Source organism: Pinus tabuliformis, chromosome 9 (genome assembly GCF_031772625.1).
Source record: "Pinus tabuliformis cultivar Carrire ecotype Pingquan chromosome 9, CPIR1, whole genome shotgun sequence".
NCBI classification, from domain to species: Eukaryota; Viridiplantae; Streptophyta; class Pinopsida; order Pinales; family Pinaceae; genus Pinus; species Pinus tabuliformis.
Window position 1 is genome coordinate 599,556,380 of NC_142307.1, and position 72,089 is coordinate 599,628,468.

Below are 72,089 nucleotides of genomic sequence, written 5' to 3' on the forward strand. Positions count from 1 at the left end.
TAATTCCGAATGAACAAACAGGAACGGACCAGACTGTCGAAATAGCCCCTGGGTGGGCTCCTTCTAGCGGTTGTGAGCTAGTCGGGACATATGGTATGCCGAGGAACATTGTCAGAGTGACAGCAGGGAGTTTTTTCGTCGCTGTGTCAGAAGACACAGTCCTAGATGTTGACGGTTGTTCAAACATTTGTAGTCTATCCAAAAGATTACCTAGCGATTCTACAGGAACTTCCGCTGGTGGTAGACTAACTTTTGATGTCGAAGGATATAGCGTGATCCCGACTCCAAAGTGTGTTGGAGTACTTGTTTGAGCATCTTCTACGATTTCTTCTATCGCAATCAGACCAGGTGGAAGGGGAAGACCGTCAGGTCCGTAAAATATTTCTGGTGCCGAAGAGGCAGCAACAGATGTTTGAAGAGTAAGACTCTCTGAACCGGTTATAGATGGAACTGGTTCAGTAACACAAGTGTTTATTCTCAAACTAGGATCAGTACCACTGTCCTTCTATGGCTGTTGAACTTCTTCTGTTGAGGCAGGGATTCCATAAATGTTTGGAGTAACCGGAGTCTCTGATGTCGTTGGAACACTTGTTCTAACTTTGATAGGAGACATGGAACCGGTTAAACGAGTTTGCTTTGTCCATACTGGTTTCGCTTCCGGAGACAAAGACGGTTGACTCGTAAGCCTCCGCGAACGACGGGGTTTCAATTGACTTTCTTCCACGATCGCAGATTACTCGATCAACTAAAATAAAGGGAAGGTATGTTTCCATATTAAATGAATTTTAGACGCTTTTGACACAACTTGTTTTTTCAGTTTTTAAGAGTCGAGAAAAAACAAAAGATGACTCTAATCTCCTTCGATTTTTAATGAGCCTAAAGTGACAAGTGCTCAGATGGACCTTTTCTGTTAAGGAGTCTGAAAAGGAACGAAAGGGACTGCTCTGGAGGTCTAGGTAGAGGGAGTACCAAACCAATCGCAAAACTGCAGAATACATTTTACGGTATGGCAGTCGATCTTCCCGAATGCTGTGTTCGGTGCATTGCGATCAGTAGGGTGGCTGACACGACTTCCTATGGATAAAGGTTTTATGCTTATAGGGGTCTCCCAATATATACTCGATGGTACATGGGAGCACAAGTCCGTACTGGCACTTATCGTCTCAAAGTGGAGGAATCACCCAACCATCAGTGAGGACAAAAGTTACCAGGTTTTACGATGCCGGAATATGTCTCTAGCGTAGACCTCTAAATGTTGTGCCTTAAGTTACAAAGTGTTGTTAAGTTCATTGAATTTATTTTAGGTTGATCTTTCTTATTTAGTTTGCCTTTTGGGATCACCACGAGATGTATATGTAATTCCTAAAATGCAATCTAAAGATGATAAACAAGCTTTTATCTCTTTTCAGCAATGAAAATCCTAGCTACTAAGGGAAAAGAAAGACACAATCTTTTCGCAAAGAGCAAAGAGCACACTGTAAATGCACTTTTCCTAAATCAAGCCAAACAGACTTCCAATATGCAAATGCACATGCATATGTTTTGTTTTTCACTTTCTTAATATTGATGCCTAAAAAGAAAGTTGTTGTACAAATCTGAATTTGCTTTCAAGTGACAAACACAAACAAGCTTCTTTTTCGAAATCAAAAGGTAGAGATGATTAGGACACTTTATGATTTTGAAGTAAATACTCGTTTCGACACTAGAAAGTAACAAATTCAAGCCAAAGGTACAATTAAAAGCATAATCGACTGTCAACAGCAAATAAACTTTCTCCTATGATCAAAATCGACACTTGCGACATATCTAAATCAAAGGATGATAGTACGACTATTCTAATTTTTCAATGGAAAAATGTAAATGATGTAACAAACACACAAAAAACATCTACAGTTTCTTTTGTACAACTGAGGCAGAATTACAACAAAGAAAAGGGGTTTTTTAAACAGACACATACACTGATCACAGGCTGCAAAAATCAGAGACAAAACTGGAAGAAATGAAGCAAAGAACCTCAGCTTCACAAGGCTAGGCTGATCAGCGCACCTGTTACACAGAGAAACTGGATTGCAACACAGGTTTCCCTCTCGGGAACTGCGCTAAAATGTAGGAACTCTTCACAGTACCTGCGCTGGGGCAGAAACGAGAATTCTATCCGGGTTCTAGGTCATGGTTTGCAGTTTAATCTATGGTTTTTGGCCGAGTAAAAGCAACTAGTAATGCACAATCAGAGGGTAGATTTAAAGAAGGTCTAAGAGCTATCACAAAGGGAAATCAGATCATTTGTGAATCAGCTGTTCAAATCATAAACATATCCAATGAATGGATTGAAGCAGCAGATGTCTACTTTGCATTTGTTAATGGGAAATGCAGTTCGATTCGCTACTTCTAAGTTTATGAAACAAATAACAAGAGAAACACAAACTAACTAACTAGACAATCGTCCCCAGCGGAGTCGCCATTTTGTTATCAGGATAAGTGTCTATTCAGAACGACTCTATCCCACTAAGGTGTGACAGTGACCTTAAAAAACAAACAGAGAAAACTACTTTTGTATTCTTCTTTATGAACTATAAATAAAGAGGAATAGGATGAACCAACCTGTGTCTTGCGCTAGTCCTTTGATCCAATCTCTCTCTTCTTTGACAGCTTCTAGCTACCTGCATCCTTACTTGCCCAGCTTCACCAAGTTCCTGTAAGATCACAGAAGAAGAAAACTACACAAAGACATGGATTTATATTCATAAATAGCTTAGGATCATATTTAAGCTAAACATACAAATGTAACAAGCATCAATGATACACAAGCATGTAGGAGAAACTCAAATAGTTTTATTGATATAACGAGAAGATCCAGGAGGAGTTACAACCGATGATTCCTGATCCAGCATCAACCTCCTAGCAGAGAAGCCCCTCTTCACCTCCAACAAAGCATAAATCACCCAATACTCTGATATCTATCTCAAAACCAACAAAAATTCTTTGCAATGTACAATATTCCATCCTCTGGATCTCTTGGATGAGGGATCCATATATAGATGTATGCAAGGAGGATGAGTCAGCTCATGAATTGATTAGTGGCTTCTCTCTATCAGTTCTTGCTTCCACTTGGAGACTGAGAGCCTCTTACTCATCCCTGGTCGAATTCAGTGAGGCAAGTGTCATTGGAGAAGATTCTGGAAGCTTCCATTGTCTATCCACCTCGTGGAATGACTCTGCCACTTGTCATTTCCCGCTCAACACACCCTGGTAGTGCATTTAGGTGCGTTGCAACGCACCTAGCTAGTGGACTTCGGTGCTTTGCAACGCACTTGGCTAGTGGAGCAGCTGAAATGATCCTGATTTGACTAGTTCTGAGCAGTTTCTGGTGGAGAACTTCTGGTAGAAGCTGTAATTTGTTGACCTTGTTCCTTTAGGAGTTAGAAAAACACTTTTAAGGACTTAGGAGCCCTTGGTATATGGACATTTCATGCTTAGAGCTGTAAGGCACAAAAATGTCTATAACAAATACGGAAGAGTCAAATTGCATGGGTTAAGGGTGGTGACCGGAATACAAAGTATTTTCATCAGGCTGGATCTAAAAGGAACCAAACAAACTCCATATGGGCTATTAAAATGATGATGGCAACACTCTTAGCTCGGCTCTGGAGATTAGAAGGAATGATTTCATTTTTTTTAGTAAACTATATAAGGAAGACGAGGGTGATTATGTTTCTAAAAAATGAGCATCACCAACATGTTTCCTGTAACGGTAAATGAGGAGGGAATTTCAATGATGAATAACCCAATCACTAAGGAGGAACTATTGTAGTCGATGAAGGAGATGGCTAAGGATAAAAGCCCTAGGTCTGACAACTGGCCTATTGAACTTTTCTCTTTCTTCTTTGAGATGATGGAGGCAAATATCGTAAGTATGGTGGAAGATATTAGAGTTTCGTGGCACATTCAAGGTGCTATTAATTCTACTTTTCTTACTTTAATTTCTAAGAAAAAAGACCCAGTATTTTTATCTGATTTCGAGCCTATTTCCTTATGTAATTCCATATATAAAATTATTTTTGAACTCCTAGCCAAAAGAATCAAAAATATTTTTTCATCTCGAATTTCCCTTGAGTAGTTTTAGTTTTTGTCAAACAGGAGAATACAAGACGCTATTGCAATTTCACAAGAGTGCATCCACTTGGTCAAATCGAAGAAGCTTAAAGTATACCTAATGAAGATCGAACTCTACAGGGCATTTGACTATGTGGACTGGGAGTTCCTTTCGATAATTCTATACAAAATAGGCTTTCTGCACAAACATGTAAAATGGATAATGTCTTGTTTATTCATGGCTTCTATAGTTGTTCTCATCAAAAGTGAGCCTACGCAATTCTTCAAAATGTTTAGGGGCCTTAGACAAGGTTGTGCTATGTCCCCAATCCTCTTTATTATGATTATGGAAAATTTCCATAGAGGGATAAAGTCCAAATTAGCATAAGGCTTCATTGAGGGATGTCGGCTCTCCATTGAGTGGAACCTTGCTTTAAGGCGGATATAGACAATGGATTCAAATTTTCCAATGACTCATCCTTGTATTGATCGAGATATGTATCAGCGATTGAGATGGAGCTATGGTAGTTGAACCCATGCTCATATGAAATCATGTTTTTTGTATTGTGTAATGATTCCAAGAGATTGGTTCATTCTTGTGCACATTATATCGCACGTCTAGATCGTAGAAGGTATAATAAAGAGCAAAGATGTGGACACCTTAATGGATATTCCACATAGCTATGTAAAGTTACTTTCAGATCATTCCTTAATCCAATTGGGAACAGATGGTCGATACGATTATTGGGGCCTGTCGTAGCAGCTACAACCACCCTCCAAATTTTTTCTTTCACTTCATTTTGGAGCCTCCCTACTAAAATCTCAACAGCTTGTCTTACACTACCCAATCACTTGTGCTTTCATCAAGTTTTATCTTTTGTTTTATAGCTTGTGTTTTCTTACTTTCTTTGTTTTCTAACCACAAGCTGACCCTGTGACTTGATCGCATCCGGTGCTAGCACTACCATGATGATTTGAGCAATCCTAGAGGTAAACCAACCTGTCTCTCAGGAAATGCGCAGTTCAACCCAGTAATGAGATTCAATTCCATAATTGCGTAGACCCAGCTGGTAGCTTGTCTTCAGCTAGGAAACTACGCAGAGCATGAGAGGCAGCTATAGCCACTCAGCCTAGGAATTGCGCAGAATCATTCCATCAACTGTTTTCTGATGCATGTGCTGGTGAGCTACCTGGTTCTCCCCAAAACTATGCAATTTCTCCATGCATGCATCGTAGCCTTTCCCGAAAAATAAAAAAATAAAAAAGTGAAAAAAACATCCTAAAAAATAGGGATTTATTTTTAGTAGTTGGAGTTACACTTGAGTTAATTTTATAAATTGTCGCCACTTGTCACTTTTTACTAGATTTTCGGCCTTTGCGTCATAAACCATAAATAGATCAAATATATTTAATGGACACCACCAGAGATCATTTTCAATCTTGGAGTTCTGGCATTCCCAATACATCTAGGAACCTTTGACACAATCAACACAACTTTTCTAGGTAAGTCTTTCTTTTGTTGTCCTTTGCAACTTTTTTTGTCGCTTTTGTTTCCTTGGCTTGTGAGATTCCTATTTTACTTGTGTATTGAACGACTGTTGGCATTTTGATTTGTTTTAGCTTGTAGAAGTGATGCTTTAAGTTTTGCATTACCTTTCCTAAGTGTCGCATGCATAACTCAGTTTCTACGCTAATGGTCACTGTTACGGCGACTCTCCCCATAAGCTTCATTGTTCTTCTGTTTGACTTATTCTCACATATTTTTTTATTACATGCATCACGATTCACTTAGATATGCACCCACCATCGCTCACTCATTTAGATCCTGTTGTTTTCATGTTTCCCTTGGGAAGATATGAGCTGCCTTGGCCCACATCTAGCTCTTCCTGGCATGCGCTGCACATTTCTGGATCTCATGGCTCCGCCTTGGCTCCATAAATTACACAAAGGCTGCTACTGACTAGATCTGATTGTGCACTACATAGTTTCAGGAGCCAGTCCTAGTATCTTTCCCACTAGGATTGAGGAATGCGCAATCCAGGCCAACATCAAAGTCAAACTGAATTGCGCATTGTGTAGTTCTAGTCATCAGTAAGTCGCATTGGATTGTGCATTACGTAGTTCCATTCATCATCACCTCTCACTGGCGACTCGGACTATGTAATTTGCAGATCCAGTTGACCATCCCTCACCTCTGATACCCATATATGTGCAATCTTGCCCAACAGTTGCCTAGTTTGTTGCATGATCGGTCCTTGAAGTTCTTTTTTATTTCAAGCTAACATTTTCATTCCATGAGTGTATGCTTTGTCTCCAAGTACAAAATTTTTTGAGAAGCCTCTCAGAAGTATAGGTAACATGCCTTCCAAGAGAGGTCAATCAAAGGATACTATAGAGAGTAGCACTGGTGATGTAGTTGAACAGGTGTCAATGAACTTTCCAATTTATCTATATACACAGATGTTCATAGAGAAGTACATGAATATTACATGGCAGGAAATTAAGGACATATTTATAGGCAACTTCAAGGAACATCTGGAAGATCGTCAGGTCTATTTTAACATCCACAAGTCAGGCTTGCACAAGGTTGCATTCAAGTACCCCGCCTTCCCATGTGTGGACATCATTCACTGGTTTGTCTCACATACCGATCCAAAAACAATGACATTGAGTAGTGCTAGTGGAACACAACTTGCTACCTTTGGGATAGAAAAATATCATCAGATGTATCATTTACCATAGTCGATGAACCGCATGGATGCACTCTTATATACTCCCAACAGCAATGTGAACACTAGAGACATCGTGAAGCCTTGGGTAAAAGAGACACCAAAGTTCAAGTCAACACCCAATTAGGTCTACAAGACTAAGTCACTTAGAAAGGCATGTCTACAAGACTAAGTCACTTAGAAAGGCATACCAACTCTCGATCATCTTTTCATGTTGCTTGAACGGTCAAGAGAGCACAGAGACCTTTCCAAATAATTAGGCGATTGTTCCGGATCAGTTGGAAAATTAAGGAAGGCCATTCCACTGGTCAGATATGTTGGCTCTTCAACTGAAAGTGCATGTAACTAATGCCCAGAATTTGCCTAAGGATGAGCAAGTGATATTCTATATGTTCCCATACCTACCTGATGCAATATGTGCCCAACATCAGTTTCCTGGCATGGGTTGGACATGGACACCATCAGAGGATGTTGTGAACATTTATTATAAGTTTCTTTCTGAGTGCAATTACAGAGGAGTCATGGCAAGGCTATCTAACCACTTCATCATCCTAGTTTACAAGATGGTATTTTAACAAGATCCACCTTCCATGTCCCAAGAAGCGATGCAGACATTGCTTAACATTGTAGATTGGTATGCCTCACCCAGCGACAACTTCAACGAGATGTTTGGCAAAGAGAAGCCTCTGCATGTGCTACCAAGGTTTGCTACAGATAAGTTGGTCATGCAAGAGGTTGTATATCACATCTCCACAGGGTTATCAGCAGGACTACACAGGAGGAAGAAGCCACCATGGCCTGCTCCTCCTTTGCAGATTGGATTGTACGAGATCTAGAGCTTGAAGGATGTGGATGCCAAGGCCGAGGACTTAAAGAAGTTTGAGTTTGGCACCAAGTATTTGATTGACCAAAGGAGGACCCTTGGAGGTATTTCTACAACTCCTCTAAGCTCAATGAACTAGTTAGTATGGCTATAGAATGGAAAGTATCTATGCAAGCAATAGCACCATAGGAAGCAGCAACAACAATAGAAGTGGGAAACAAACTGACACAGGAAAAATGCAAGAGGAATGTTTTCGAGAACCCAGAGGCTAAGAAAATCTACAAGTTGAGAGAATATCCTCTTCCTGAGAAAGTAGCTTTGGAAATAAAGGCAAAGAGGTGATAGCATGAAAGGAGAGTAGAACGGAGAAAGAGAGAGAGAAGCAAAGGTTGGAGGATGTAGAGAGAAAGTTGCAGGAAACAAAGAAGAAATTGAAAGAAGAACGGGTGCTAAGAAAGAGAGGGAGCGAAGAGAAGCAAAACCAACAACAACAAGAAAGGAAAGGCACAATGACAGAGAAAACTACACCTATACAGCATGAGAAATAAGAGCAGCCAACCGATGAATAAGAGGGTGAGCAAGTGCAGGTTCGGGAACTTGCTCAACAGATTGAGAAAATGGTTGAAGCAACAGACATGGAGTTGGAGCAGGAGCCATAGGACCAAGATACCAGCCTAATGTCGAGAACATCCAAGGTCGCACCTCAGTCTCCGCCACCTCTAGAATCAAAACTAGTCCTAAGAGAGCAAGGAGATGGTGTTCTCCTTGATGATGATCTGGTGATGGGTGTGTGCAATCTATCATTTGATGAGTCGCAGCAAAGGATTGCACAATCATGAAGAAATCACCTCCTGGATGATCACACATCACCTACACACATAGAGGAAATTTTGATTGTGTCAGATGTTAGAAGACATCTAGCTGCCATGGTCGATCCTTCTAAGGCTTATGCAAAAGCCACAAGTTCAATGGTCAAGTTCTTGTTACCAGAGAATGATCGAATGGGAATGGACTTACAAGAGGCCAGGCAAAGGATAGAATAGTCTACAGGATCTTCTATGGTAGAAATGAGAAAAGTGATACTTGTTGAAGTGTCAATTCTTAAGACCACCATGCGGAAATTGTATGATAGATTTGTCACTGTGAACAAGGCGATTTTCCATCTATATAGTTTTCAGCAACAGTGTATGAAGATTTCCCAAACTCTCAAACACATCCATGGTGCTATTATGCGTGTACTAGAATGGGCAATGAGGTACAAGGGATCCCCCCTTTACTTGGATAATATAATGAAGCTGCAGGTAGAGCTAGACAAAGCACGAATTCAGATGTTGATCCGGAACTATGAGCAGCTCCCTCCGCTCATCACTAGCACTGAGGCTTCCTATGCATGGTTGTTCAAGAGTGTGTATTTCATTGTGAGGACACACATGATCCCTTCAATTAGATCCCTCACACAAACCATGAAGAAGAACCAAGTCTTGTTGGATGTTGACAGGTACATGGAGAAGTTGATGCGAGAGGTCACCAACGATGACTTGCAGTTGAGAGCAGAATACATACAGAAGTACATCGGTGGTCCAGCCACACTCAAGCCAATGTTGCGAAAGCTGTAATATGAGTTGGACAAAGGTTCCAGAACCATACACCCAAAATCCATGGAGGCAAGACTCTGTTTCCAAAAAGACATCACCAAACAGTACGAGGACACAATAGCATAGTACCAAGATTGGTATCAGTTTGTCACCAAAGACCATCAAGAGGATGTTGCTGAGTTGGTATTTCCCCAAGCTTCTGAGTGATGGTGTTCTCTTATTAGGCTAACTCAAGCCTATTTTGTCCCACATGGGTATATGTATAAATTGTATTATTAGTTGTAAATATATTGTAAGTGAAATTCCAAGTGTCATTAGTGCAATTTGAATAGTCAAGTTATGTAGTGTAAAGAGTTATTTGTAAAGGAGTTGAAGAGTCATGAGGGTAGTCAAAGAGTCAAAGGAAAATGTCAAGGGTCACCCCACCCTTTTTTATATATAAAACCTCATAACTCATAGTACAGTCTTTTGGGAGCCAAGCTTTTGGCTAGGCATTTCTTAGAGAAGGCTTGGAGAGTATTGTGACAAACCTTGGCTTCTCCACAACATAGAGTGAGCACATCTCTTTGGAGGAGCAGGAGGTATTGGTTGTAATGTTCCACTATTGGTGCTAGTGGCTATCAATGGTGTATGTATGGATGGAACTTTCTCTTAATAATATAATCGAGCCAACACATTTTCATGCATATATTGTTATTGTAGTTCGACTATTCTGGTTACTTTAGCAATGTATGTTATTTAACTTATGCATTTTTGTATGAACTATTTTTTATGCAATTGTATGAATCCTTTTGAAGATGTGTTGTTATATTAACCCATCACTTTGGATTGTGGACTATACCACTTTTAGATTGTGATGTCATTCGTCTCATGTGTTCCTTTCAGGTTGTGTACTATTATAGGCTTCTAAGGGACACACTTCCTTTTCCCCTCCGTGTGTTGGAACCCCCATGCATCTCACTTAACTCACTACAAGTTCACACACTTTCTTCTGAAAAAGTTATCATACTTACCTCTATACGCTACCACGATCAATCCACTACTTTAATACCCACTACTGGAACTCCTACTCCAAACTCTTTGAGGTTTAGTTGGGACTTCTTACCGGGAAGATCCCCTGACATGTTGGTGGGTCCAGCACTGTCAACATTTCTAGTCCTAGAAGGAGGGTCAGATGACAAGCTGAGCCCTAAAATTCTATTTGGAATCTTTTGACATCATTCATAACTTATATTACAATCTCAACTCCAGCATGGTTTTCTCATGTACATGTTTTTGAAGTGTCGAAGGATGTCATCGATGACTTGCCACGACTCAAGTACAATGGTGAAGGCGGAATAGCCCTACTAAGACAAAGAGTTACCTTCTTAGGCTTCTATGAAAGGAATGAAGTCCCCTCGGGCGAAGTTACATGTGGGTTGTTCGCTTACACGTTTGAGGGGCATGTTCAACAATGGTGTCACACATTTTCCACAACCTCTATTCACTCTTTTAATCATATGATCAGAGAGTTAGGCAGCGTTTTCTTTCGTTATGATCGTAAAGCACTTAATAAAAAAATTATGGAATTATGGGAAGCACCTAATGAATCTATTGCATAATTTTGGGATCACTTCTGTAATCTTTCTTTTCAAATTCCTAAAGATGAAATTTATTGGTAATTTCTCAAAGAAATATTTCAATAAAATCCACATGAATTAGAATCATTTGATCCCCTCCGATCATATCTTGGTGTTAGAGCTCCAAAATCTAAGACGGACAAGGTTGCTGTCACAAGTGACCCTCCATCCTCTTCTCATCAAACAACTCTATGTCCATAGGATGAGGTGGGAGAAGTTCTGAACCAATTTGATGATATTTCACCTCCACCCACCCACCTTTATCTAGATATTTACGCAGATTTGCACCGCAACCCTGATGGTTATCACGTGATCTCATTTTCTCAACCTTCATCCTATGGTTCCTATGATCCTCTTGATTTTACTGTGTTGCGTTCACCCGTTCCGGACTCCTCATCTTCTTTATCTTGACATCTTTTGTGATCATGCCATTTCTGATTTTTCTTGTCAAGATTCATACCCAGACGTTTCTACTTCCGACCATTCACAGGACACACAGGATTTCAGTTCATCATTTGATTGTGGAGAGGAAAAATATTTATTTTCAAATACACCCAATATGTCATCTTTTCTTTCTGGAAATTCAAAGGGTCAAAAATTATGTTTCTCATCAACCCTTCTATATGATTCGTCAGATCATGAGGACGTCGATGCACGTCTAAAATTTTATGATTGTGGTTGTCCTGATCTCTTTATTCATTCATTTTATCATGATTGTAATTCACTTACTATTGATCTTTCTAAGCCACCAATCTTTGATGATACATCTTCTGATTAAGTGGAGACCCCTCAAGCTATCGAGGCACTTCAACCTGAGTTGATGGTTATGTCAGGTTCTTGGGGCCCTGACGTCAGTTCCACTTCCAATCAGAAATCTATTGAATCACCCTAGGCTCCTCATCACTCTCTTGTTTGCATTGAAAATCAATCTCATCTACAGATTTCACATCGTCCACCAGAATCACACGATCCTATCACTCATGCATTGAAGGATTTATACATAGAAAGTCATGTTGTGAAATGAAAGTTCTCTTCCTTCTACATGCTTTCTCATGTGTCAAGGTCAAAAGAGTGTACATGCATGTCATTTGCGCACAATGTGATGCAACACCATGGTACGTCTACAGAGTGTCTGTCATGTGCTTTTACTCTTTTCTTTTCTTTGGACGCGTTAAAACTTCAAGCGTGTTGGTTTTCATTGCTATATCTTTCTTATTTGCTAGTTTACCTGAATGTATTTCTTGTCAATCATGCCTTCACTTACATGGGCCAACCAATGCGTCAGTGGTTGCATTGGAAATATCACTTCACGTGAGTAAGCCCATGCACTATTTAGATTAGGAGTAAGAGTAGTGTTTGCTTTCTTGTTTTGCTTTCACTTTACTTCTTTCATTTGCTTGTTTGTTGGTTTATGAACCCATAGGATTAGCTTGCCATGAAACCGTGTTTGGCGTCCCTAGACAAGTAGGGTGAAATACAAGAGGACTTGTACAACTATCAACATTTGGTTATTTGTCTATTCCCTCTCTTTGTGATGGTATTGTGTTATTTTACTCAATGATACCTTGATGGAAAATACATTCCTTTTAGAGTGAGTCTTGGTGAAGTCACAACACTTGCACTTTTAACTAGTACCACCTACTCTAATCGATTTTCTATTTCCGATTAAGCCTTGTCAACTAAGTAAAGTGGAGTAAGGTGAGGGGGAAAACCTTAACAAGCATGTCAGAGGTATATATAACATCATCCTTTGAGGGGACAACCTCTTATGCTCTCAATAAGTCGAGATCCCTCTTCCGCCTCATGAAATAAATAAGTGTCTATGCACAGTTCTTTGAAAAAATAAAAATTTGAAATAATAAAATAAATGCAAAAGAAGAGAAAGGCTTTCTGTGTAGAGAGGTGAAGCAAGTAACTCCACTGGAATATTGACCAGGCTCGCTGGGAGTGGAGAAATTCTTGTGTTCCTGAAGTGACTCTGTCAAGGTATTGTCCAAGCTTGCTCACAGCAGAGCAACACCAAAGATGAAACTTGAAATCTAACAGTCTATATTAATTGTGCATCAATATATCCCTCATCCCCAATCAAAACAACTCAATTGACTTGGCTTGGTATGTGTGCTAACCGATCAAGATAATGGTAGGGACTATATCTTTAAATCAAGCTAGTGTAGGAACCATGACGATCAAAGAATTGAATAATACTTTCGAACTAGTTAGGCTCGCCTTACACGAGAGAAGGTCCATATAGAGAGCTGGAGTTCTACCAGTGTGTTGCCAATGTTGTAGTGACTACAACCACCCTGTAAAATTTTACCTTCGCTTCGTTTTGGAGCCTCGCTACTAAAATCTCATCAAATTGTCTTACACTACCTAGGTACTTGTGCTTTCATCGAGTTTTATCTTTCATTTTATAGCTTTTGTTTGCTTACTTGCTTCGTTATCTAACCAAAAGTTGACCACATGACTTGGTTGCATCCGGTTCTAGCACTGCCTTGATGATTTGTGCAATCCTAGAGGGCAACCAACCTTGCTCTCAGGAAATGTGCAGTTCAACCCAATAGTGAGATTTGGCTCTAGAATTGCACAGAGCCATCTGGCATCTTGTCTTCAGCTGGGAAACTGCACAAAGCATGAGAGGCAGCCATAGCCACTCAGCCCAGGAATTACGTAGAAGCATTCCCTCAACTGTTGTCTGATCCATGTGTTGGTGAGCTATCCAGTTCTCCCCATAACTACCCAATTTTTCCATGCAGAAGCCTTTCCCAAAAAATAAAAAAGAAAAAAAGTGAAAAAGCAACCCTAAAAAATAGGGATCTATTTTTAGCAGTTGAAGTTACACTTGAGTTGATTTTACAAATTGTCACCCCTTGTCGCTTTTTCCTGGATTTTGGCCTTCGCGTCGTAAGCCCTAAATCAATCAAATATATTTAATGGAAGCCACCAGAGCTCATTTGTACATTTAATATTGGATCTTTGGAATTCCCGAGGCATCTAAGAACCTTTGGCATAGTCAGCACAACTTTTCCGAGTAAGTCTTGCTCTTCTTGTCCTTTGCAACCTTTTCTGTCACTTTTGTTTCCTTAGCTTGTGAGAGTTCTGTTTTACCCATTTTATTCAACGAATGTTGATGTTTTTATTTTTTTTAACTTGTAGAAGTGTTTTTTTAACTTTTTGATTGCCTTTCCTAAGTGTCACATGCATAACCCTTTTTTTTCACTAATGGTCGTCGTTGTAGTGACTCTCTCGATAAGCTTCATTGCTTTTCTATTTGACCGATTCCTGCATTTGTTTTGATTGCATGCATCAGTATTCACTCAAATATGCACCCACCATCACTCACTCATTCACATTTGCTTTTTTTCATGTTTCCCTTGGGTAGATCTAGGTGGCCTTGGCCTGGATCTAGCTCTTCCCAGCATGCACTACACATTTATGGATCTCAAGGCTTTGTCTTGGCTCCAGAAATTGCGCAGAGGCTGCCAGTGATTGGTTCCAATTGTGCATTTTCGAGTGCTAGTCTTGGAGTCTTACCATCTAGAATTGCGCAATGCACAGTCTCATCCAGCATCAAATCCAGACTGAACTGCGCATTGCATAGTTCCATTCATCAGTAAGCCACACCAGATTATGCATTCCGTAGTTCCAGTCATCATCACCTCTCACTGGCAAATGGGACTATGCAATTTGCAGATCCAACTAACAGTCCCTCACCTTTAAGACCCACATTTGCGCAACCTTGCCTAGAAGTTTCCCAGTTTGTTGCATGATCAGTTCTTGAAGTTCTTTTTTATTTCAAGCTAACACTTTCATCCCATGAGTGTCCACTTCATCTCTAGGTACGAAAGTTGTTCAACATCTTCTAAATAGTACAGGTAACATGGCTTCTAAGGGAGTTGGATCAAAGGATACTATAGAAAGCAACACTGGAGATGTAGTTGAATAGGTGTCAATGAACTTTCCAATCTATGCAGATACATAGTTGTTCATAGAGAAGGACATGAAGATTACATGGCAGGAAATTAAGGACATATTTGCAGGTAGCTTCAAGGAAGATTTGGAAGATTGATAGGTCTATGTTAACATCCATAAGTCAGGCTTGAACAAGGTTGCAGGTAGGTACCCCACTAATCCAAGAGGATCTTGTCAGTCCAGTGTATCCAGAGAGTCCAATTCATCTTTAGCTTCATCAGCTTGCCAGCATGGTCTTCAGTTTTATTCATCGTGGATTTGGTTAAAATTGTCGATATGATGTTTGTAATGGTGTGTGTCAATTCATGACATAATGGTGATGTAAAGGTTAATTCCTAAAGGTCTAAAGGTGCTAAATTCTTAAACCTAGACCTAAGTTCTAAAGGCCTAATGCAAACACTATGTAATAAACATACATAAAAAAACCTATGTTAAAAGCCACTCTCGGACCATATGTTATAAAACCACACAACCTAACCATGGACTTGACTGTGAGGAGGTTTTAACCATCTAAGATGTAATGACATGTGAGCAGTTAGAGCGCAAGAGTTCAGAGTTGACCACAAAGGATAATCCACTAGGTTAGAGCTGCAATCGTCAGAGGGGATGTGTTGTCACATGTAACCGCAGCAGAACCATTAGCAATTGACCACCAAATGTCCACCTATGGTTAGACCCCAACTGATCACATATCCGTAGTCAGGCCTTCCACACTACCATTTGACCGCCAGTGTATTGATTTTATCCAAAGTCTGTTTTGGGTTTTTTTTATTACAATTTGTGCTATTTTAATATACCCACCATGTAACTAATGCCTAATGTCACAATGTGACAAGGCCGAGGCCAGTAAACTCTTAATGCAACACATTCATGCCTAACTTAGACTGAGAGAGTTTGAATGAACCTAAGGAGTTATAAATTCAGCCTTTTGTTTATGAAGAAAGGGAATTAGAGTGATTTTGAGACTTGTATGCAGATGTTGAGCCAGAGAGGCAGTGGTTATTTCCAGTGTATCTTGGCCGTCTAGAGGCAGAATTGGGAACCGAGATAGGCATTGGAAATATAGGAAAGAGAGATTTTTGTTGATAGAGACTAGAAGCACCTGTGTGCACATTCAATCTAGTGTTTTTTCTATGTAAAAGGCCTCTTTCGATCAATCCTAATAATGCGGATGCCGATCTTGAAAGCGGACCCATAGATGTGGTCCATCAGGGATGAACTCCATAATAAATGTTTGTTTTGTTCTATCTCTTTTTTTGCTGAAAATTCATGCTTAATTATGTTTCTTAAGTTATTGATTAGCTCTTGAATCAACTACTTTCCTTCAGTCTTGCACATTCAACATATAAGGTTAATGATCAATTCATTGTTGGAAATTAATCAATTCTACTTCAGTTTTAGTTTGTGATCAATATCAGATAACATAATTTGGTATCAAAGCAGGTTGTGTTTTGTAGAATTTTTGCCAGTGAATGTTAATCAGGTCTAAGTCGTGACGTGGAGAAGGAACGCTTAAGGAGTTTGATCTAGAGATTGGAAAGAGAGAATTCGCTCATAAATCCACAATGATAGGATCTAATGCAGGTGAAACTCCTGAAGAGAAGATGAGTGAGGAACAGTTTCAGAAAGTGTTTTTGAGCATGCAGCAGTTGTTGGAAAAACTCTATGAAGATAAGAAGATGAGAGATGAAGCTTCTTCTTCAAAGACATCGAAGAAGGACAAGGGAAGAGGCAAGGCTGATAAACCTCCTTCTCCTCCATCATCTCCATCATCATCATCTTCTTCTTCTTCTTCTTCTTCTTCTTCTTCTTCTTCTTCTTCTTCTTCTAGTTTTGATTCTAAAACAAAAAAGAAACCTAAGAAATCATCTCTTTTGAAACTTGATGTAAAATTTGAGCTACCTATTTATGATGGGGAAATGAATCCTGAAAAGTTAGATAACTGAATTAAGTAGTTAGAAGTGTATTGTCATATTCAGAACATTTTTTATAAAAACTAACAAAAATTCAGTTAGCTACACTTAGAATCGAGGGAACAAATTTAATCTAGTGGGAAAGTAAAACTCAAATAGATGTAAAGTGGAAAGGTAAAGTCATCTCTTCATGGTCTAAGTTTTTAAAAGCTCTTAGAAAACAATTCTATCCTTTTGGATACATGCAACATGTTGTTATTGATTGACAACATTTGAGGCAAGGTAAAGGGTAGAATTTTCAGGAGTTTACTCAAGTGCTCAGGAAGAAAGATTTGGCGCTTGCTATTCCATTGGATACACATGAAACTTTATTAAAGTACAATGGCAGTTTACATTCATATTTATAGCATACATTGTTGATGTTTGATCTTGATGACTTTGATGAAGTGTGTGTTCAATCCATACATATTGAATCAAGTGGTAGACCTTTCAAGTTTTCACCGAAAACATCCAAGCAATTGGAAATCAAGGATTTCAAAGATAGCAAGAGGAAGAGCAATTTGAAGGGAAAGAGATCAATGACATCTCAGAAGGAAAGTGAAATACCTACTTGTACTCATTGCCAAAGGATTGGACATGATGAATCCAAATGTTGGAAACTTCACCCAGAACTCAGACCAAGGAAGTTCCAAAAGAAGTAAGGTGAAAAGAAGGCTAATTCAGTAATCCAACAAGGTCTAGGCTCCGACTCAGGTGATGAAGGTAAAATAATCGGAATGGTTTCGACAGGTAAAAATTCTGACGCTGGTTCAAGTTCTAGTATTTATGCACCTTCTTCAAACATAAATCATATGAATGAGGATAAATGGGTTGAATTATTTCATATAGGGATAATGTCTAAGCACAAGAAAATAGATACATTATTTGACAGTGGATCACGAGGTAAATTTAATATATGAAGATTTAGTTAAGAAATTGGGTTTGGAGACACAGAATCATCCAAGACCATACCCATTAGGTTGGCTAAATAAAGAAACTCAAATTAATGTCACAAAGTAGTGTCGGTTAAAATTTGTCATTATAACTAATTACATTGATGAAGTGGATTTATATGTGATTCTAGCAGACATATGTGGGGTAGTGCTAGAAAGTCCTTATCTCTATGATCATGATTCAGTGTTTCATAGGAAATAGCATAAATATCACCTTATGAAAGATGGGATTAAATATATTTTCTGGGCGAATAAACTCAAATCACACTTGGATTTAGTTTCAGTTAATCAGATGAAGCGATTAATAAGTTCAAGTAAGAAATATGTACTCGTGGTTGTAAAAGAACAACATAAGGATCTACAAGATTCTTTTTCAGGTTGTGGGTCTCAATTTAAAGATAGTTTGGTTAAAGTGGTATAATATTTTCCAAGTCTATCTAAAGAACCAAAACATCTTCCTCCTAAACGAGAAATACAACATGAGATACAATTGATGTCTAATGACCCTCTTCTTAATATCGGAATATATCGTATGTCAGTTATAGAGAACGAAGAAATAAAGAAACAAATCCAGGAATTGACTGAAAAAGGTTTTATTCAACCCATCTCATCTCCATGTGGTTCATCTATAATTTTGGTTCCTAAGAAAGACAGGACATGGGCAATGTGTGTCAGCTTTAGGGCCTTAAACAAAATCAGAATAAAAACAGGCATCCTCTTCCTAGGATAGAGATTTACTTGATCAACTAAGAAATGTTGTTTACTTCACTAAGTTAGATTTATGAAGTGGGTGTCATCAAATTCACATTGTAGAAAACAACATCTGGAAAACTGCATTCAAAACTAGGCAGGGACTGTTTGAATGGTTAGTAATGACTTTTGGTTTGTATAATGTGCTAACGACTTTCATGCAGGTTATGAATGATGTATTAAACCCACACATTGATAAATTTGTCGTAATCTACTTAGATGATATTCTGATTTTCAGTTCCAGTATGGAAGAGCATGTTAGGCATGTTAAATAGGTTTTTGAAGTGTTTCAAAAGGAAAAATTGTACCGTAAACATTCCAAATGTGAGTTTGGGAAAACTTCACTGAACTATCTTGGTTACATAGTTGGAGGTGGAAGTTTGAAAATAGATCCAGCTAAAATCAATGTGATTGTTAAGTGGCCAAGACCATAGAGTGTGACTAAAGTTAGAAGTTTCATAGGTGCAATTTAGTATTGGGGGAAATTTATTGCTCAGTTTTCTTTTATTCCATCACCGTTACATGCTTTAACAGGTTCTAAACTTCCCTTTTAGTGGAGAGGAAAAGAACAAAAATCTTTTGATACACTTAAGAAGAAAATTGTCACAACACCAACCTTAGCTTTACTAGATCTTCAATAGCTATTTGAAATTGAAACAGATGCTAGTGGTTGGGAAATGGGTGTAGTCTTACTTCAAAAAGGGAAACTAATCTATTTTCATTCTAAAACTTTTTCTAAGGCAGTAATGAATTATTCGACATATGATAAAGAGTTGTTTGCTTTGGTTGAAAGTGTTAAGAAATGGAAACATTATTTAATGGGTATGGAAACATCAGTTCACACAGATCATCAGTCGCTTGAGTACCTTTAGTCTCAAACTAAGTTGAAACAATCTCGTCATTACATATGGATGGGATTTCTTCTTCAATTTCACTTAGTAATTAAGTACAAGAAATGTGTCACAAATAAAGTAGCTGATATGTTGTCTAGACCATCTTTGAATGCTTCAATAGTGCTGCAGAATAGTTCTTTAAAACATGAACTTTATATAGAACAATATAATACAAATGTTGATTTTAAAGATATTTATCAATCACTAACTCATGGTGCTCAGGTGGAAGAATTCAATTATCGTATTCATGACAGGTTGTTATATCATCTAGGTAAGTTGTGCATACCACAGGCAAAAAGAGCACATGTCATTTGGGAAGCACATTCTTCTCGCATTTCAGGACATTTTGGAGTAAGAAAAATAATGGCACAAATTCAGAGGTATTGTTACTAGCCTCATATGTATGAAACAATTGTTAAGTACATTAAAGGATGTGTGATGTGTTCGACCAACAAGCCAAGCAATCAAAAGATCGATTTGTACATGCCACTTCTAGTTCCTTTGCGACCATGGGACAACATTTCCATGGATTTCTTTAGAGGAGTTCCTTTGTCCAAGAGATGACATGATTACATGTATGTTGTGGTTGATAGATTCAGCAAGATGTGCATTCTTGTTTCAGGAAAAAAGAAAGTGACAGTTGAACAGATTGCAAAGATGTTCTTCGAACGGGTATGGGTTCATTTTGGGTTACTTACTTCCATTATTTTTTATCAAGACACTCATTTTGTAGGAGATTATTCATCCACTTTGTGGGGAATCATGGACACAAAGCTAAAGAAGAACACAACTTTTCATCCATAGACCAAAGGACAGACAGAGGTGGTGAATAGGATAATCATACATATTCTCTGAGGTTACTGCAGTAAACATCCTAAGTTGTGGGATGAATCTTTACCTTATGTGCAGCATCCTTACAATCAAGCCTTACATTCTTGAACTAATCGGTCACCATTTGAAACATGTTTTGGGTATCTACCAAAGTCACTGATGGTTTTCATGTTTGGTGAAGAGGATAAAGTGAGTGAACATGATGATGCAAACAGAGCAATTAAGTTCATTCAACGAATACAGCAGATACATGAAGCAGTGTAGGATTTTTTAAAGAGTCAAGCCAAGTACAAAATGTGCCATGACAAGCATCGTGTCTATCATCATTTTCAGGTCGGTGATCAGGTATGGTTGTATATGAGTAAAGACAGGTTGAAAGGAGAAGATAAGAAACTAAAACCCATTAGGTATGTTCCTTTCAAGATTGTTGAGAATATTGGAAATAATTCATTTCGATTAGATTTACCTCCTTACATGCGTATTTACTCAGTTGTAAATGTAGAAAATATGAAGTTGTATGAACCTCTGATGATCATGGATCCCGAGGAAGATACACAGATTCTGACTATTGATGATTTAGCACCTGAGTATATGAATGAGTTTCAAGATGATACCATCTTGGATATGAAGATTTGATCTCCAATGCATGGAGATGTTGAAAATCTTCGAGTGGGACTCAAGGGCATGAATCTGAGAAAATCAAGGTGGATGGATATTGGAAGAGTGAGGGAGTTGTACCCTCACCTAATATCTTCTTAAATCAAACTTTTGTGGGCCAAAAGATTTCAAGTGGAGAGGTTTTATCCAGGAGGATCTTCTCAGCCAAGTGTATCCAAAGAATTTAGTTCATCTTTAGCTTCATCAGCTCGCCAATATGGTCTTCAGTTTTATTCATGGTCGGTGTGGTCCAAATTTTCAATATGATGCTTGTAATTTTGTGTGTTAATTCATGACATAATGGAAATATAAAGGTTAAGTCCTAAAGGTCTAAAGGTTCTAAAGTCTTAAACCTAGACCTAAGTTCTAAAGACCTAATGCAAACACTATGTAATAAACCTACATTACAAAACCTATGCTAAAACCCGCTCTCGGACCATATGTTATAAAAACATATAGTCTAACCATGGACTCGACCATGCAGAGGTTTTAATCATTGGAGACGTTAGGATATGTGAGCAGTTGGAGCACAGCAATTCAGAGTTGACCATGAAGGATAATCCACTAGGTTAGAGTCGAAACCTTCAAAGGGGATTTGTTGTCATATGCAATTGCAGCGGAACTGTCGGCAACTGACCACTAGATGTCTACCCATGGTTAGACCCCGATTGATCACATATCGACAATGAGGCCTTCCGCGTTGTCAATTGACCACCAGCGGATTGGTGTTATCCAAAGTCTTTTTTTGGGCTTTTCTTGTTACAGTTTGTACTATTTTAATATAACCACCATGTAACTAATGCCTAATGTCACAAAGTGACAAGGAAGAGGCCAATAAACACTTAATGCAACAAATTCATGCCTAACTTAGCCTGAGAGAGTTTGAATGAACCTAAGGAGTTATAAATTCAGCCTTTTGTTCATGAAGAAGGGGAATTAGAGTGATTTCGAGACTTGTATGCAAATGTTGAGCTAGAGAGGCAGTTGTTGTTTTTAGTGTATCTTGGCTGTCTAGAGGCGGAATTGGGAGCCGAGATAGCTGTTGGAAAGCTAGGAGAGAGAGCTTTCTGTTGAAAGAGACCAGAAGTGCCTATGTACACATTCATTCTAGTGCTTTTTCTATATAAAAAACCTCTTTAGATGAATCATAATAAAGTGGACCCGGAGGTGTAGTCCATCAGGGATGAACTCCGTAATTAATTTTTGTTGTCTTCTATCTCTATTTTTGCTGCAAATTCAAGCTTAATTATGTTTCTTAAGTTCTTGATTAAGTCTTTAATCAACTATTTTCATTCAGACTTCCACATTCAACATATAAGGTTAACGATCAATTCATTGTTGGCAATTAAACAATTTTACTACAGTTTTAGTTTATGATCAATATCAGATCACCTGCCTTCCCATGTGCGGAAATTATTCACTGGATTGTCTCACAGACTCATCCTGATACGACGTCACTGAGCAGTGCCAATGGAACTTAGCTTTCTACCTTCATGACGGAAAGCTATCATTATATGTATCACTTACCATAGCTGGTGAACCACATGGATGCACTCTTCTATACTCCTAATAGCAATGTGAACATAGAGACATCGTGAAGTGTTGGGTAAAAGAGCCATGAAAGTTCAACTTGACACCCAATCAAATCTACAAAACTAAGTCACTCAGAAAGGCCTACCAACTATGACCATCTTTTCATGTCACTTGCATGGTCAAGAGAGAACCGAGACCTTTCCACATAATTGGGTGGTTGTGTTGGATTAGTTGGAAAATGATGGAAGGCCATTCAATTGGTTGGATATGTTTCCTCTTCAACTGAAAGTGCATGTGAATAATTCTCGAGATCCTCCTAAGGATAAGCAAGCGAGATTCTATATGTTTGCGTACCTACTTGATGCAATATGTGCCCAACATCAGTTTCCTAGCATGGGTTGGACATGGACACCATCAAAGGATGTTGTGAAAATTTATTGTAAGTTTCTTCCTTAGTGCAGTTACTGAGGAGTCATGGCAAGGCTATATGATGACTTCATCAACCCAATTTACAACATTATCTTTGAGAATGATCCACCTTGCATGTCCCAAGAAGTGATGCAGGAATTTCTTAACATTGCAGACTGGTATGCATCACCAGGTGGCACCTTCATCATCATGTTTGGCAGAGAGAAGCCTCCACATGTGCTACCAAGGTTTTCCACAGATAAGTTGGTCATGCAATATATTACATATCACATCTCCACAGGGTTATCATTAGGACTACATAGGAGGAAGAAGGCACCATGGCATGCTCTTCCTTTACAGATTGTATTGTACAAGATCTGAAGCTTGAAGGATGTGGATGTCGAGGTCGAGCACTTAAAAATGTTTGAGTGCGACACCAAGGATATTTCAATCTATATGATCCCTAATGAATATGAAACAACCACTTTGTGAAGGTGTATTATCCATGGATCCGCAGGGCATGTCATTGGCTAGAGGACAACCCTTGGAGGTATTGCTACAACTCCTTTAAGCTCAATGAACCAGTCATCTTGGCTATAGAATGGAAAGTAGCTCTACAAGCAGCAGAACCATAGGAAGTAACAACAATAGCAGCAATGAGCAGCAAACTGGTGGAGGAAAAAGGCAAGAGGTAGATTGATGAGAACCCAGAGACTGAGAAAAGACACAAGTTCAGAGAAGATCCTCTTGTTGAGAAGGTAGATTTGGAGATAGAGGCAAAGAGGTGAGAGTGCTAAAGGAGAGCAGAATGGAGGAAGAGAGAGAAGCAAAGTTTGGAGGATGCAGAGGGAAAGTTACAGGAAACAGAGAAGAAATTGGAAGAAGAATAGGACCTAAGAAAGAGAGAGAGGGAAGAGAAGCAAAAACAAGAACAAGAAAAAAGGTAAGGTGTAATGATAGAGAAAACTACACCTATACAGGTTGAGGACTCAAAGCAACCAGCAGATGAAGAAGAGGTTGAGTAGGTGCAAGTTCAGTAACTTGCTCAGTAGATTGAGCATATGTTTGAAGCAATAGACATGGAGTTGGAATAGAAGCCACAGGACCAAGATACCGACCTCATGTCGAGAACATCTGAGGTCGCACCTCAGTCTCTAACACCTCCAAAATCAGAACTAGTCCCAAATAAGAAAGGACAGGTTGTTCTCCTTGATGATGATCTAGTGATGGGTGTGTATAATCTATCATTTGATGAGTCACACCAAAGGAATGTACAAGCACAAATAAATCAGCGCCCGTATGTTCACGCATTACTTGCAAACAGAGGTAAGGGTGATTATGTCAGATGTTAGAAGACATCTAGTTGCCATGGACAATGCTTTGAAGGCTTATGCAGAAGCCACGAGTTCAACTTTCAAGTTCTTGTTAGCATAGGATGATCAGATGGAAAAGAACTTTTAGGAGTCCAGGTGGAGGACAAAATATTCCATAGGATCTGTTATGGCAAAAATGAGAAAAGTGATACTTGCTAAAGTATCGACTCTTGAGACCACCGTGCGGAAATTGTATGACATATTTTTCACTGTGCACAAGGTGGTTGTCCATCTATATGGTTTTCAGCAATAGTGAATGAAGATTGTCCAAAATCTCAAAGACATCCATGTTGCTATTACACATGTACAGGAATGGAAAATGAGGTACATTGCTATTAAGTCGCAGGAAGAGCTAGACAAAGCACGGATTTAGATGTTGATTTGGAAGTATGAGCAACTCCCTCTGCTCCTCACTAGCATTGAGGCTTCCTATGCATGGTTGTTGAATATTTTGGATGTCATAGTGAGGACACATAAGATCCCTTCAATCTTATCCCTCACTCAAACCATCAAGAAAAACCAAGTCCTGTTGGAGGTCAACATGTACATGGAGTAGTTGATGCAAGAGGCCACCAGCGATGACTTGCAACTGAGTACAGAAAAATGTAGAAGTACATCGGTGGTCCAGCCACACTCAAGACAATGTTGTGCATGCTCCAAGATGAGTTGTACAAAGGTTCCAGAACCATATACCTAGAAGCCATGGAGACAAGAGTCTGTTTCCATAAAGACATCACCAAATAGTACAGGGACATAATAGTGTAGTACCAAGTTTGGTATATTTTCATCACCAAAGACAATCAAGCGAATGTTGTTGAGTTGGTCTTTCCCCAAGCTTCTAAGTGATGTTATTATCTTCTTAGTCTAACTCAAGCCTATTTTGTCCCACATGGGTATATGTGGAAATTGTATTATTATTTGTAAATATATTGTAAGTGAAATTCCAAGTGTCATTAGTGGAATGTGAACAGTCACTATGTAATGTAAAGATTTATTTATAAAGGAGTTGAAGAGTCACGAGGGTAGTCAAAGAGTCAATGGGGAATGTTAAGGGTCACCCCACCCTTTGTTATATATAAAACCTCACAAATCAGTACAGTATTTTGGGAGCGAGGCTTTTGGCTAGGCATTGCTAAGAGAAGGCTTCAAGAGTATTGTGATGAGCCTTGGCTTCTCCACAACATAGAGAGAGTAGATCTCTTTGGAGGAGTAGGCAGTGTTGACTGTAAAGTTCCACTATTGGGGCTAGTGGTTTTCAATGGTGTATGTATGGATGGAGCTTTCACTTAATAATATAACCAAGCCAACACGTTTTCACGCATAAGTTGTTATTGTAGTTCAACTATTCTAGTTACTTTAGAAATGTATGTTATTTAACTTACGCATTTGTGTATGAACTATTTTTTATTCAATTGTATGAATCTTGTTGAAGACGTGTTGTTGTATTAACCCATCACTTTGGATTGTGGAATATTTCGCTTCCAGATTGTGATGTCATTATGCTCGTGTGTTCCTTTCAAAGGGGCACATTTCATTTTCCACTCCTTGTGTTGGAACCCCCATGCATCTCACTTGACTCACTGAAAGGTCACACACTTTCTTCCGACAAAGTTATCATACTTACCTCTGCGTGCTACCACGGTCAAGGCACTACTTTACTACCCACTGTTGGGATTCCTACTCCAAACAGTCTGAGGTCTAGTTGGGACTTCTTACTGGGCAGATCCCCTGACATGTTGATGGGTCCATCACTGTCAATAGGGCCTTATGTTTTTCTTCATGATGTTGCATGTGGCATGGCAATTTATGTGGCAAAGAAAGAGGAGAATTGTGAATCGATGGTAAGTCAACATTTCTCTGATATCGACGCCATTTTCCTCGACATCGAGACTCATGATGAGGAGGCTCCCACTTTATGGTAGCAACATGACATCTCTACCAGACAAGGAATTGAGATGTCCAAAATTGATCAATATAATTTTAACACTCAATTTTGAATTAAAAGAGATTCTGGAATAATTTTTGCTTAACCTCGTCTCTCTGAGGGTTTTAGATTTAAGTAACATGGTTCTACAAGTATTTCCAAGATCATTGTGGCAATTGACACAAATTGAATATCTTAATCTGAACTATACTCAGATTGAATATGTGCAATCAGGCATTGGTAATCTTTCAAAATTTTAGTTTTTACATATCAGGGGATGTAAAAGGTTAAAATCATTTCCATGTGAAATGAGAGATCTCAAAAAATCTCAAATCTCAAATCTTCATGAATATCGTCATTTAGAATCATTGCCATCTAAAATCAGAGAACTCAAAGATCTCAATTATATGGATCTTAAGGGTTGTCATAAGTTATAGGTGATTCCTCATGAGTTTAGAATGCTTACAAATTGTTAAGTTCTACGGTAAAGAAGAGGGACAGGAAATTCCTCCTCATATTAAAATACTTTCAAATTGTCAAATTCTATGATAGAGACTATGAGTCTACTTGTACTATGAAGTTTTCAAATAGGAAGGATGTTATCATGATGTTTGTTAATAAAAATCTATTATGTGAAATAAATTTTCTATATCAATATTTTAGTCATTTTCAATTATATATGTATTTTATCTATTTTTTTAATTCACGTGGCTTAATCATTAAAAGTGTGTATTTGTTGTTCACGAGAGTAGAGGTATTTTGTTAATGCACTTTGTGTTGTAATGGTCACTGATCCAAAATTTCGTGGGAAAAAATTCAGCCATGATAAGGCTAGTATGGCCTAGGTTAGGTGATTTAATTTTGACTGTGTAGATACCCTTGTGTTTCTCTTGTTCAAGTAGCAAGTTAGGAGTGCCAGTTATCTTAGGACTAACATAACCTAACAAACAAAAAAATAATATATATTTATTAATATGAAATTATAAATTCATTTGGGTCTAGAGTTAGTCTTCCTTAGAGGTAAGGAAACATAAGAATTTGCCTTCCTAGGAGGTAAGGAAATAGATAAGTGATACATGTGGAAAGAGTGAATAAGCCCTAAAATTGATTCTTCTTGGCTAAGATTTGGTCTTCCTCAAAGGTAAGGAAACATATTAACGACCAAAGACCTTGAGGCATGTGGCAAGTGTGAAAGATTCTACTAGATTACATACCAACTGGTTCTAGGTCGCATCATTTTCCTTCAATAATAGTGATGAGTAGTCTGCATTGGCTAATAGGAGCCAGAGCCACTAATGACTGTACTCATTTCTATTTGACTTTCAAATAATTTTTCCCACCATTTCAAACAAAAAATATAAATTCAAATCAAATAGTATAATAGTAAAATTATTTTTTTGGAGATGCCTTTGAAATGGAGTAGTTATTTGTCCCCTTCTTTGATTATCGGAGGGATGAGAAGATGTGTAATTATTGACCGAAACCCCAAAATCTCAACATGGTGAGATGAATGAAGGCATGGCAGGAGTAGGTGTAATTATTGATGGACACCCCAAAGTTTGTGCGTGGTGGAGACGAGGCAAACACAAATTTATTTGGTTTGTTTCTGTAATTTTAGTAAGGATGAAAGGAGATTTAATTCTCGATGGACTCAAAATTATTCGCAAATTTTCGGCATGGTAAAGACAAAGCGAAGACATCAAAGGCGGTGTAATTATTCATCTGCTCGTCAACGAGAAGAGCAGATTCGTCATGTGTAGTTATTTACAGAGATGTGGAAGACAAGATGCATGAATGGGAAGAAAGACATGAGAGACCAGGAATTTTCCTCGTGGTGAAGACGATAGAGAGTTCACTGACATGTAACTATTCATTTGGTCGTGCAATTATGGAGAGGAGGTGTAAATATGGATGCAGAACAAAACATTTGGGCCGAGAAGTGGAAGTCAAGATGTGTGAATGAGAAGAATGACAATAGAGGTCACGAAGTTCGTCGTGGTAAAGGTGGTACAGAGGTGGAAAAAATGTAACCATTCATCTAGTTGTGTAATTATGAAGAGGTGTAATTGTGGACGGAGAGCAGAAAGTTTGGGTGTGGTGGAGAAGGGGCAAAGGATTATTTGTGATGTTATAATTTCATTAGCTTAAAAAAAAATCATTATTTTTAATATTTTAAACCAGTGGTGAATATAAGCCGAAGGCATTAATTTCCAGCGTTTATATGCCAATCAGTTTTTATGAATTCCACCAATCAACATAATTTAATATATTTAATATTAATATTAATATTAGTATTAGTATTATCTATATTAAAAACATTAATTTAATTAATAATATTAATATTTTTTCATATTAACATTAATATTAACTTGACCAATTTTGAAAAATCGCTCTCGTGCCTTCGCTGAGATTTTCCCCCTTAGTTTTTCCTCCCTAATGGTCCCTCCAGAATCTGCTCGAGAGCGGGTTCGCCTCCCTCTTTCGAATCCTCCTAATGTTGATCCTTTTGCATCATCTTTCTCCTCCATCATTACTTCACTGGGGCCTCCTTGTTTCCACCCCTTTATTTCAAAGTTTGTGAAAAAACTTCATGAAATTCGTGAAATAGAGTTTCCTCCAACCCTTCCTCGCAAACCTCCTCTCTCCTTCGTTGAGCGTGGAATGGTTGATAAGTTCACTAGCCTTTGGCCTTCCCCAAATATATTCCAGAAATGGGTTGAAAGAAACTAGGTTGGTAAGACCCAAGAGAAAATCGCCATTCGATTTTGGGGCAGGGTATTCTTCACATTTTACTTTGAATCTAAACAAGAGCGAGACATGATCTTCAAAAATGGCCCATACTTCATGGATACAAGGGGTCTATACCTAAATAGATGGACCCCTGATTTTGATCATGATCTTTATGTACCTAATGCAGTTCCATTTTGGGTTTGCCTTCCCCATCTTCCTCTTCATTGTTGGGGAGACAAATAAGTTAAGGCTATAGGAAACACCTTTGGGAAATACATAGACACAAGTGAGCCAAGGGAAAACTTTCACGCCTATGCTATAGTCTGTATCAAAGTCAACTTGGGCAAGGAATCACTGGAAGCAGTGAAGATAAAAGTCGACAACTGGACTCACATACAAGAGCTAGACTACAAACAACTATCCTTCAAATGCAAGGTATGTCATGAATATGGTCATTTTTCAAATAGATGACCGAAAAAAGTGGTTGAAGAATCTATAGAAGCTTAGGAACCATAATGGGAAACAACCAAATGAAAAAGATAGAAAATAAATCATCAAATCATGTATCATCCTCCATCCCTAGCCCCTCACCTCCAGAGGCTCCTTCTTCTCCCCCCCTCTCTCTTTCCTCTAATCCTCCTTCCCCACCTCCTCCAACCCCTTCTCCACTTTAGGCCCTCTCGAGGATGGGGAGTTACCCTCCCCTTCCTCTCCCTCCCCTTCCCTCCTTCCTCCCCATGAACCTCCTCCCTTTACTACCCCTCTCCCCTACCGTTCGTCCCCCTAACCCCCTCTGAGTCCCTAATCTCCATCCATTGGCAGAAACCTCACCATAAACAAAGCTAAAGAAATTCTTGCACTCCTTAGGAACCCCAAAAAGATAGGAAGAAATTAAAACAAGGAAATTCGAGATGAATCTGCTGAAAAGGGCATGGCATTAACAATGAAAAAACTTATCAAAACATATATAGACAGAGGAACATGAATGAAAGACAATCAAGAACAAGAAACAAAAGGTAAGGGACCATCCCGCCCATCGCAAAACAAAAAATTAAGTTGGTCTCTTTAAATAGTAGAGGGCTTGGTCACTTTTCCAAAATCAATGCATTAAAGGATATAATGAAGATTGAATGCCCTAACTTTTTAATACTTCAGGAGACCAAACTACTTGAAGAAGAAATGAATTTAGGCATTCACAACATAAAAGAAACTTTGAAGGAATAGCAATAAGCTCTAAAGGTTCGTTAGGTGGAATAAGTACCATGTGGAATCAAAACCATTGGAAAATTTTCAATTCAAATAAGGAGCATCACTGGATCATAAAAGAAATGACAAACAAAAACTAGGGAAAATCATAGTAATCTTCAACATTTATGCTCCCACTCAGTATAGAGATAAGGAAGCATGTTGGCAATCTCTAGAAGAACATCTTGATGTAGAAGAGAATTGAAACATAATAGTTGCAAGGGACCTCAATTTGATTCTAAATGAAAAGGAAAAATGAGAGGGCTCCTTTTTGGCCGACCCAAGCAAAGAAATATAGGAAAAGATAATTGAGAACCAAAACTTAATGGATGTAGTACCTAAAAATAGCATATTTACATGGAATAATTGCATAATAGGGTTGGGTAATATCAATGAACAATTAGATACATTTCTAGTCAATCTCAACCTCATTTCAGAATCTACCCGTGTCTCCTCAAAAATTCTATCCTCCTTTGCATCAGATCACAATCCCATATCACTCACTTTTTCTCACCCTCGATTTTGTGGCAGGGTGTTCTTCACATTTTACTTTGAATCTAAAGAAGAGCGAGACATGATCTTCAGAAATGGCCCATAATTCATGGATACAAGGGGTCTATACCTAAATAGATGGACCCCTGATTTTGATCATGATCTTTATGTACCTAATGCAGTTCCATTTTAGGTTCGCCTTCCCCATCTTCCTCTTCATTGTTAGGGAGGCAAATCAGTTAAGGCTATAGGAAACGCCTTTGGGAAATACATAGACAGAAGTGAGCCAAGGGAAAACTTTCATGCCTATGCTATAATCTGTGTCGAAGTCGACTTGGGCAAGGAATTACTGGAAGCAGTGAAGATAAAAGTTGACAACTGGACTCACATTCAAGAGCTAGACTACAAACAACTATCCTTCAAATGCAAGGTATGTCATGAATACGGTCATTTTTCAAATAGATGCCCGAAAAAATTGGTTGAAGAATCTACAGAAGCTTAGGAACCACAATGGGAAACAACCAAATGAATAAAAATAGAAAATAAAACATCAAATCATGTATCATCCTCCATCCCTAGCCCCTCACCTCCCAAAGCTCCTTCTTCTCCCCTCCCTCTCTCTTTCCTCTAATCCTCCTTCCCCCCATCCTCCAACCCTTTCTCCACTTTAGGCCCTCTCGAGGATGGGGAGTTACCCTCCCCTTCCTCTCCCTCTCCTTCCCTCCTTCCTCCCCCCGAACCCCCTCCCTTCACTACCCCTCTCCCCTACCCTTCGTCCCCCTAACCCCTTCTGAGTCCCTAATCTCCATCCATTGGCAGAAACCTCACCATAAACAAAGTGAAAGAAACTCTTGCACTCCTTAGGAACCCCAAAAATATAGGAAGAAATTAAAACAAGGAAATTTGAGATGAATCTGCTGAAAAGGACATGGCATTGGGAATGAAACAACATATCAAAACATATATAGACAGAGGAACATGAATGAAAGACAATCAAGAACAAGAAACAAAAGGTAAGGTACCATCCCGCACATCGCAGAACAAATAATTAAGTTGGTCTCTTTAAATAGTAGAGGGCTTGGTCACTATGCATTAAAGGATATAATGAAGATTGAATGCCCTAACTCTTTACTACTTCAGGAGACCAAACTACTTGAAGAAGAAAATAAAATTAAGGCATTCACAGCATAAAAAAAAATTGAAGGAATAGCAATAAGCTCTATAGGTTTGTTAGGTGGAATAAGTACCATGTGGAATCAAAACCATTGGAAAATTTGCAATTCAAATAAGGAGCATCACTGGATCATAATAGAAATGAGAAACAAAAATTCAGGGAAAATCATAGTAATCTTCAACATTTATACTCCCAATCACTATAGAGATAAGGAAGCATGTTGGCAATCTCTGGAAGAACATCTTGATGTAGAAGAAAATTGAAACATAATAGTTGCAAGGGACCTGAATTTGATTCTAAATGCAAAGGAAAAATGAGGGGGCTCCTTTTTGGCCGACCCAAGCAAAGAAATATTGGAGAAGATAATTGAGAACCAAAACTTAATGATGTAGTACCTAGAAATAGCATATTTACATGGAATAATCACATAATAGGGTTGGGTAATATCAAGGAACAATTAGATAGATTTCTAGTCAATCTCAGCCTCATTTTAGAATCTACCCTTGTCTCCTCAAAAATTCTATCCTCCTTTGCATCAGATCACAATCCCATCTCCCTCACTTTTGGCTCACCCTCAATCCTGGGGCCTCTCCCTTCCTGATATAATCCCCTTTCGTATGATTTTGAATATGCCAAGAAATTGGTGGAAACATCTTGGAAAACATGCATCAGTGGATCGCCCTTGTATGTTTTGGAATCTGAATTGAAAATAATGAGATATGCTCGCAAAAATTGGGCTAGAATCCACTATAGAGAGCCCATGCAAATGAAAAGGGAAATGCAATATGATATGGAGAAAATTCAAACAAACATGGATAATGGAGAAGAAACAAGGGAAATGCAAACTAAGGAAAAGGTTCTCTATTGGGAAATATACCAATCCAATCAGAGAGAAGAGGAAAGTTAGAGGATAAAGTCAAGAAGCTTATGGGTTCATGTAGGTGACAAGAACACGTCCTTCTTCCATAAACAAACAAAAGAAAGAAGAACAAGGAATCATATTGATACAATAAAAGTGGATGGAAACATAGAAGTCAAAGATCAAGAAGAAATTAAGGAAGATGATTTTCGATAGTTCAATAGACTCCTCTTAGCAGAGGAAGAACCCAATAGCTATGAGAAATTTCTAAGCCCTATTCCAAAACTAGTGATTGAAAGTGCAAATGCAACCATTACAAAATCAGTGGAGGAAGAGGAATTAATTCAAGAAATTTGGAGCCTCCACCCAGATAAAGCTCTTGGGCTAGATGGCTTCTCCATCTCTTTCTTTCGGTCTTTCTGAGATCTCATCAAGAATTACCTTCTAAAAATGATCCATTGGGTTCAAAGGAAAAAAAAAAGTGGGAGGAAATACCGACTCAACTTTTCTTTCCCTTATTCCGAAAGACTCAAGACCTACCTCCTTTGACCTTTTTAGGCCCATATCACTATACGACTCCTCTTAGAAAATAATCACCAAAGTAATGGTCAATCACCTCAACATGGAAAATTTCAAGGATGGATATCTATTTGAAATTTTAGAAACCTTGGCGAATCTTAGTAATCTATAATAGAAAAATTTTAAAATGTTGGATGATATTTTTGTAAAAATATATAAAATTCTAATTATATTATACTAGTCTATATAATATCTTAGATATTTTTAAGGTAAAATAATTTCATACTATAAAATTTGGGCGAATTATTTTTAGAAAAAATGGAAATTGGTGATTTTTTTTTTGAAAATGTATAGAAAATTACCCCACCTGTGAATATTAGCCCCTAAAATTTTCCCTGCACCTCAAATTCATTCTTCCTCAGTGGATTTCCGCAACCTAGTAATTTTTTCCAAAGCACCAGAGGACTCAAGCAAGGTTTCCCAGTTTCTCCTTTTCTTTTCATTCTGATGGTAGAGTCTTTGGAAAGTTGCAGACAAAAGGGACTTATAATAGGGATTCAGTTCAGCAAAGGAACAAAAAATATGAACCATTCATAATTTTTTGATGATGAACTTCTCATGGGAGGAGCATCTTGCATTGTAGCTAGAAGATTTAAAATAAATTTGGATCAATTTATGGAATTCTTAGGAGGCTCCATCAACAAGATCAAGAGTTGTATCTACGGTTGGAATGCCCCCATCAGGTTCCTTCACAATATCTCACATATTTCTCGCATTCCTCTCAAACTGAATTGGAAATACTTTAAATATTTGGGAATGTCAATCTCAAATGGCTCATTGAAAGCTGAGATTTGGGAATACGCATTAGAAAAATTGAAGAGAAAAATAAAGCAATGGGGTACACAATGGCTTAACCTATCCAGGAGAACAATTTTGATCAAGTTTGTACTTTATTCTCTCCCCTTATATCATTTTTCCATTCCCCAAGCTCCAGCCAGGGTTCAAAAGCAAATTGAGATAATCACTACAAATTTCCTAAGAAAAAGTCACATCAACCTAAGAAAAAGGAGGAATAACAGTAAGGCATCCCTGCCTAATAAATATTTCTTTAGGAGCCAAAATCATTTGGAGACTCCTCTTTCGTGAGCCCTCTTAGTGGAAGCAAGTTCTAGAATACCAATAGATTAGTGCTCCTCGTCACCATCTCCTTTCTGTTCAAATCCCCAATATACCTTGCTCTCATATCTAGAAACATTGCAAAAAATATATTTCCTTAAATAGAGATAATACTTCCAGAGTCCCTGGAGGAGGGAAGGACATTAATATTTGGAATGATAGTATTATGGGAAATCCCTCACTTTCCTCCTTTTTAGAAATTAAAAACATTCTTCAGTGGCTTCAAAACTTGGGCATCACAACTCTAGATCAAATCTCCTCCTGGAATCGACAAGACAACTCTTGGGATGGTTGGAATATCCTTGTTGTACCCCTCTATCTTCTTCATCAAAAAAATCTTATGCTGAGTTTACTTAAGGGATCAACTCCTATCATTTTGTAGCAAAAAGATGGCTTCAAATGGAATCCATTTGGAAGAGGATATACATTTAAAACTAGATAAGCCATGATGCAAGAAGATAATCTGCAATCTCCCACCTGAATGCTTTGGATAACAACCTGGAAAGTTTAATCTCTTCCTAAAATAAAAATATTCATGTGGACACTGTTGAAAGGTAATATCCTCACTACAGACAACCTCAGAAGAAGAGGCATTCAGGGACCATCTATTTTCCCTTTCTGTTCTTTGGCTAAAGAAACTAACCAACATCTTTTCTTATCCTTCTATTTTTCAAGAAATTTTTGGTGTGAGATAATTAGTCATCTTCTCCCTCACATTAATCCTAGCCTCAACATTTCAGATTTTATCACCAACTGGAAATCCTCTTACCCTCATACTTTCCAAAAAAAAGGCTTGCTGAAGCACTTCTGGATAAACCTTCAAACATTTTTATGTTGGTACATATGGCGGGCAAGGAACAAATTCAACTTTCAAAATAAAAATCCTAACAGCATGAAGACAATAGCTAAAACTTGGAGTTTGATGACAGAATCTATTCTTTCAAAGGGACAAAACAAAATGGATTTTAACGCTCTGCAAATTGAAGAGAAACAATGGTTGGGATTCTCAATAAACCGAATCCCTCTATATCCTGCTATACAAACAAAATTATCAACCATGTTAGATGGAAGATTTGCCTAAAAAATCGGGACTTCAAAGACTGGATTGACTCCCAAACGAGGCCATGATTTTCCTTTTATGGGACCTCAAAATCTAATCTTAGTCGTTCTAGAGCCGGGGGTATCATCACTAACTGTAGCAGAATTGAAATCTCTTCCTTCGTGTGGGGTTTGGGTCAAGCCTAAAACAATAGAGATAGGCTTATGGCCTTCTGTTGGGAGTTCAAATTCTAAGGGAGTGTTGGGACACAGAAATGTCATATTTTCATCCACCTTTTTCTTCACTATTCCTTACATCTCATCGTCCCATTAACCTTTTATCATATCATTTTCATACATACATTTGGGTTTCACCTTCTTATTTTCCATTTTATTCATTTTTGTATTACAAGTGAATTTATGATTAATTATTAGAAAATGTACATATTTTTATATATATCTCAAGAATATGTGAGTTTTGTGATGTGTAGGAAATGTGAAGAATTAATTCCAAGAGACTTATCCATATCTCCTCCACCATATTAAGGAGATAATTATGCAAGCCTATTGCTAAGGAGAAAAGCATGGAGGATTTGGTTGGGATATCTTATCCAAGATATGTGAGAGATTTATGGAGGATTCAAAGGGATCATATTTTGTAATAATGGGAAAGTAGTTAAAAATGCTTGAGAGATTTGTGGGATCATATTTTGTAATAATGGGAAAGTAGATTAGTGGATGATCATTATGAGTTTGTTACTCATCCCATTGTATAAATAGGAGTACAATCTCTGCCATTTGTAATCTGGAAGTTTTTGTAATCTTAGAATTTTGGAGTTCGTAATTGAGATTTTGAAATAAAGGATCATACTTCAATTTTGCTTCTACATCTGAGTCTCCATTGAAGTGGTGTGCTTGTGGAGTTATGGAGGGCCCCCATGGCCTCACTTGCATGCTTATTTGTTTATAATTTATTTTATGTTTTTGTTTGATTTCAGCTTCCAAGTTTTCTTAAATGTTCTAATATTGGAAGGATCTTATTTGAAGGTGTTCTTGTAAGAGAACCGTAAGATCTCAGATAATTATTAGATCTAGGTTTATTTCATTTCAGCTTTTAATTTCTTATTAGATGTTCTAATGTTGGAAGAGATCTTATAGAATATGTTCTTGTAAGAGAATCATCGATCTTAGACAATTGTTAGATTTAGGCTTGATTTGTCATTGAAAGAGATCTTAATGAATATGTTCCTATAAGGGGACTTTAAGATCTTGGACAAATTAGGAATCTTTCTGGATCTATATATTTTAGATAAGCACTTCTAAGTTTACCTTCCCGGGTTGACATTAAATTAAACTCTAATTTGGATCCACATTTTAGACCACGCATTTTGGCGCCGTTGTCGTGGAAGTGCAACTAGAAGGATTTGGTAATTGTTTTTATGCATGTGTTTTTATGGACTAATTTGTGGAACATGGTGACAGCAGGTTCGTAAAGGAGTTCAAATTTTGGAGCATTCTTTTTTTTTTTCATTTTTGCACATAGATAATTTAAATTCAGTTTTTGTTTTAAACCCCCCATTTCTCACTAATCCATCTACAGATGATGAATTTGACAATGTTGAACAGGTACTTCTTGGAGAGCAAGGACAATAACCTTGAGCCAACTCTAAGACAGGATTCTCACATACTTCCAAAACATAATGTAAAATTTTTAAATCTTGATGTGAGCATGTTCGAATTTTTAGTCTGTAGATGGATTCACTGGAACCATGCGTTTACATAGAAAATAAAACATCTTTTAAGTTAATGTAGAATAGATTAGAAAAAATAAAAATGAGATCTCATTAGAAGTCATTAGAAGTCATTAGAAGTCGTTATCATTAGAAGTTTTTACTTTTGTTTTCCAAAAATAAATCATCATGAATAAATTCAGTGGCACATCTTTGCATTTCTATGTCTTGTTTCTCTATCACAGGTGAGCTAGGAACCTGATTATCGGAAAGATTATGTCTTCTGAGAATCTAAATGCCCCCGCGGCATTGCAAAAAGAGTGTAGATAATGCAAGGTTTTGTCGCAAATCTTGATTGTGTTTATTATCCATTCACACTAACCTGCATCAATAAAAAATCAAGATATTAGTATGCTCTCTTCCCGCGCTTCGTGCGATCTGGAAGATTAGAAAATCTATTGATTTATTTCAAATAAAAATACTCTTGTTGGAGAACTAATCTGCGATGCGACAATAAAGAATTTTGTGAGTAAAGTGAAACATCATCTTAAAATTTCAATAATGAGCACCTAAACCTCAAAATTCGGTCCAACTGAATGCCAAATTTTCATCTAGCCGAACACCAATTTTAGGCCTACGTTCTGTGGAGTGAATCGACATACAGCTCAGTCAAACCATTGATGATTCTATTTAGCTGCACGAAACATCCAACTTCTGCATGCTCTACCCATATGGCAAGGCACAACCTAATAACTTTCTCGTGTCACGTCCGTCCCCTTACTCCGACCTAGAATCACATCCTCAATCCTTAATTGTGGATACATGCTCAGTGTCTGTCAATATTTTTCTCAACTTGGTTTGACTTGCGCATATACTCATAATCCAACTCATCTTTGTCTTCTGTATCCAGCCAACTGGTCTCACCTGGTTGTGACGCTCCGCATGCTATCACACCAGCCAACTCGTCTCATCTCGTTCACGTGCCCATATGCCAGCCGACCTGTCTTGCTTAGATGTGATGCACCCACACCAACTGCTCACCCTCATAATCTATTCATGGATATTTTTTTAAATGCCAAATATTTTCCAGAAATTGTGGTGGAACAAAATCATCTAAAAATGAAAAAAATCGATTTTTCTGTCCACGGAATGAGGAAGAGATAATGCTCAAGATAATTAACATCCGATTTTGCAACAAGTTAAAATTCAACCCCATTTACATTGGAATGATTTGCGCTGCCTTGAACTGCAATCGTTGAATGAATTGCACAAACAACCTACAAATCTCAGCCCTAAGGCATATGTCTGAGAATGCTATAACAAATTTGTTTTAAATGTTTGGACTTTGATTGAACTCCAAGATTATTATGCAACTTCTTCTGTACCACTAAGATGTGCGCCTCTCTGCTCTATCGTAGAAAGACTTGGTGGAGCCTTGATTCCTCACGTTGCATTGATGCCATATACGTTGTTTGGGTAGTAGCTCCTGAGTTTAGGGTTTGACATTTACTATACACAGGAGTCAAGAGCACCGTCGCTGCCTCCCCATAGGGTTGCGTTTTATATAAAAGTTTAAACAAAGTCAGAACGTAGGGCTGACAGGCACAGTCAGTTCTCGTTCCTCGCCAACACCCAGTCCCCACACACCGATTTATATAAACCACGAGGAAGGCCAAGCTAATATCATGTGTACGATTTACAATAAAGTTAATATAGTATGTATGCAGGCTTCCAATTCCCGTACGAGTAGTGTCACATGACTGCCATGCCCTTTATTTCGCAACTAGACGCTGAGGCCTGTGAGCCATGGGGTATTAATATGAAAGGGAGGCAATTTCACTTGCATGGTACATCTCCCCACAGGCACGGCAGGTGGGGGCGTTCGTGAAGATGTTGGTTGTTATTCTGGTAACTATCCCAAACAACAGCTCTTCCTCATCATCATCAATAACTACAATCACCACTCACATATATAATGAACAATCCTCCGATTCAAACTGGGATTTCAGATCACTATTGTCATTTTCAAATGCCCTTTGATTGCAAAACTTTTTACTCTTTCACTTGAAAGATACTTCAAAGTCTTCCAAGGAAATCTTACACAGATTTGATATTGCAATTATTTGCAAACATATAATGGAACATGTGGAAGATTAATTTAAAAGAACATTTGGTGGCTTATTTAAATGTTGATTAACTTGCTTAGAATTGGCCATTTCATATTGTTGTATGCTTTTATAACGTACTAATCTGCAAGACACAACAAATTAATAATGCCAAGCTTTTCACCATGCACAAGAGTTAGTTGAAAAAAACAGGGAGTATTACTTTTCATGGTTATTTTAAGAATGGATTAATTTTCATATCATGATTAAGTCAATTTCAACACTTTTATTTTCCTTAATATGTTTTATTTGGTATGAAATTTTTGCGTAAGAATGAAGGAAATGGCCGTTTCTTCTTGAACACACTTATGTTTTCTTTCTACCAAGTTTTTTTTATAGGTTACATGATACTCAAGTGATCATAAGGAGATTACATTGTGACGACAATTGGTCTTCCAAAGACTAAATTCATGAAAAATTATAAAGACAAATCCAACTCCACAACCACTACCTTGCACCTCCCTCTTTTTGAAGCAGATTTTGAATTCCACCAATTGTAAATCCATAAAGCATGACATTTCCATATCCATTTTTCACAGCAAGAGTTCATCTTCATACACCATGCATTTCCTTACATTCATTTTTGGACACTCGAAGTGATTCCCTTTCCATGATTACATTTCCTTGTTTTCCTCGCCATGCTGATCCACACTGCTTGTCTGTGAGTTCTTTCCATTTATAGTCCTACCAAATCTTTTTGTACAAAATTGTGTTGACTGATGTGGGATTCTTTAAGGGGCCCACCTTTCAACAAGTCTTGTCCCATCGACATAAGCACCTTATCTGGGAAATAGACTAGAGTTCCTTTTGAGTACCTAGAGGCTTGCATGCCTTAATGGCAAGTTTTCTCGCTGACGATCATGGGAATACATCAATGTCCCTTGATCTTCAGATCCTACAAGTGGCTGTACCTCGACACATCCATTCGCACTTCTCAAGATGTACTCGGGTACCTTGGCACTCATTGACATCAATGGTGAGTTGCCTCGCATTGGTTAATGGCATACATCAATGGCCAGTAATCCAATGATTTCTATTCATGCTCGACATCGACACATTCTTTCGAATGATTAGAATTGTACCAAGAAGTTTAGTAGCGGGTGAAGACTATACACTTTTTCACGACTCCCTTAGCAGTTACAGCAGCATGCATTCTGATCTATGAGAGTACTACAGTTCCACTTTCATCATTTATCTTTTCTATGATTCAACATCAACAGTTCAGATTCCTTCATTTCCGAGGATCCAGTTACAACAACATCAGTCACATTTTCCTTGTCCAGAAGCAACAACAGCTACATTCCTATTGGATAGTTCATCATTCTTGGGTAAGTAGAGGTATGTTGTTTTCTAATCTTTAATCATGCAATTCCTTATATGCTAACTTGAATATTTTGGAAAATTCCCTCACCATGCTACATTTCATTTCATGAGCCATGTCAAGTTGCATGAGGACATGAAACCAATTCAGTTAAGGGGGGGAGAACTATATTCACTACATATTCACTTCCATGATTCCATTTCTTCACCGCTATCACTCCATTTACCATTCACCAACATTTATTTTCCAATGACACTTTGTTGCACTTTGCTTCATACGAAATATTGGCATGCTTCATTAATATTAAAAAAAGGGCTTTCTTATGCACATTATGGTTTCCAGTGAGTGTTTACATTATTATTGAATAAAAGAGAACAGAAGACGAAATGAATGTTGTTAACACAAGAACCAACATTCTTTGTATTCATGGTTGTCACACAAGAACCAACCATAAGAAAATGTAAATTTTTACTCATGTCTTTCACATATTCTGGAAACATTTATTATTAAAAGACATCATCATGTAAAGCCAAAGTTCAAGATGCCAAATGTTCTTAAAGAGACCCATGCATGGTTGCATGAGGACATGCAACAAGTTCAGTTGGGGAGGATGTTGGGACTTGGAAATGTCATATTTTCATCCACCCTTTTCTTCACTATTCCTTACATCTCATCGTCCCATTAAGCTTTTATCATATCATTTTCATACATACATTCGAGTTTCACCTTATTATTTTCCATTTTATTCATTTTTGTATTACAAGTGAATTTATGATTAATTATTAGAAAATGTACATATTTTTATATATATCTCAAGAATATGTGAGTTTTGTGATGTGTAGGAAATATGTTAAGAATTAATTCCAAGAGACTTATCCATATCTCCTCCACCATATTAAGGAGATAATTATGCAAGCCTATTCCTAAGGAGAAAAGCATGGAGGATTTGGTTGGCATATCTTATCCAAGATATGTGAGAGATTTATGGAGGATTCAAAGGGATCATATTTTGTAATAATGGGAAAGTAGTTAAAAATGCTTGAGAGATTTGTGGGATCATATTTTGTAATAATGGGAAAGTAGATTAGTGGATGATCATTATGAGTTTGTTACTCATCCCATTGTATAAATAGGAGCACAATCTCCTCCATTTGTAATCTGGAAGTTTTTGTAATCTTAGAATTTTGGAGTTTGTAATTGAGATTTTGAAATAAAGGATCATACTTCAATTTTGCTTCTACATCTGAGTCTCCATTAAAGTGGTGCACTTGTGGAGTTATGGAGGGCCCCCATGGCCTCACTTGCATGCTTATTTGTTTATAATTTATTTTATGTTTTTGTTTGATTTCAGCTTTCAAGTTTTCTTAAATGTTCTAATATTGGAAGGATCTTATTTGAAGGTGTTCTTGTAAGAGAACCGTAAGATCTCAGACAATTATTAGATCTAGGTTTATTTCATTTCAGCTTTTAATTTCTTATTAGATTTTCTAATGTTGGAAGAGATCTTGTAGAATATGTTCTTGTAAGAGAATCATAGATCTCAGACAATTGTTAGATCTAGGCTTGATTAGTCATTGAAAGAGATCTTAATGTATATGTTCCTGTAAGGGGACTTTAAGATCTTGGACAAATTAGGAATCTTTCTAGATCTATATATTTTAGATAAGCACTTCTAAGTTTACCTTCCCGGGTTGACATTAAATTAAACTCTAATTTGCATCCACATTTTAGACCACACAGGGAGCCTAAAATCACAAATCCAATAATAATTGGTGATTCTGCAATGCTTATTCAGCAAATGATTAAAAAGACAATCCCCTCCAATGTGAGCCTTAGTCATATAATTTCCAGAATTCAAAATCACATAAGGAATCTAGGTGAGATCTCTTATTATCATGCATTAAGGGAGAACAATGGACGAGCTTATGAGATGGAAAATAATGCATGTCTCAAACATCAAGGAGAATCAAGAGTCAATAGAAAATTCTCAGTCAGACACATTCCATGAATCTATTCTATTTCCCCCCTCCCAATATGCTCAATGCTTTTGTTTAATCCTCTTCTTCTAAGATTTTATGCTTTTCTCCTCAAACCCCTTTTCTCTTCCTTCTATTCTCTTCATCATCATTAGCTTCTGGTTTCACTAGATACCCATGGTTTTCCTCCTACCTTTCTTCTTTGGATGTGCTTTCCTCTCTGACTTGTTGTGCTCCTCTTCGCGGTCCCCTTACCTCCCTCTCCTTCCTTCCTCCCCTGCACATTCCTCATCACTCTTACTTGATTCCCCTTTGTCTCTTTTGCTACTCTCATTCTCTGCTTCTTCACTCCTTATAAATTCCTTTCTTGTCCCCATCACTTCACTGTCAAAGAAGCATTGGCTCAGGAAAAGTCATTTTTCATGCCTCGGAAGGACCATTTCTCATTTGTCCATGGCTTCATTTTCTATTTAACAGATCAATCCAAAGATCAGCACGATATGTCAGAGGCAGAGAATTAAAATGAACAAAATATTATTTCTCAGTAGAGGGAGAATTGGTCGATCTATCAAGAATAATGAATGATGATTTGGTTGAGTATCTCCTACAAACATGAAAATTCAATCTCAAGACATTTCCCTCCAGCAAATTATACTTTCAATTTCTAACCTTTAGTCATCAGCTATGAATTGCATATTTTGTTTCTCCTTAAGTAATTTGTTGGGGACTATAATATCAATGTGGTAAGAAAGTCAAGTAATCTTCGATTGTATGTAAAAGGAGGAAAAAAATACTCTTGGAGATCAGTTCAGGTATCTTGTAAAATTACTATATATCAAGGGATATGCCTTCCCTTTTCGGAATTAATATAACACAACTAACCTTGTTAAAAAAAACATTAATATTAAACTTAATTTTTATTATAAGTAATAATAATAATAGGTGTAATCTAACTTATAGACAAAATAATCTTTTTCACCAAAATTCACCAAAATCTGACAATACGATTTCAAATTTTTTTGTTGTTTAAAATTCATTTTTTAATGTATAAATGGATTCAGCGCCGTGGAAAACATCTAAGGCACTCAAATTATACATATTAGACAATTTAAACTCAAAGTTTTAAAAATATCTATTAGATTTTGATTAAAATTAACCAGAAAAAATGTCGTGAAAAATTCCATTTCATATATAAGATAGACTATGCCATAATAATATTGTTATTACTTAATATTGTAATGATATTATTGTTTGTACATATTCAATATATTGGTTTTGATTTCAAGAACGCGCTTAGGTTGACACGAATCTTTGTATACAAACAAAGATACATTCAAAAGTCTTCAGTACATGATTAATGGTGTGAATGATCCTCAAATATTCATATTTCATGAGTGCAGAGAATGTAGTTTTTGAGTTTTAACTCAGCTTGAAAAAACACTGTGACTATTAATAAAATGTCAGTGGGAATATCAAGGAACAATAAATTATGCCAGATACAGTTAAATCTTAGAATGAATGAATATATATATATATATATATATATATATATATATATATATATATATATATATATATATATATATATATATATATATATATATATTCTCGTGGAAACTTGGAGTCCAACAATCGATTAACATAATATCGCTTATCTCACACATGTTGCAATGGCAATCTATCTCTTGTAATGTCAACAACACATATTGGCTATAACTTTCTTCCATGCTTGCCTATTGTTGAATATTATCCTTTGTGTTACGAACACCATACCATTCCTCTTTCTTGTCTTAAATGACATTAAAATCAATTTTGCTCTCTCCCATTACTTCCATGCCTTTTTTATTCTCAAAATTCTTTAATATACTACTTTACCTGGATCTAATCAATCACGGTGTTAATGGAGGAAAATAGATCTCACATAAATAGTATATCCCATTTCTCATAACAAATTCCTTTTCAAAAGAAGCCTCACAAGAAGAAGAATTCCTAGACTCAAATGCCAACATAGCGTGTTATTAAAAAACCCTTATTCTTTGTTCGTTGATTTGGCTTCGAAGAAGGTGAATCACAATTCATAATGAAATGGGCGATGAATTTGCAATCTTAAATTACTGAAGCGATCAAGAAGAAAAGTTGGGACTTAAGGAAAAGGAATTCATGAAATTCGAAATGTTGTAATGGATGGTTGAAGTGTCAAGCATGGGAACAAACATGAATCGATGTGCCAATATGCCAAAGGAACATACATGCCAAGGATAATCATGTTTCACAAATGATTTTTTAATAATTAAAGAGAGGAGTAGACTTAAGAAACTAAAAAATGATTGGAAAACTTTTCATATTATTCATTGGATCATGTATTAGATGAAGAATATTCCCTTGGCTTGCAATCTCAACCATTCATTTTCATCAATAAAACGAAAATGCTTTCATTTTATTGATGAAAGTATTTAGCTATGTTTGTCTCCTTAGTTTTCACATAATATTTATTTCAATGTGTGATTGAAGTATCAATTATTGCTACAGGAACACTTGTTGGCCCGTGCATTCATCAATTATCCAATAACTTATCAAATCATGAACAACAACCATAGCTAGAGCACATCATAAAACCAAGCATATATCCAACATATAACCAGAATAGAAATGATGACAAATCAGTCATAAGATCACCATGAGAACTAGTACAAGTGTTCATAGATCACAACAAGAAAATAGCTCATATTAACATCTAAAAATGCCAAGCAAGTCGGGGACTTCCATGTACCACCTGACCATAGATTCAACTAAAACAAATCTCTCTTTCATATAATCACCCCCACACCATATTGTAAGCATGAAAGTGGGATCATAAGGATTAACCAAAATAGAACAACCCAGGGCTTCTAGAGGTAGAACCCCCTCAACCCTCAAGCATAGTGATCTCACTTGTATAGTATAGAAAGCACTAACATCAACCATATTTGTCTTTATACAAGCTACTCAAATCTCAAGGAACTAGTATCTCAACCCACAACCTTTAGAGAATCCAAGTTATTTTAAGGCTCCAGAGAATTTGTACCAGCCGACAAGCTCCAGGGACTACTAACTCAACCCATAGCCTCCATGGAACCCAAGTTGTTTCAAGGCTCCAGAGAATTTTTTACAACCCATAGTCATAGGAACCTGAGAACCATTTGGAAAATCAAATGGGAAAACCCATTACATCATGTCTATCCAATAAATGGCAAGGTGAGGTTGAAACCATTGTCGATCGAGGAAAATCTCTATGCCACTGACATCACATAACCAAGAAATCACATGCATATAACATGCATCCAAAAAATAGCATGGAGATCACACATGCAACTTGTTACCTAGAAATTAATCTTGATGTAGTTGTGGATCCAATTATCTCCTTGTGCTTCTTGCTTTCCTTTTCTTTCTTTCTCCAATCCAAGTGAATGCTAGAATGCTCCAAGAATACTTTAAGTGTGAAAAAGTATGTGAGAATGAATAAGAGCTCAACTCAAAACTATCAAAAGGCTCGCAATTGATTCTCTTATCCATTTCTATCATTATGTCTTCCTTTTCTTCATTTTCCTTCATTTTTTCTCTAATTTCCCTTGCATGCAAATTTGTGTATTTTCACCTTCCTTTTCTCCTATTTTCTTTTATTTTCATAATTAAATGCCATATATTGACTCTTTGTTTTTACCAACGTCTTTGTCAATTTCCATAGCCATTAATAAACCATAAGTGATGCCCAGTATAATGTTTACCCACCATTCAGCTTGGAATACATGTCCCATGACCTTGGTCTTAGTTTATTTGCATGGAAAATCAATGAATGGTTGTTATATATATATATAAATAGCAAAATCAATGAATGGTTGTTATATATATATATATATATATATATATATATATATATATATATATATATATATATATATAGATATAGATATGAATGAGAATATATATGTAGAATATGGGAATACTAAACATATTGATATATATTGTGATTTTATTAGACATGTAGAAGATGATAGCATTAAAATAGCCTTGGTGAAAAGTTCATGTAATGAAAGATAAGAAAGGCAAAATAAGACCACGGGTAAGGTACACTTATTCCAAGTTTAATATTGAGTGGAATATCCTAGGGTGGTTTTTCATTTTGGTTTATTATGGCTAAGGAAATTGGAAAAGGCAGAGGCAAAGGAATTAAAGTGGCAAAAAAGGCATTTTGTGGCACATTTATGAAAATAAAGGAAAATAGGAGAAAAGGAAGGAAAAAGGTCATAGGCTGCATTTGAGGAGGAAATTGAAGGAAAATAATGGAAAATGAAGAAAATAGAGGCATCATTAATAAAAATGCTCTTGAGGATCAATTGGCAAGCACTTTGTTCAAGCTCTTAGTAAGTGGTAGGCTCTTGGTTAGTTGAAGTTTGGAGCTCTCTCATTAGTCTCTCTATCTCTCTCACTCTTGGTCACTTAGATTTTTCTTGGAGCACTCTATTTTTGGATCAAGGAAGGAAAAGAAAGCAAATGGAAAGGAAGGAAAACAAGGATCGAGGAAGGAAGAGTAGGGTCAGGCAGCTTCAGCAAGAATACTTGCATGTAACCTTTTGCATGTGTGATTTCCTAGTTGGTTTGGACATGCATGGCTTTGCATGTTGCTGTTGGCTCTCTTGTTGTTGATGGCATGGTTTTGTCAGGTTACGACAATGGTTTTCAACCTAGACTTGCCTTTTTTCGAATGCCATGGTGTTGGGATGTTTATTTCATTTTTTGAGCTATGGTTTGTCAGATGGATTTCAGAATCCAGAGCGGAGGTGGTCTCAAGTTTCATTCACAAAGGCCTAGGAATCCCTTGACCATTTTTTGTGGGATACACAGTAAAGCCTGACGGAGAAGTCTCGGTTTAGGGCCTGAGAATTTGGATTGCAGTAAAGCCTAAGAGACTGGTCTCATTTTAGGGCCTGGTGATCTGGGATTGGATTGTGGTAAAGCCTAAGAGACAAGGAGATAGAAAAGACCTCAAGGATAGTGATGGATTCCAGATGGCATACCAAGTTTGCTTCAGTTGTGATCAGAGCACCGATTTTGGTGTGATCACAGTTTGATGAGAGTGGAGGTGGTTTAACCTCTGGATTCCCTCGATTGTTCTTGGATTGGTTGTTCTATGAGATCCCACATTCATGCTTAGAGTATGGCACGAGGGTGACTACCTGAAAGAAATATTTGGTTCAGCAATTTCTATGGTCGAGCGGTACGTGGAAGTCCGAACGTGGTCGGATTTTCCTATGATTAATGAAATATAAGTTCTCTCAATTTTGCACTTGTTTATATGTGGATTTGATGGTTGCCATATCTCTGATATTTACATGGTTTAATGTTAGTTATAAGCAAGGTTATGTGACAGGTTTCTGTCATGGTTATCTCATGTTTTTACTTCTAAATGAATGGACAATGTATATATGGCCTAATGGATGGAATGGTAGTTAAAGTGATAAGGAAACAGTGGTTCATGGAAAATATCAGATAAGTATGAAACCCCTATGCTCAAATCTATCATTTACACCTGTAGGTTGCATATTTACTAAGTGTTTGACAAAATGTTTTTCATGGTTAGGCTTGGTTAGGTCAATCCCTTGATCAGTTTTTGTGTTAGAGGCCTTTCCTTGGTGTCATCCATTTTCTTGGAAAGTCTCATCAAGTTCTAGGCATTGGTTTGGAGACTAGCCCTAAAAAAGTGGCTTAAATCTCACCATCTCTGGCACAACACTGGCTAAACAAGATTGCAGTCTCTCCTTTGCAGGCATTGTGAGAGTGACTTTAGGGTTCCAATCACATGCATGCCTTGTCATGGGAGCGAATCTAGGTTTAATTCATTGAAATTCTAGGTTAGCTCATGGGTTTGAGCACCTGAAGTGGTGGATTAGCTCCTGGGGGTCCTGAAGTACCCGAGGGAGGTCTATAAGGTCTTTTTTTTTTACTCCATTTCCTTAAGGTTACCTCAGAGGTTGAGTCTTATCATAGTGGCCTCTCGTTGTGTGTTAACCACAGTTGGTTGGTTGCTTGGGTAGATGTGGGAGGAGGGCGTTACATAGTGGTATCAGAGTGTGGTTGCGCTCTCATTGGGTGAATTTGTTGCTCATGCATGCATGTCATTTGCATGTGTGTCTCTTACACTTGCATTCTATGTGCTTGTTGCATTACGTAATGATTGATCATGATTGTAGTAAGGTTGTCATGAGTAACATGATGTTGATTTTTTCCACTGCATGGTCAGGAGTATATGACTAGTTACACGATTATATGCAGCTTGATTACATCCTTGTATGTTAGGTTGCATTCTTGGTTGTTTGATTACATGTATTAATCTTGTAGGTTGTATACAAGAATTGATCGCTTATGCTCGACTATATGTTTTCATGAATATGTGTAGTCGATTAGGCATTTCTTATGCATGTTGACAGTTGCATGTGGAAATGTGTACAATGGAGTAATGTTTGTTGTCATGCATGAGGTCATGGTTTATGAAGTTGATATGGTCATGAATTGATGGTTGGACTCTAGCTAGAATGATGTGAATATGGTTTGGTACTCATATGTTATATTTCTATATGTAGTCATTATGCATGTATGGTCTTGGTTATAGTTATGCATGAATAGTAAGTCAAGCATGCCTTGTGAAGTTATGGTATGCAATTTAGATCATTAGAGTCATATTGGTACGTTATGATGCTAATGTGTTGGCTAAGATAGAGCAAGAGATGTAGATCATCGTAATCAAGTTCCAGCATTAGGTTTTGGCGTAATAGAAAATCGTCATACAGGTATTGTATGTTGACATGCAGGTATGTAAGTTAAGAATTTTTATATGTATTAGGGTTATATACATTAGGTTTATGTACATGTATTTTGATGTTATGGTTACCTTCATGATATATGTTAGTTGATTAGTGTAGTTATATGCACATGTGTCGGATAGTCAATAATGATAGTAACATGTAGTTGTATGCATTTTTATTGTTGTTTTATATTAGATAACTTGATGATTATGTTATATGTTGTTGATGAGCATGATAGGTTAGCTTGTTGTTATACGCTAGTATCTTGATGATTAGGGCTATTTCATTAAGATCCTAATGTTATATGTATCATGCTAAATTGGATTGGCTGATACAGATGGTCAGGGTTACGACATTCCAGTATGAGTAAACTTATTGTGTTGCATTATGTGGTACTAATCTAGACCAATCATACATATGTGACTACTATGCATAAATGATAATTTTTATAGGTTAACATGTGAACATGTTCGTTAGTGATTGTTATGGATATCATGATCTTATTTATGTTTAAGTTGATGTGTTGTGAATTTATATCATGCTAACTAGCTTGATTGTGTAGAGAAGATCATCTCCCCTGAGATATAGTAAGGTGAGAGTTTGTTTATGTCATATATTTGGTGCTTGATTGTTTGATTATGTCATCTAGTTAATTTATTTAACATGGTATGTTTGCAAGTTGGTTGAATGTTTGATGAATTTCATAATATGAGTATGAATTCCAATTATCTTGTTTTAAGATGATTGTATCAACACATATATGTTGAGACAGTGGATATGTACTTGAGTATAGTAGGTGATAGTTGTAGCATTGTGTCTAAGGACTATGAGTTGACTATGGATTATGACATGATTGTTAGTCTTGGTAAAGATTGTTGTCTAAGCTAACCCATCCCTGAAAATATCGACTTTTGCACTTGTTTATATGTGGATTTGATGGCTACCATATCTCTAATATTTACATGGTTTAATAATGGTTATAAGCATGGTTATGTGATTCGTTCATGTCACGATTATCTCATGTTTTTACTTGTAAATGAATGGACAATGTATCTATGACCTAATGGATGGAATGGTAGTTAAAGTGATAAGGAAACAATTCTTCATGGTGAATCTCAGATAAGTATGAGACCCCTATGCTCAAATCTGTCATTTACACCTGTAGGTTGCATATTTACTAAGTGTTTCACAAAATATCTGTCATGGTTAGGATTGGTTTGGTCAAGCCCTTGATCAAGTTTTGTGTTAGAGGCTTTACCTTGGTGTCATATACTATCTTGGAAAGTCTCATCAAGTTCTAGGAATTGGTTTGGAGACTAGCCCTAAAAAAGTGTCTTAAATCTCGCAGTCTCTAGCACAACACTGGTTGAAAAAGATTGCAGTCTCTCCTTTGCAGGCATTGTGGGAGCGAATCTGGGTTTAATTCATTGAAATTCTAGGTTAACTCATGGGGTTGGCCACCTGGAGTGGTGGATTAGCTCCTTGGGGTGTTGAAGTACCTGAGGGAGGTCTATAAGATCTTGTTTTTTCAACTCCATTTGCTTAAGGTTACCTCGGTGGTTGAGTCTTATCATAGTGGCCTCTCGTCACATGTTTACCCCGGCTAGCTGGTTGCCTGGGTGGATGTGGGAGGAGAGCGTTATAATCACTAAACACACTAATGTAAAATGTTCCTTTATATATATATGTATAATATGAGAATAGATATGTATAAGTTGAAAATACTAAACATATTGATATACATTGTAATTTTATTAGACATATAGAAGATGAAATTAAACACACTGATGTAAAATGTGAATTTTTTATGTAAGTTAAAAATTTTCATTCATTTGTAAAAAAATACATAAAATATTACAAATAGATACATAAAAAATAATTTTATGAAATGATCCGAATGGAAAATGGCATCAACCCATGGTACTCATCCACCCATATTATTGATCGACCCATGGAATTTACCCATGGTATTGTAAATGGCATCTGCCCGTGGTATTGTAAAATCCACCCATGGTATTCATTCACCCATGGAATTGACCCGTGGTATTGTAATTGAAAAATACTATAAGTAACAAGTCACATTTTGTAAACGGATAGATTATCCACCACAATGTAGCCTTTACAGTTCAAAGGCATGTAACGACCACATCTCTTCTCAGAGATAAGCTCCCATCGCCCTAGCTAGTTTATTTTCATTATTATAAAACACTGAAATATGCTTACAAACAGAAATGGAAATGAACCAACTAGGGCGATGGTAGCTTATCTCTGAGAAGAGATGTGGTCGCTACATGCCTCTGAACTGTAAAGGCTACATTGTGGCAGACAATCTGTCCTTTTACAAAATGTGACTTGTTACTTAGAGTATTTTTCAGTTACAATACCACCGGTCAATTCCATGGGTGAATGAATACCATGGGTCGATTTTACAATACAACGGGTGGATGCCATTTACAATACCATGGGTAAATTCCATGGGTCGATGAATAATATGGGTGGATGAGTACCATGGGTTGATGCCATTTTCCATTCGGATCATGAAATATGTTGAAAAATATTAAATTTAATTTTAATATTGTATAAGACAAATAAATTATAAATATTTTCACCAAATCACTTTAGCAAGACAAGTTTTTTAAACCTAAGTTTCTTGTATTTTCCAAAATGACCATCAAAAATTTGATGTTAGAGTAATAAAAATTTATATTTATTTTCTAGTAATTGAAATTTACTTTACATAAAAATATTATAAATTATGGGAAAAAAAACTATATAACATCTTTTCTCTTTAATAAATTTAAGCATACATGTTTTCATTAATAAATACAAATTTGACATTTCTCTCTTCTTCTTTTGTCTCTTCCTTTTCTATTTGTTTATTTTTTATATAGTTAATATACATATTACCCTAGAAATTCTATAAAGTTGTGATTTTTTGGGTTTTAGTAACTTCAGTGAAATTTGGAAGCTTTAATGGGTAGAATAATTAGTAGATTACAAAGTTCAAGGAGGTTTTAAATTAAATTTCATTAATTTTGTTGGGTTACTTATGAAATGTGAAAATTTAGATCACGTATAATAGTATTTATAGGAATTTGAAAAATCTCTGGCACGAAATATCCAAGGATTTATGTATGTCTAGAATAACATTTGGACTTATTCATGTTTTCCTCATTGAAGGTAGCTAAGCTACAAAATTGTTATAACATGTCGGTATATTATATGATTGCTAAGGGCTAAAAATGTCTATATACTATTTAAAAGGGAGGTAAGTGAAAGAAGTAGGGATTGCTTATGGTATTAAAGGATGAAAAGACATGGATCTTGCTTCAAGACTTAAATCACCAATGGAAATGAAGTTGAAGAGTTTTTTGTTATACAAAATTTCAATGTTCTCAAAAGTAGAGAAGTGGATAAAAAGGTAACATTGATAAGTGGCTCAATGGTGGTTATCCAAGAAATTCTCTGTACAACTCCCTCTACAAGTCATAATTTCCAATTGTCTATCTTATTGGGGCTAGATTTTGACCAAATTGACTTCTCCTATGCCAACTCTACAACCCTAAAGTTGAAACAACCCAATAGAAAAATTTGGGGATGCAAATGAAAGAAGGTTGTTTAAGAATGAATGGGTTTCCTTCCCAATATTATTTTCCTAATTTCAGTTATATCCTCTGGAGGGAAACGAGAACAAAGCTTAGTAAATGGATTCTAACTTTCCTCCTTTCCTAATTACACTTTAAAGAATCATATATTAGGGATAATGACCCTTCAAAATAGAACCAAATATTTTCTCACTATATATATGTATTATCAGGAAGATCATTATGGGTAATCTCCTAATAGAATGTAGTTAACAGTTCTAGGCAATTCTACTTCAACTAGATGATCTCAACCTTCAAATCCAAGAAGTTGATCATAAATTCATTTCCCGCCAATAAATGTAATACTAGTAACTGACTTGGAGGACATTTTTCATGCCTCAGAAGGACCATTTCTCATTTGTCCATGGCTTCATTTTCTATTTAACAGTTCAATCCAAAGATCAGCACGATATGTCAGAGGCAGAGAATTCAAATGAACAAAATAGTATTTCTCAGTAGAGGGAGAATTGGTCGATCTATCAAGAATAATGAATGATGATTTGGTTGAGTATCTCCTGCAAACATGAAAATTCAATCTCAAGACATTTCCGTCCAGCAAATTATACTTTCAATTTCTAACCTTTAGTCATCAGCTATGAATTGCATATTTTGTTTCTCCTTAAGTAATTTGTTAGGGACTATAATATCAATGTAGTAAGAGAGTCAAGTAATCTTCGATTGTATGTAAAAAGAGGAAAACAATACTCTTGGAGATCAGTTCAGGTATCTTGTAAAATTACTATATATCAAGGCTTATGCCTTACCTTTTCGGAATTAATATAACACAACTAACCTTGTTAAAAAAAACATTAATATTAAACTTAATGTTTATTATAAGTAATAATAATAATAGGTGTACTCTAACTTATAGAAAAAATAACCTTTTTCACCAAAATTCACCAAAATCTGACAATACAATTTCAAATTTTTTTGTTGTTTAAAATTCATTTTTTAATGTATAAATGGATTCAGCGCCGTGGAAAACATCTAAGGCACTCAAATTATACATAATATACAATTTAAACTCAAAGTTTTAAAAATATCTATTAGATTTTGATTAAAATTAACCAGAAAAAATGTCGTGAAAATTTCCATTTCATATATAAGATAGACTATGCCATAATAATATTGTTATTACTTAATATTGTAATGATATTATTGTTTGTACATATTCAATATATTGGTTTTGATTTCAAGAACGCGATTAGGTTGACACGAATCTTTGTATACAAACAAAGATACATTCAAAAGTCTTCAGTACATGATTAATGGTATTTCATGAGTGCAGAGAATGTAGTTTTTGAGTTTTAACTCAGCTTGAAAAAACACTGTGACTATTAATAAAATGTCAGTGGGAATATCAAGGAACAATAAATTATTCCAGATACAGTTAAATCTTAGAATGAATGAATATATCTATATATATATATATATATATATATATATATATATATATATATATATATATATATATATATATTCTAGTGGAAACTTGGAGTCCAACAATCGATTAACATAATATCGCTTATCTCACACATGTTGCAATGGCAATCTTTCTCTTGTAATGTCAACAACACATATTGGCTATAACTTTCTTCCATGCTTGCCTATTGTTGAATATTATCCTTTGTGTTACGAACACCATACCATTCCTCTTTCTTGTCTTAAATGACATTAAAATCAATTTTTCTCTCTCCCATTACTTCCATGCCTTTTTTATTCTCAAAATTCTTTAATATACTACTTTACCTGGATCTAATCAATCACGGTGTTAATGGAGGAAAATAGATCTCACATAAATAGTATATCCAATTTCTCATAACAAATTCCTTTTCAAAAGAAGCCTCACAAGAAGAAGAATTCCTAGAATCAAATGCCAACATAGCGTGTTATTAACAAACCCTTATTCTTTGTTCGTTGATTTGGCTTCGAAGAAGGTGAATCACAATTCATAATGAAATGGGCGATGAATTTGCAATCTTAAATTACTGAAGCGATCAAGAAGAAAAGTTGGGACTTAAGGAAAAGGAATTCATGAAATTCGAAATGTTGTAATGGATGGTTGAAGTGTCAAGCAAGGGAACAAACATGAATCGATGTGCCAATATGCCAAAGGAACATACATGCCAAGGATAATCATGTTTCACAAATGATTTTTTAATAAATTAAAGAGAGGATTAGACTTAAGAAACTAAGAAATTATTGGAAAAAATTTCATATTATTCATTGGATCATGTATTACATGAAGAATATTCCCTTGGCTTGCAATCTCAACCATTCATTTTCATCAATAAAACGAAAATGCTTTCATTTTATTGATGAAATTATTTAGCTATGTTTGTCTCCTCAGTTTTCACATAATATTTATTTCAATGTGTCATTGAAGTATAAATTATTGCTACAGGAACACTTGTTGGCCCGTGCATTCATCAATTATCCAATAACTTATCAAATCATGAACAACAACCATAGCTAGAGCACATCATAAAACCAAGCATATATCCAACATATAACCAGAATAAAAATGATGACAAATCAGTCATAAGATCACCATGAGAACTAGTACAAGTGTTCGTAGATCACAACAAGAAAATAGCTCATATTAACATCTGAAAATGCCAAGCAAGTCGGGGACTTCCATGTACCACCTGACCATAGATTCAACTAAAACAAATCTCTCTTTCATATAATGACCCCCACGCCATATTCTAAGCATGAAAGTGGGATCATAAGGATTAACCAAACTAGAACAACCCAGGGCTTCTAGAGGTAGAACCCCCTCAACCCTCAAGCATAGTGATCTCACTTGTATAGTATAGAAAGCACTAACATCAACCATATTTGTCTTTATACAAGCTATTCAAATCTCAAGGAACTAGTATCTCAACCCACAACCTTTAGAGAACCCAAGTTATTTCAAGGCTCCAGACAATTTGTACCAGCCCACAAGCTCCAGGGACTACTAACTCAACCCATAGCCTCCATGGAACCCAAGTTTTTTCAGGCTCCAGAGAATTTTTTACAACCCATAGTCATAGGAACCTGAGAACCATTTGGAAAATCGAATGGGAAAACCCATTACATCATGTCTATCCAATAAATGGCAAGGTGAGGTTGAAACCATTATCGATCGAGGAAAATCTCTATGCCGCTGACATCACATAACCAAGAAATCACATGCATATAACACGCATCCAAAAAATAGCATAGAGATCACACATGCAACTTGTTACCTAGAAATTAATCTTGATGTAGTTGTGGATCCAATTATCTCCTTGTGCTTCTTGCTTTCCTTTTCTTTCTTTCTCCAATCCAAGTGAATGCTAGAATGCTCCAAGAATACTTTAAGTGTGAAAAAGTATGTGAGAATGAACAAGAGCTCAACTCAAAACTATCAAAAGGCTCGCAATTGATTCTCTTATCCCTTTCTATCATTATGTCTTCCTTTTCTTCATTTTCCTTCATTTTTTATCTAATTTCCCTTGCATGCAAATTTGTGTATTTTCACCTTCCTTTTCTCCTATTTTCTTTTATTTTCATAATTAAATGCCATATATTGCCTCTTTGTTTTTACCAATGCCTTTGTCAATTTCCATAGCCATTAATAAACCATAAGTGATGCCCAGTATAATGTTTACCCACCATTCAGCTTGGAATACATGTCCCATGACCTTGGTCTTAATTTATTTGCATGGAAAATCAATGAATGGATGTTATATATATATATATATATATATATATATATATATGAATGAGAATATATATGTAGAATATGGGAATACTAAACATATTGATATATATTGTGATTTTATTAGACATGTAGAAGATGACAGCATTAAAATAGCCCTGGTGAAAAGTTCATGTAATGAAAGATAAGAAAGGCAAAATAAGACCACGGGTAAGGGACACTTATTCCAAGTTTAATATTGAGCGGAATATCCTAGGGTGGTTTTTCATTTTGGTTTATTATGGCTAAGGAAATTGGAAAAGGCGCAGGCAAAGGAATTAAAGGGGCAAAAAAGGCATTTTGTGGCACATTTATGAAAATAAAGGAAAATAGGAGAAAAGGAAGGAAAAAGGTCATAGGTTGCATGTGAGGAGGAAATTGAAGGAAAATAATGGAAAATGAAGAAAATAGAGGCATCATTAATAAAAATGCTCTTGAGGATCAATTGGCAAGAACTTTGTTCAAGCTCTTAGTAAGTGGTAGGCTCTTGGTTAGTTGAAGTTTGGAGCTCTCTCATTAGTCTCTCTATCTCTCTCACTCTTGGTCACTTAGATTTTTCTTGGAGCACTCTATTTTTGGATCAAGGAAGGAAAAGAAAGCAAAGGGAAAGGAAGGAAAACAAGGATCGAGGAAGGAAGAGCAGGGTCAGGCAGCTTCAGCAGGAATACTTGCATGTAATCTTTTGCATGTGTGATTTCCCAGTTGGTTTGGACATGCATGGCTTTGCATGTTGCTGTTGGCTCTCTTGTTGTTGATGGAATGGTTTTGTCAAGTTACGACAATGGTTTTCAACCTAGCCTTGCCTTTTTTCGAATGCCATGGTGTTGGGATGTTTATTTCTTTTTTTGAGCTATGGTTTATCAGATGGATTTCAGAATCCGGAGCGGAGGTGGTCTCAAGTTTCATTCACAAAGGCCTAGGAATCCCTTGACCATTTTTTGTGGGATACACAGTAAAGCCCGAGGGAGAAGTCTCAGTTTAGGGCCTGAGAATTTGGATTGCAGTAAAGCCTAAGAGACTGGTCTCGTTTTAGGGCCTGGTGATCTGGGATTGGATTGTGGTAAAGCCTAAGAGACAAGGAGATAGAAAAGACCTCAAGGATAGTGATGGATTCCAGATGGCATACCAAGTTTGCTTCAGTTGTGATCAGAGCACCGATTTTGGTGTGATCACAATTTGATGAGAGTGGAGGTGGTTTAACCTTTGGATTCCCTCGATTGTTCTTGGATTGGTTGTTCTATGAGATCCCACATTCATGCTTAGAATATGGCACGAGGGTGACTACCTGAAAGAAATATTTGGTTCAGTAATTTCTATGGTCGAGTGGTACGTGGAAGTCCGAACGTGGTCAAATTTTCCTATGATTAATGAAATATAAGTTCTCTCAATTTTGCACTTGTTTATATGTGGATTTGATGGCTGCCATATCTCTGATATTTACATGGTTTAATGTTAGTTATAAGCAAGGTTATGTGACTGGTTTCTGTCATGGTTATCTCATGTTTTTACTTGTAAATGAATGGAAAATGTATATATGGCCTAATGGATGGAATGGTAGTTAAAGTGATAAGGAAATAGTGGTTCATGGGAAATCTCAGATAAGTATGAGACCCCTATGCTCAAATCTATCATTTACACCTGTAGGTTGCATATTTACTAAGTGTTTGACAAAATGTTTGTCATGGTTAGGCTTGGTTAGGTCAATCCCTTGATCAGTTTTTGTGTTAGAGGCCTTTCCTTGGTGTCATCCATTTTCTTGGAAAGTCTCATCAAGTTCTAGGCATTGGTTTGGAGACTAGCCCTAAAAAAGTGGCTTAAATCTCACCATCTCTGGCACAACACTGGCTAAACAAGATTGCAGTCTCTCCTTTGCAAGCATTGTGAGAGTGACTTTAGGGTTCCAATCACATGCATGCCTTGTCATGGGAGCGAATCTAGGTTTAATTCATTGAAATTCTAGGTTAGCTCATGGGTTTGAGCACCTGAAGTGGTGGATTAGCTCCTGGGGGTCCTGAAGCACCTGAGGGAGGTCTATAAGGTCTTTTTTTTTACTCCATTTCCTTAAGGTTACCTCAGAGGTTGAGTCTTATCATAGTGGCCTCTCGTTGCGTGTTAGCCACAGTTGGTTGGTTGCTTGGGTAGATGTGGGAGGAGGGTGTTACATAGTGGTATCAGAGTGTGGTTGCGCTCTCATTGGGTGAATTTGTTGCTCATTCATGCATGTCATTTGCATGTGTGTCTCTTACACTTGCATTCTATGTGCTTGTTGCATTACGTAATGATTGATCATGATTGTAGTAAGGTTGTCATGAGTAACTTGATGTTGATTTTTTCCACTGCATGGTCGGGAGTATATGACTAGTTACACGATTATATGCAGCTTGATTACATCCTTGTATGTTAGGTTGCATTCTTGGTTTTTTGATTACATGTATTAATCTTGTAGGTTGTATACAAGAATTGATCGCTTATGCTTGACTATATGTTTTCATGAATATGTGTAGTCGATTAGGCATTTCTTATGCATGTTGATAGTTGCATGTGGAAATGTGTACAATGGAGTAATGGTTGTTGTCATGCATGAGGTCATGGTTTATGAAGTTGATATGGTCATGAATTGATGGTTGGACTCTAGCTAGAATGATGTGAATATGGTTTGGTACTCATATGTTATATTTCTATATGTAGTCGTTATGCATGTATGGTCTTGGTTATAGTTATGCATGAATAGTAAGTCAAGCATGCCTTGGGAAGTTATGGTATGCAATTTAGATCATTAGAGTCATATTGGTACGTTATGATGCTAATGTGTTGGCTAAGATAGAGCAAGAGATGTAGATCATCGTAATGAGGTTCCAGCATTAGGTTTTGGTGTAAGAGAAAATCGTCATACAGGTATTGTATGTTGACATGCAGGTATGTAAGTTAAGAATTTTTATATGTATTAGGGTTATATGTATTAGGGTTATATACATTAGGTTTATGTACATGTATTTTGATGTTATGGTTACCTTCATGATATACATTAGTTGATTAGTGTAGTTATATGCACATGTGTCGGATAGTCAAGAATGATAGTAACATGTAGTTGTATGCATTTTTATTGTTGTTTTATATTAGATAACTTGATGATTATGTTATATGTTGTTGATGAGCATGATAGGTTAGCTTGTTGTTATATGCTAGTAACTTGATGATTAGGGCTATTTCATTAAGATCCTAATGTTATATGTATCATGCTAAATTGGATTGGCTGATACAGATGGTCAGGGTTACGACATTCTAGTATGAGTAAACTTATTGTGTTGCATTATGTGGTACTAATCTAGACCAATCATACATATGTGACTACTATGCATAAATGATAATTTGTATAGGTTAACATGTGAACATGTTAGTTAGTGATTGTTATGGATATCATGATCTTATTTATGTTTAAGTTGATGGGTTGTGAATTTATATCATGCTAACTAGCTTGATTGTGTAGAGAAGATCATATCCCCTGAGATATAGTAAGGTGAGAGTTTGTTTATGTCTTATATTTGGTGCTTGATTGTTTGATTATGTCATCTAGTTAATTTATTTAACATGGTATGTTTGCAAGTTGGTTGAATGTTTGATGAATTTCATAATATGAGTATGAATTCCAATTATCTTGTTTTAAGATGATTGTATCAACACATATATGTTGAGACAGTTGATATGTACTTGAGTATAGTAGGTGATAGTTGTAGCATTGTGTCTAAGGACTATGAGTTGACTATGGATTATGACATGATTGTTAGTCTTGGTAAAGATTGATGTCTAAGCTAACCCATCCCTCAAAATATTGACTTTTGCACTTGTTTATATGTGGATTTGATGGCTACCATATCTCTAATATTTACATGGTTTAATGATGGTTATAAGCATGGTTATGTGATTCGTTCATGTCACGATTATCTCATGTTTTTACATGTAAATGAATGGACAATGTATCTATGACCTAATGGATGGAATGGTAGTTAAAGTGATAAGGAAACAATTCTTCATGGTGAATCTCAGATAAGTATGAGACCCCTATGCTCAAATCTGTCATTTACACCTGTAGGTTGCATATTTACTAAGTGTTTCACAAAATATCTGTCATGGTTAGGATTGGTTTGGTCAAGCCCTTGATCAAGTTTTGTGTTAGAGGATTTACCTTGGTGTCATATACTATCTTGGAAAGTCTCATCAAGTTCTAGGAATTGGTTTGGAGACTAGCCCTAAAAAAGTGTCTTAAATCTCGCAGTCTCTAGCACAACACTGGTTGAAAAAGATTGCAGTCTCTCCTTTGCAGGCATTGTGGGAGCGAATCTGGGTTTAATTCATTGAAATTCTAGGTTAACTCATGGGGTTGGCCACCTGGAGTGGTGGATTAGCTCCTTGGGGTGTTGAAGTACCTGAGGGAGGTCTATAAGATCTTGTTTTGTCAACTCCATTTCCTTAAGGTTACCTCGGAGGTTGAGTCTTATCATAGTGGCCTCTCGTCACATGTTTACCCCAGCTAGCTGGTTGCCTGGGTGGATGTGGGAGGAGAGCATTATAATCACTAAACACACTAATGTAAAATGTTCCTTTATATATATGTATAATATGAGAATAGATATGTATAAGTTGAAAATACTAAACATATTGATATACATTGTAATTTTATTAGACATATAGAAGATGAAATTAAACACACTGATGTAAAATGTGAATTTTTTATGTAAGTTAAAAATTTTCATTCATTTGTAAAAAAATACATAAAATATTACAAATAGATACATAAAATATAATTTTATGAAATGATCCGAATGGAAAATGGCATCAACCCATGGTACTCATCCACCCATATTATTGATCGACCCATGGAATTTACCCATGGTATTGTAAATGGCATCTGCCCGTGGTATTGTAAAATCCACCCATGGTATTCATTCACCCATGGAATTGACCCGTTGTATTGTAATTGAAAAATACTATAAGTAACAAGTCACATTTTGTAAAAGGATAGATTATCCACCACAATGTAGCCTTTACAGTTCAGAGGCATGTAACGACCACATCTCTTCTCAGAGATAAGCTCCCATCGCCCTAGCTAGTTTATTTTCATTACTGTAAAACACTGAAATATGCTTACAAACAGAAATGGAAATAAACCAGCTAGGGCGATGGTAGCTTATCTCTGAGAAGAGATGTGGTCGCTACATGCCTCTGAACTGTAAAGGCTACATTGTGGCAGACAATCTGTCCTTTTACAAAATGTGACTTGTTACTTAGAGTATTTTTCAGTAACAATACCACGGGTCAATTCCATGGGTGAATGAATACCATGGGTGGATTTTACAATACCACGGGTGGATGCCATTTACAATACCATGGGTAAATTCCATGGGTCGATGAATAATATGGGTGGATGAGTACCATGGGTTGATGCCATTTTCCATTCGGATCATGAAATATGTTGAAAAATATTAAATTTAATTTTAATATTATATAAGACAAATAAATTATAAATATTTTCACCAAATCACTTTAGCAGGACAAGTTTTTTAAACCTAAGTTTCTTGTATTTTCCAGAATGACCATCAAAAATTTGATGTTAGAGTAATAAAAATTTATATTTATTTTCTAGTAATTGAAATTTACTTTACATAAAAATATTATAAATTATGGGAAAAAAAAAACTGTATAACATCTTTTCTCTTTAATAAATTTAAGCATACATGTTTTCATTAATAAATACAAATTTGACATTTCTCTCTTCTTCTTTTGTCTCTTCCTTTTCTATTTGTTTATTTTTTATATAGTTAATATACATATTACCCTAGAAATTCTATAAAGTTGTGATTTTTTGGGTTTTAGTAACTTCAGTGAAATTTGGAAGTTTTAATCGGTAGAATAATTAGTAGATTACAAAGTTCAAGGAGGTTTTAAATTAAATTTCATTAATTTTGTTGGGTTACTTATGAAATGTGAAAATTTAGATCACGTATAATAGTATTTATAGGAATTTGAAAAGTCTCTGGCATGAAATATCCAAGGATTTATGTATGTCTAGAATAACATTTGGACTTATTCATGTTTTCCTCATTGAAGGTAGCTAAGCTACAAAATTGTTATAACATGTCAGTATATTATTTGATTGCTAAGGGCTAAAAATGTCTATATACTATTTAAAAGGGAGGTAAGTGCAAGAAGTAGGGATTGCTTATGGTATTAAAGGATGAAAAGACATGGATCTTGCTTCAAGAATTAAATCACCAATGGAAATGAAGTTGAAGAGTTTTTTGTTATACAAAATTTCAATGTTCTCAAAAGTAGAGAAGTGGATAAAAAGGTAACATTGATAAGTGGCTCAATGGTGGTTATCCAAGAAATTCTCTGTTCAACTCCCTCTACAAGTCATAATTTCCAATTTTCTATCTTATTGGGGCTAGATTTTGACCAAATTGACTTCTCCTATGCCAACTCTACAACCCTAAAGTTGAAACAACCCAATAGAAAAATTTGGCGATGCAAATGAAAGAAGGTTGTTTAAGAATGAATGGGTTTCCTTCCCAATATTATTTTCCTAATTTCAGTTATCTCCTCTGGAGGGAAACGAGAACAAAGCTTAGTAAATGGATTCTAACTTTCCTCCTTTCCTAATTACACTTTAAAGAATCATATATTAGGGATGATGACCCTTCAAAATAGAACCAAATATTTTCTCACTTTATATATGTATTATCAGGAAGATCATTATGGGTAATCTCCTAATAGAATGTAGTTAACAGTTCTAGGCAATTCTACTTCAACTAGATGATCTCAACCTTCAAATCCAAGAAGTTGATCATAAATTCGTTTCCCGCCAATAAATGTAATTCTAGTCACTGACTTGGAGGACATTATTCCCCTAGTTTAAATATTGGCATGCACTCGTTACATGGATTTTTTGCTAGTTTTCTTATACTAGAAAGCATTTCTTACCTCTTAGTTAGTACAAGCATATAGAACTTATAAGTTCATAAAATGATACTTCTAGTTTTATGTTCTCATGTTATATATTTTAGAGTGCTAATATTTCTCACACATATTAGACAAAATCATTATTTTCCTGCTATTGGTATGGTTTCATTAGTGGTAGGCCATCAACAATATGTATATACTTTCTAGGTTTTCTCTATTAGTATAGCTACTCCAGATAGATTTCTTAATTAAAATATTTGAATGTCCATGTTAACTAATATATTTCAATATCAACTCCATATATGCATAGAGAAAAAGTAAGTAAACAAAAAAATTAAATATTAACATATCAATTATAAATAATAAAAAAATTAATGTCCATATTGAGTGTCAACTACGTATTAAAACAATTCAAAATAAAAATTATTATTGTAAACATTTTATTAAATAAAAAAATTCAAAATATAAAATATAAAACAATTCATCCTAATGGGGATGGGCGATCAAAGTATAAGCCAAAGGGGCCGGAGTGGATGTGACCCATGTGGAGGACACATGTAGCATATGTGATGAGCAACTAGTGTCAGAGGTAGCGAAGACTCGAGAATTCAAGAGAAGATTATAAACCTTAGTTGGGGGGGTATTCTTCTATGTTTTTGTTTCTTTGGTATGGGCAAGAGTAGGGGTGGCATAATTGATGATGTGTATGCACATGTCGCCAACCCATGCATGCTTTTTCTGCTAGTAAACATACCTTTGTCGTTGTGGGTGTGTGGGACGTGTTACTGCGAGTACTGCTTGGAAACCCTGTCACTCACTGTGGGATCCTGGTGAAAGGGATGGAGGAAGTCTGGGGTGTATATGTTTCCTGCTGATAGGGAGAAGGGTGGTGTTGGTCAAGCCTATGGAGCTTGATCGTCGCCCTATTTCCAGAAATCTTGGAAACACTCCAGTAACTTGTTCATTGTGGTATTTGGTTTGGAAGATTTTTTTCCTAGTTTCAGTGTTTGTAGAGGGTTCCTTATGTGGTTGTAGTTTCTGATATTGGTGTGGCACCCCTTTGTGGAGAGAATTTAAGCCCGGGCACTTTTGATCTCAGCACCCTGGGTGTTGGGAGGTGGGTAGTTAGTCTTTGGTGTGTTGTAGTGGTTTTATCAAGGAATTCTATCACGTGGTTTCTTGTTTTAGATTCACAGTTGGATGGGGATTGAATTGAGTTTTAGAGTGTTGAGTCGTTTGGTTCAAGCTGGTAGGTTGGACAATTCTGCCGTATGGAAGCTATAATTTTAGGGTTTTGTTGAGTAGGAATTTTGGTCGTGCTATAGTCAAGCCTTGTGTTTGGTGCTTCATTGCTAATTCGAAGATGTTGAGGCATCAAGGTTGGGCCCGAAGGGGTTTGGGGCCTCACGGGCAACTAGTTAAACACAATTGCATCTTTTGAATTCAGATTAAAACAATTCACTCTAATGGGGATGGGCAATCAAAGTATAAGCCAAATGGCCCGGGGTGGATGTGACCCATGTGGAGGACACGTGTAGCATATGTGATGGGAAACCAAGACAACTGGTTTCAGAGCTAGCGATGACTCGAGAAGGCATGAGCGGATTATAAACATTCATTGGGGGAAATTATTCTCTATTGTTGTTTCTTTGGTATGGGCAAGAGTAGGGGTGGCATGATCGATGATGTGTATGCACATGCCACCAACCCATGCATGCTTGTTCTTCTAATAAACGAAAACTTTGTCATTGTGGATGCATGGGAAGTGTTACTATGAGTGTTAGCTTGGAAACCCTATTCCTCACTATGGGATCCTGGGAAAAGGGTTGGAGGAAATCTGAGGTGTATATGATAAGTGTTGACAGGGAGAAGGGTAGTGCTGGTTGATATTATGGAGCGTGGTCATAGGCATGTTTCCAGGAAGCTTGACAACACACGAGTAAGTTAGTCATTGTGGTATTTGGTTGGCATGAATCTTTTCATATTTTTAGTGTTTGTAGAGGGTTTCTTGTGTGGTTTCAGTTTCCGATATTGGTGTGGCACCCCTTTGTGGAGATAATTTAAGCCCGAACATCTTTGATCTCAGCGCCTTAGGTGTTGGGAGGTGGGTAGTTATTCTTTGGTTTGTTGTAGTGGTTTTTTTAGGGAATTCCATCATGTGGTTGCTTGTTTCAGATTCACAGTTGGGTGGGGCTTGAATTGGATTTTAAAGTGTGGAGTCATTTGGTTCAAGACGGTAGGTTGGACAATTCTGCCGCATGCAAGTCGTAATTTCGGGGTTTGGTGTAGTGGGAATTTTGGTCGTGCTGTAGTCAAGCCTTATGTTTTTTGTGTTTCTAATTCGAAGATGTTGAGGCAGTGATGTTGGAGTTGAAGGGGTGTGGGGCCTTGTGGCCAACCAGTAGGAAGGGAAGGTCGGGAGGCAACAATTGAGGAGGAAGGGGTTGCAAGCGTCAAGTTGTGGAGGGAACTAGCCCAAGGCCAAGTTTTGTCGTCAGATTGTGTGAAACAGCCACCCTCCATGGAGTCTCTTGATATGCAAATGGGAGGGGTAATGGCAACTTTGGAGGAAATGAGACAGCAAAGATATAACGATATAAATGAAGTAATTGCAATTATGTATGACTTGCAGCAAAACCAGTGGAACATCCTAGATTTCTTAACTTCTCTGCGACAAGGTCAAAGGCGTACCAATGATAGAATTGATGATATGGAGGCTCGCCTTACTCATGTGGAATTTCATGCCCACCATGAGCCAGTTCCTCTTGCTCCTCCTACTTATGGTGTTGGTCAAGCACCTGATTTTCTACACTAATATGTGATGAATGTTGGTATTTTGTTGATTCTTTGTGTTTTTGAACTATCTGGTCTTTTTGCTACCAGTTATTATGTAAAGAATGATAATTCCTTCTTGGTTTTTGTATCACTCTCTTGGCCAACAAATCTAGTCGATGTGAGGTCGAGAGAGCAATGATCCTTAGGAACACCAGATGCAATATTTTGATCAATTAATATAAAGTTTTGGCCGACAAAAAAAAATATAAAAAATTCAAAAAAAAACCATCTTATTGTTAACATTTTATTAATGTATGGTTCATCAAGATGTATAATTTATGAAGTTTACATCTAGAGAGATTTATTTTAATCTTGAATTTATAAAACATAAAGAGAGATTAAATCTCTAGAGGTGCATTCTAAAATAAGTTCGTATTTAGAGAAGTTTAACCATTGTGAACTTTGATCAATTCAGATTAAAACGGATTTATGCTGCTATTTATTTTTTAAATAAATATGAAAATTTTAAATTTTAAAATAATATCACATTTTATATATATATGAATGAAGGAGAGAAAATTAGAATAAATTCATTTTAATTTTGAATTTATGAAAAATAAAGAAATTAAATTTCTAAACATACATTTTAAAAAAGTTTTTTATCTAAAATAATTTAATAGTCTTAAATTTTGACAAATTTATATTAAAAAAAATTATATTGATATTTATTTAAAAAAAATTATATTGATATTTATTTTTGAAATTATTAAGAAGATATTGAATTTTTAAAATAATACAACATTTCGGAACTCTTAGAAAAATATTTATAATATGAAATTGTAAAAGACAGATTTGGAGGGTTTTAAGCCAGATGTTTGGAATCAAATGAAAAAAAAAATTGGCACTTGAAATCGGCAGGGCATTCCATAAAATCTTTAGGTAGTTATACAGAAATAGATAGCCATGTTATATCTTGGCAAGAAAACTCCTTTGATGTACACTTGCAGTGAGTTCAGATACAACTTTCTGCTTTAATATATACGTATACATTTCTCAATTTTGGTCCAAAAAAAAATTAATATGTCATTTAGAAAGTTTATCTAAATTAAATGATAAATAATTCCATAGCAAAGTAAAAATGTCAAATAATAGAAAATTTTACATTTGAGAGCATACAGGTAAATCTGAATGTTAGTGGGATTGAGGTGCGTAACGGACGGAATTGCCATGAATTGAGAGGCCGTGGCAAGAGTGGAAAAGCATATGAAGCCCTGCGCCGCCACGATACACTTAAAATTGCCACAGGTGTGCTGTTTTCAGATAGCCATTCACCGTTGTTGGAGGCTCAATGGTCGGCAATGTAATGCTGAGGATTCGTTGATTTTTTCTTTTTTTTAATTGATGATTTAGATTGATTTTTGGTTTTATTGACTTTTAATAAATTTAAAAAATTAGTTTTCTCCCACCTAGTTCTCTGGGAACCAATTTGTTAAGGATTTGGAATTATTCCAATTTTAATAAGTTCAAGTTTTAATTAGATGGGAAATTAATATATAAGCAAATTTTATTTAGTAAAATGATCCATTTTACAGTGAGACGTGTAATTCCTTTTTTTTCTCAAGTTAAACTATATTGTTCCATATGGCTCCTTACCCACCAATTTCCTAGGGATTTGAGATTATTCCAATTCTAATAAATTATATTTGAATTAGATGGAGAAACTAATATATAAACAAATTTTATTTAGCAAAATGGTCCATTTTACAATAAGATGTGTAAATCCTTTTTCTTACAAGTTAAATTTGACCCACAACCTTTTTATACATGGTTAATCAAGTAAATGTGTGCATTGATAAGACATTTTTTGTGTTGCAATAGTTTTTTGTTATATTTATGAAGTTTTTGGCTATATCAACCACATTAATATTTTTAATGTGGTTGTACTAGTTATAAATATTTTCACCAAATCACTTTACCATACAAATTTGTCAAATCTAAGTTTCTTATATTTTCCAAAATAACCATTAAAAATTGATATTAGAATAATTAATATTTATATGTATTTTTGTAGTAATTGAGATTGCCTTCCATAAAAACACTAATTTATGGAAAGAAGTATATAATATCTTTCCTCTTCCCTCTTTAATAAATGTAAGCAAACATATTTTCATTACTAAATACAAATTTGACCTTTCTCTCTTTTTCTTTTGTATGTTCCTTTTCTATTTATTTACTTTGTATATAGCTAATATACATATTACCCTAGCAATTCTATAAAGTTTTTTTCAAGGAAATTTGGAAGTCTTAATGGCTAGTTTAATTGGTAGATTCTAAAGTTTAAAGAGGGTTTAAGATTAAATTTCATTAAGTTTGTTGGGGTTACCTATGAAATGTGTAAAGTTAAATCAAGCATAACAGTATTTACGGGCATTTGAAAAGTCTATGGCATGAACTATTGAAGCACTATGCATGTCTAGAATGACATTGGGACATATTCATGCTTTCCTCGTGGAAGGTAGATAAGCTACAAAATTGTTATAACATGTAGGTATATTATATGATTTCTAAGGGCTAAAAATGTCTATATAATAATTAAAAGGGAGGTAAGTGCAATGTATAGGGATTTCTTATGGTATTAAAGGATGAAAAGACATGGAGCATGCTTCAATACTTAAATCACCAATGACAATGAAGTTGAAGTGCTTTTTGTTGTAGAAAAGTTCAATGTTCTCAAAAGTAAAGAAGTTCATCAAAAGGTATGACTGATAAGTGACTCAATGGTGGTTATCCAAGAAATTCTCTGTTGAGCTACCTCCACAAGTCATAATTTCCAATTATCTATCTTATTGGGGCTAGATTTTGACCAAATTGACTTCTCCTATGCCAACTCTATAGCCCTAAAGTTGAAACAACACAATAGACAAATTTGGGGATGCAAATGAAAGAATGTTACTTAAGAATAAATGAGTTTCCTTCCCAATATTAGTTTCCTAATATCACTTACCTCCTCTTGAGAGTAACGAAAAGAAATCTTAGTAAATGGATTCTAACTTTCCACATCTCCTAATTACACTTTAAAGAATCATATATTAGGAATAATGACCCTTGAATGTAGAACCAAATATTTTCTCACTTTATATATGTACTATCAGGAATATCATTATGAATAATCTCCTAATATAATGTAGTTAAGAATATTAGGCAATTCTACTTCAACTGGATGAGGTTCTTTACAAATCCAAGAAGTTGACCATAAATTCATTGCCCACCAATTAATGTAATGGATGTTTAACCTCCAGCGTGAGTTGCTACTTATGTTTAGTCACTGACTTGGAGGACATTGTTCCCCTAATTTAAATTCTGGCATGCACTTGTTACATGGTTTTCTTGGTTAGTTTTCTTATACTAGAAACCATCGCTTACCCCTTAGTTAGTACAAGCATATAGAACTTCTAAGTTCATAAACCGATACTTCTAGTTTTATGTTCTCTTGTTATATATTTTAGAGTGCTAACATTTCTCACACATCTTAGACAAAATCATTATTTTCCTCTTATTGATATGGTTTCATTAGTGGTAGGCCATCAACAATACGTATATACTTTCTAGTTTTTCTCTATTAGTATAGATACTCCAGATAGCTTTCTTAATTTAAATATTTGAATATCCATGTTAACTAATATATTTGAATATGAACTCCATATATGCATAGAGAAAAAGTAAGTATAAAAAATATAATAACATATCAATTATAAATAAAATGTTTTAATGTCCATATTCAGTGTCAACTACGTATATATTATATAAAACAATTCAAAATAAATAAATAAATATTATTGTTAACATTTTATTAAATAAAACAATTCACCCTAATGGGGTGAGCGATCAAAGTATAATCCAGAGAGTCTAGGGTGGATCTGGCCCATGTGAAGGACACGTGTATGATATGTGACATGCAATTAGTGTCGGAGTTAACAAAGACTCGAGAAAGAGGGAGCAGAATATAAACCTTGGTTGGGGGGAATTCTTCTCTGTTGTTGTTTCTTTGGTAAGTGCAAGAGTATGGGTGGCATAATTGATGGTGTGTCTGCACACACTACCAACCCGTGTATGCTCTTTATATTGGTAAACGATACCTTCATCATTGTGGGTGTGTGGGAAGCATTACTACGAGTGTTAGCTTGGAATCTCGGTCGCTTAGTGTGGGATCCTGGCGAAAGGGCTGTTGGGAATTTTTCTAGTAAAATTCCAAAACAAAATAACTGAACAGAGAACAATGCTCTGTTTTTCTCGACAAGATCTTAGCACAGGGAAGCAAAAAAAAATTCTTAGCAGACAGAGTTTTTCCTCATAGAAAATAAAACTTGTATTCATTAATCAAAGAAAACTTCAGTTACAAATTTCTTCTTCCTTCTTAGAGGGATTCACGAAGAACATTTCAACAAAAAAAAAATTTACTCTGTCTCCTCCTGAGATTTTACACTTCTGTGTGTAAAAATCTCCTTTACATTCACTACTGTAAAAATAGACTTCAACTACAGAAAATTACATTCACTGCTGTGTAAAAACAAAATATGACATTTACTGCTGTAAAGCAAAAAAAAATTCTTTTACATGTTCTGCTGCTCATTACATTTCGTTTCTTCAACAAAAAAATCTTCATGTTGCTGCATTTTTCATATTCACACTATTGTGTGTTTCACCCCGCGATTTCCTCACATTACAATGGTCAACTAAAAAAAAACATATTACATTACATATGCAACAATAAAAAAACTTACACACATTTACTATGCCATACTTCCGTGACTTAAACAAATAATAAAATTAAAAACATTTACCTAAAATTTACGAAAAGGAGTAAATACCATTTATTTCTTCACTGCAGTAAACGACAATCAAACCCAAAACTTCATGTAATGTTCATGTGCAGGCCCGTACTTCAACCATTGAAATTTTACGATTTGCGATTTAATCGCATCGCGAAATCGCATTCGTTGTAAAACAAGGGGATGCTTGAAACAAATGGGTGCGATGTGCGATATGCGATCGGATTGCATCGCAACATTGAAATCGGTAGAAATAAAGTGAACAAATGGAGGCAAGTGCATGCATGTGATTTGTGATCTGCGATAAGATCGCATCGCAAAGTAAAATAAAGTTGCAGTTGAAATTATTATTTCAACACTTCCCTTTAATTTCAATTACTGGGTTATCAATCATACCCAAAAGTTTCCTTAAAAACTCAAAACTTTTATGTCCCAAAGGCTTGGTCAAAATGCCCACAACCTATTCTTGAGTGCTACAATGTTGTAAAACAATTTTTCCATTGTTCACAAATTCTCTGATGTAGTGGAACCAAGTATCAATGTGTTTTATTCTTTTGTGAGACACAGAATTCTTGGACAGGGCAATAGCTGAGCTATTGTCACAAAAAATAATCGTTGCTTCTACTTGCTCTTGGCATAAGCTCCTTAGCATCCTTCTCATCCAACCTTCTTGACACGCTGCTGCTGTAGCTGCCACGTATTCTGCCTCTGCTGTATACAATGCCACAATGGGTTGTTTCTTAGAAGCCCATGAAATGGCTCCTAAACCCATGTGAAAGAGATAACCGG